Below are 72,089 nucleotides of genomic sequence, written 5' to 3' on the forward strand. Positions count from 1 at the left end.
CAGTGAGGTTAGGAACCTAGGGGGAGCCTAGGAGGTGCTTCGGTGGATATTGTGCTGCTGTTTAGCAGAAATTTGGTACATCATGGGAGTAGGTGACTTAGAGGATTCAGGGTGATTCCGAAGGAAAGTATGGATAGGTGTGGAAGGTAGTATTGGGCCCGTACTACTAAAAACACATGATCCATACTCGAATCGGGGAATGTCTTGGAGAATCTAAGAAGCCTGGGAAGGAGAATTCTTGGTTATGATTGGACCGTGGGGATAGCTGCTATGCAGAATGCGAATGAGCACGCAAGGGGAAGGACCAGGGTTTGGTCCCGACTCCGGTGGTGAGCCAATTAGCGGAAGGACTGCCAAGATTTTGAGTTCGCCTTGGATTCCTTGTATCAGGCGGCAAGGATTGATTGTGCGATCTATTGCGCTTTGGGATTTGAAACTATGTCTGTGAATAGTGTATAGCCGGTTTAGAGCAGAGGTTGCTCCAGCTTCTGTAGTTCAGCAGTTGGTGTTTGAGCTGGCGAGTGTGTCAAGGTGCGAGACCCTGAATGATATGGATCTCAGAGCCAAGGACGGAAGATTGATTAGAAGTACCTTAAGGAGAGAGGTTCAGGTCAGGTGAATTTATTGAAGGGTCTTGGGCGGAGACCCAAGAGTTTAGACCAGCCTTTGAGAGGCCAGCAGGATCAGATCTGGTGCAACACTTCCAGAAAATGCACGACGGAGTTTCGTTCCAAGTGTCACACCCCCGAACCAGACGGCGGAAACGTCCGGGGGCTTGCGCGTGACTTCATCTTGAAATATCATTACAATGAATATAAATGAAACATAACATCATCATCATTATGCATATCAAATACAACCAACATTGTTTACATCAAGTACAATATTACATGTTCAAAATATTTAATGTATGTTGATAACAAAATATAACAAATTCCATCATTTCCTGCTGACCTTTCTTCTTAACGATTCCCTGAGAATACAAGTTATTTTGAAAAACGTCAACATATATAATGTTGGTGAGTTCATAAGCATATTTGAATGAAAAGTTTCGAATTGTTTGTAAACACCAGAAAATCCGATATTTTCTGAAAATGGTTTGAACGTGATGTATCAAAATCAAGTATTAATGCATGTGTGTTTCCTGTATTTGAAATGTATAAAAATATAATCCAGATAAAACCCTGTATTTTTCTGTAGTACGTAAAAGATATTGTTTAACGGTTATTACCCCAGAAAATCCGATATTTTCTGTTTATAAAGTGTTGTGGTCTCAACCCCAAGACCGAATGTATGTTTTTGTGTCCACAAGATTTTATAGTTATTCTATAAAATTATGTTGGAGAGGGTTTCTAAGTGAGCCGTTTTAACCATACTTGATTTTTGACGAGTTCGCCTGTCGTGGCGTTCTTAGGCGCCGGTTTGATTGACGGTAAGGTTTGTCACCCTAGACTGGCCTAGTCTAGTTGTAGCGAACAGCTCAGGTGTGGCGAGTCACCCCGTATAGATCTATACACAAACTCTCGCTCTCCCTCCAGGAGACTCTGGTTATAACTACATGCTACGATCATACACTCTAAAGGTGTCAACCGACAAGTCTCACTAGATCATTTATTGTTCTCCACAAGTATTGAAATTCGCTATGTATAATGTTTTCGTAGATAAATAGTTAAGATTCGCAAAGCCCAGAAAACAGGTATGTGAATGTATTAGGCCCAATAAACATGTAAGGGAGCAGCTATGGCCCACTAAGCATGTGATGTATAGACTGGGCCCAATAAGCATGTTAATTGGTCACAAAGGCCCAATTTACATGTAATAGACATATTAGACCCAATAAACATGTAATTGGGCCACAAAGGCCCAAATAGACATGTAATGAACAGGTTAGGCCCAATATTAAGAAATTAACGTTTATGGTCCAAATATACATACGTGAATATTTTTGGCCCGTTTTATAGAACTTGACACTTTTGGCCCAAAATATATAAAATATTATTCTTTTGGCTCATTATTGTAAAGATTTACATTTTTAGCCCATTTTTAAATAAAATGACACTTTTCGACTCAGGCTTTATAAAAATGATGTTTTCGGCCCTTTAATTATGAGAATTTACATTTTTGGCCCATTTTTGATAAAAATGATAATTTCGGCCCAAATTTTATAAAAATAACATTTTTGGCCCAAATTCGAGGAAAGTGAAATTTTCAGCCCCTATATCCGTAAATTCACATTTTTGACTCAAATTTGTATAGAATGACATTTTAGTCCACAAAAACCAAAAGTTTTACACTTTAAGCCCAAGAAAACCGTAAGGCCCATTTTATGGCCCATTATGCGAAAAATTTCACTTTTAGCCCCTTGGAAACTATGAATGTTATAAAAACCCATTTTTAAATAAAAAGTGACTCTTTTAGTCCTTGTAAAACTTTAAATGCCAAGAAAGTCTCATCTTTTTGGTTATTTGTCAAAAATGGTCCTTTTTCAAGATTTTGTTTAGCTTCTTGTGAATCTTCACATGTTTAACACATTTATCCTTATAGTAAGTTGTATAAAGTGTTGTAGTTCCCAAATATTGTCTAGATCTATGAACTTCTTTACACAATCTCAACATACACTTAGAAAACACACATAAACATGCACAAATACATAGATCTAACACATAACAACTTGTATTCTCCCACAAAAACAAAGTAAAACCGAAATCAATGGGGTATGAACTCACCTTGAGGTTTGGATTCGGTTTTTGGTGATGATGTGAGAAGATTTTCGGTCCTAGCAACTCCTTGAGGATATTTTCGAACTTAAAGGGTTCTAGGGGGTTAGATCATGAAATAAACTATGTAAGAAAGAGTTCTTAGTTTTAAGATGGAAAGTAGATGTTTATGCATAATAACAATTTACCAAGAGGTTGAAAAACTTGATGAAGACTCTTGAAACACAACCCAAAATCTCGAAATTTTGAGGAGATGATGGGATTGCTTGAGAGAGTTTTTGGAGAGTTTGAATGTGAGAATGTGTGTGTGTGTGTGTGTGTTCTTTGGCCGAGAGTAGGGAAGAAAAAGAGGTAGTGTGAGTTGATGGTTGGTTAATACATAAGAGATTAAGGTGAAATGTGTTGATACATGAGATGTAATTAGATGCAAATCCTATGGGTAAAGATGAGGTATCACCCCTTAATCCTATGAAGTTTTCTCTCTTTTTTTTAAATGGGTCGAGAATGGGCTTAAAAGGATGGAGATGAATTTGGTGTTGTGCCCATTCTTGGCTTGTTCGAATTTGTGGAGCCCAATAACATAGTTTCGGCCCATTGGGCCCTTATGAGGGTTCACGTCCCAATATGGTGAAAGGAATGGGTTTATGGCCCATTAGGGCTAATTAAATCATTTATGTCCCATCATGGCCTATTGGAGGTAGAATGAATCATTCTAGGCCCAAATGGCCCAAAATCTTATAGTTTCATGAATTTGGTCCAATCAGATCCTAATTAGGGTTTCTAGGCCCAAGATAGTCAAGTTGAAGGTTTATTGGTCCATTAGGTCCAATAAGAGAATCCTAGTTCAAAATAAACTTGAACCGGAATTTCTAGGGTTTTCAACACATAATTGACTATAAGAGATGTATTGAGTGAGCATAGAGCATGATATTCACTTAGAGTAAAAGTCATTACACTAGATGAATGTTTACATGAGAATAGAATTTCCTAGCTAAAATGCTAGTTGTGACATCATCCCCCCATTAGAAGGAATTTCGTCCCGAAATTCTTTTGAAAGATGGACTTAAGAACGAGAGAATAGGTGAGGGTACTTCTGCTTCATCTGGTCTCCGTGTTCCCATGTGAATTCCGGTCCACGCTTAGCATTCCATCAAACCTTCACAGTCGGAATGCGGCTCTGCTTCGTACGCTTCACTTCCCTATCCAATATCTCGACTGGTTCTTCGACGAATAGGAGATTCTCGTTTATTTCGATCGCTTCCAAAGGAATGACAAGAGTTTCATCTGATAAGCACTTTTTCAAATTCGAGACGTGGAACACGGGGTGTACATTGTTGAGTTCCGAAGGTAGTTGCAGCTTATAGGCTACCGGACCAATTCGGGCGAGAATCTCGAACGGTCCGATGTATCGCAGGTTCAGTTTTCCCCGTTTCCCAAGGCGAATCATTCCTTTCTAGGGAGAGACTTTCAATAGTACTCGGTCTCCGACTTGGAATTCCAAAGGCTTTCGCCATTTGTCAGCATAGCTCTTCTGTCGATCTCGCGATGCTTGAAGTCGAGCTTTGATTTGGACTATCTTTTCGGTCGTTTCCCGAATAATCTCTGGCCCTGTGAGAGTGTTGTCTGGTGATTGTCCTTTTGCTAGTTGGATGTCACCCACCTCAGCCCAACATAGAGGCGATCTGCATTTACGACCATAAAGAGCCTCGAAAGGAGCAACCTTGATGCTCGTGTGATAACTGTTGTTGTATGAGAATTCGACCACGTGCAAGTGGGCATCCCATGACTTGCCGAAATCAATCACACATGCTCGCATCATGTCCTCAAGTGTTTGTATGGTTCGTTCACTTTGGCCATCGGTTTGAGGGTGATAAGCAGTACTCATGTCCAATTGTGTTCCCATTGCCTTCTGAAGAGACTGCCAAAACCTTGAGGTAAACCTACTATCTCGATCCGAGATAATAGACACCGGTACTCCATGAAGTCTTACGATCTCCTTGATGTAGATTCGCGTCAGCTTTTCCATCTTGTAGGATTCTTTTATTGGTAGGAAATGAGCGGATTTTGTTAACCTATCGACGATTACCCAGATAGCATCCAACCCGTCTGTTGTCTTTGGTAATTTGGTCACGAAGTCCATAGTAATCCTTTCCCATTTCCACTCGGGTATCGCTGGCTGTTGCAATAGTCTCGGGGGCTTTTGGTATCCCACTTTCACCTTGGCGCAAGTGAGACACTTGCCCACGTAAGTGGCTATCTCTAGCTTCATATTTGGCCACCAATAATGATGCCTTATGTCCAGGTACATCTTATCTGAACCCGGATGGATGGAATATCGCGTCTTGTGAGATTCGTTCATGATCATTCCTCTGAATCCCCCAAATTTAGGGACCCAGATTCTGTTCATGAAATAGTAAGCTCCGTCCTCCTTGCTTCGAAGTTCTTGTACATCCCACGCATCATTTCATTTGCGATGTTCTCCTGCTTCAATGCATCTGTTTGGGCTTCCTTGATTTGAGAGGTTAGGTGGGATTGAATTGTTATTGTTAAGGTTTTCACCCGGCGACCTGAGTATTCCTTTCTGCTCAGGGCGTCGGCTACCATGTTAGCTTTTCCCGGGTGGTACTTGATCTCGCACTCGTAATCATTTAGTAGCTCAACCCATCTTCGTTGCCTCATGTTTAACTCCTTCTGATTCAGAATGTGCTGGAGGCTTTTGTGGTCGGTGAAAATGGTGCACTTTGTACCATAGAGGTAGTGCCTCCAAATATTTAGGGCGAAGACCACCGCTCCCAGCTCGAGATCATGAGTGGTGTAATTTACTTCGTGTGTCTTTAGTTGCCTGGATGCATAGGCTATCACCCTTCCGCGATGCATGAGGACACAGCCTAACCCTTGGTTTGAAGCATCGCAGTAGACCACGAAATCTTCGGTTCCCTCTGGTAAGGATAGTACTGGTGCGCTACAAAGGGCTCGCTTTAGGGTTTGGAAGGCAGCTTCTTTCTTTTCCGTCCAGTTGAAAGACTCGCCCTTTTGTGTCAACGTGGTAAGGGGTTTGGCTATCTTAGAGAAATTCTGGATAAACCTCCGGTAGTAGCCTGCGAGACCCAAGAATTGACGGATTTCTGTTGAGGTTCTCGGGATAGCCTAGCCTTCAATGGCCTTTATCTTGGAAGGATCTATGTGAATCCCTTCCTTGCTGACTACATGACCCAAAAAGTTTACACTGCGGATCCAGAATTCGCATTTGGAAAGCTTCGCGTAAAGTCTTTCAGTTCTTAGGGTTTCCAAGATTTGACGGAGATGTTGACCATGCCCTTCTTCACTTCGAGAATAAATAAGAATATCGTCGATGAAGACAATCACGAATTTATCCAGGAATGGGCGGCAGACTCGATTCATGAGGTCCATAAATGCAGCGGGGGAATTTGTCAGACTGAAGGGCATCACGACAAATTCGTAATGACCGTATCATGTTCGAAAAGCAGTTTTGGGATATCCTCTTCCCGGAACTTGGAGTTGATGATAACCGGATCTCAGATCTATTTTTGAGAAATAACTAGCTCCTTGAAGCTGGTCAAATAGATCGTCGATTCGTGGAAGTGGGTACCGATTTTTGATGGTGAGCTTGTTAAATTCTCTATAATCGATGCACATCCTGAAGGATCTGTCCTTTTTCTTGACAAATAAGACCGGAGCTCCCCAGGGTGAGAAGCTTGGTCGGATGAATCCTTTGCTCAGCAGCTCGCTTAGTTGGCTGGATAACTCCTGCATTTCGGCGGGAGCTAACCTGTAGGGTGATTTGGCAATTGGTGTGGCTCTTGGTATTAGGTCGATGCGGAATTCGACCTGTCTTTCTGGGGGTATTCCCAGAAGATCTTCTGGAAATACATCCGTGAAGTCACATGCCACTGGAATGTCTTGAATATTTACTTCTTCTTTGGTCTTATCCACCACATGAGCGAGGAATGCGTAGTTCTTCTTGTGTAGACACTTTTGTGCCTTGATACACGAGATAAGGCGAAGGTTGGTGCCAGCTTTATCGCCATGGATTATTAGGGTTTCATGATTGGGGAGATGAAGGCGAACGGCCTTCTCGCAACACATAATATCAGCATGGTGGGGGCTTAACCAATCCATGCCGATTATCACATCAAAACTCCTAATATTTACTGGCATCAAGTCTATTTGAAAGGAGTGATTGTTTAGTGTTAATGTGCACCCTACATAGATATCTTTGGTTGTTTCAGTTTTCCCATTAGCCATTTCCACCGTGAAGGATTCGTTGAGCTTCTGGGGTTGTTGATTTAGTAAGTGTTTGAATTTATTACTAACGAAGCTTCGCTCCGCCCCACTATCAAATAAGATGCATGCGTACGAGTCGTTAAGTAGGAACGTACCAGTAACAACTGTTGGGTCCTGCACTGCTTCGCCCTGACCCATTGTCAACACTCTTCCTGCTGCTCCTGCCCCTTGATTGTTTGCTTTAGGGCAGTTGCGTCGGAAATGGCCGGTTTCTCCACACCCATAGCAGGTGTAACTGGCCCTAGCATTGATGTTGGTGTTGTTGTTGTTGTGATTGTTGTTGTTGTTGTTGTTGTTGTTGTTTGACTGTTGGTTTTGTTGCGGATATGTTCTGCAGTACCTTGCAGTGTGACCCTTTCGGTTTCAGCTTGTGCGGTGCATCTCTCTACATTCTCCCTGATGGTGAAAATTGCATTTGCTGCACTTTGGTAGGGTCCCCGAGTATTGCTTGGGATTATTTGGAGTGGATGAGGCTGGAGCATGTGGTGTGGTGGTAGCTTGAGTTGCAGCATGGACAATCACAGTTTGTTGTTTCTTTGATGATTCAGAATTTTGTTTACCCTTCCGTTTGTTGTTTTTCCCCTTCTTGTTCTCACCTTCTTTCTTACCTTCCGCTTCTCCCGTTTTGGCACCCTTTTTGTTGCCATGATCGTACAATTTCTTGGCCAGCCTCTTTGCACTATCATACGTCTCAGGGTTTGCTGCAATTACATTCCCTTGGATAGGTGCGGTCAACCCCCAAATAAACCTCTCAATCTTCATCCCTTCTGAGGTGATCATTCTGGGACACAAGAGAGACAACTCACTAAACCTGGATATGTATGCGTCGATATTGGAGTTTTGAACCGTGAGGTTCCACAGCTCTTGTTCCATCTTCTGAATTTCGCCTCTTGGACAGTATTCAGCCAACAACATTTCCTTAAGCTCTTCTCATGGCATCGTGTTTGCCACCGGGAGTGTCATGGCCTCTACGTGACTATTCCACCAGGAGAGAGCTTGATCAATGAATGTGCAGGACGCAAACTTGACCTTACACCCATCCAGACACCCGCAGATTTCAAAAACTGATTCCACCTTCTCAATCCATCACTTCAGGGCTATCACGCCTCCTGTTTCATTGAAGGTTCGATATTTGGCGTTCGTGAAGTCCTTGTAGGTGCAGGTTCGTGTGGTTCCGTGGTTTGTTCCTTGATTTGTGCTTCTGGTTCCCTGTCCGTTGCCTTCTCCGTTGTTTCCGTTGCGAATCTGCGGAAGTGCTGCAGTGACCGAAGCGGACACTGCTGCTTGGAATGCAACTGAGTTTATTTCAGGTGGGGTCGGTGTTGTGTTGTTTCCACGGTTGGGTCTTTGAGGCATCTTTCTGTCAAAGAACGGAAAGATGTTGAGTACATATCGTATTCCGAGGTTAGAATTCCACAGACTCGGCGAATCGAGTGTGCATCTAAGTGATTCCATGTATTAACATAAAACAAGGAAATAAAACACATAGCAGATAACAACATCACGATAAAACATAGAACATTTCCATTAATAATAATCATTTTTAATACATGAAAATTTGCCAAAAGGCATACAGTACATGGGGAAACATATAATCCGACAGCATCACGACCCTATGAGTAGTGTAATCACTTAAACATATGGTCGATAGTACATAGAGTAAAATATAAAAAAGAAGATCATAATGATAGTACATGAACAGGTGCTAGTCGCGACGGGGTGGATCTGGTGGTGCTGACGATGAGGTGGATGCACCCTGAAGTCTAGCCAGGTGGCGCTCGGCGTCCCGAAGCTGGGCTTCCAAAGCTGCCTGACGCATCTGGTAGTCCCTGACTACCTCGTGCGTCATCCTCTCCGTGCGCTCCATCGCGGCTCTCATGGCCACCATTTGGCCAGCGGTCGCCTGCGCCTGCTCGCCGATGTCTCGAGTCCTCCTCACTATCACCTGCAAGGCTCGATCGGCGGGTCCACCGTGACTCAGATCGTAGTAGTCGCCGTTCATACCAAATGAGGGCCGCACCCCTGCTGACGGCTCCATCTCCAGATGTCGTGTGCCCATGGGGGCGTAGGTCCATTGGGGCCCATCCGGTATGGGGGAAACCTGGCCATGTACGGAGGATTGATGACTTCGGACCCCGTGTCCGAGTCATCTGTGTCGCTGCCCTCTGCCTCCTCCTGGTCCGAGTCGGCTACCGGTTCTGTCGGTCCTTCCACGGGCTCCTCTTCCGGTTCTTCTTCGGGTTCTTCCTCGGGTTCTAACCATCCACCATTTCCCTGATTGGGGAAATAGGGATCTACAGGATGATGAAAGCCGACCATAGAGTCTGCATGAGGGGTGTAAGATGTTGTAAGAAAATGTATGCATATAGTATTTCCAAAATACTCCTATAGTATTTTAATTATTTGTGTTTGAATTCCTGAGAAGTTTTGGATACGAGGTAAGTTTCTAGGTCAATTTTCCGCCATGATTACCCCCAAACACATGTTGGTCATATTTTGAATAAATATAGTTGATCAGGCTATATTTACCCCCAATATGACTACATAACTGCCCGGGTTTAATCATAGTGTTCCATTTCCTCCAGAAACTTTTAATGTTATTGTTTTAATGTATGCACTTTATTCAGAGTGTTTTAGTCCCATTGTATTTATAGTTGCATATCAAGTATGATTAGATATGCCAGTTCACTATAAACAATGCTCTGATACCAATCTGTCACACCCCCGAACCAGATGGCGGAAACGTCTGGGGGCTTGCGCGTGACTTCATCTTGAAATATCATTACAATGAATATAAATGAAACATAACATCATCATCATCATGCATATCAAATACAACCAGCATTGTTGACATCAAGTACAATATTACATGTTCAAAATATTTAATGTATGTTGATAACAAAATATAACAAATTCCACCATTTCCTGCTGACCTTTCTTCTTAACGATTCTCTAAGAATACATGTTATTTTGAAAAACGTCAACATATATAATGTTGGTGAGTTCATAAGCATATTTGAATGAAAAGTTTCGAATTGTTTGTAAACACCAGAAAATCCGATATTTTCTGAAAATGGTTTGAACGTGATGTATCAAAATCAAGTATTAATGCATGTGTGTTTCCTGTATTTGAAATGTATAAAAATGTAATCCAGATAAAACCCTATATTTTTCTGTAGTACGTAAAAGATATTGTTTAACGGTTATTACCCCAGAAAATCCGATATTTTCTGTTTATAAAGTGTTGTGGTCTCAACCCCAAGACCGAATGTATGTTTTTGTGTCCACAAGATTTTATAGGTATTCTATAAAATTATGTTGGAGAGGGTTTCTAAGTGAGCCGTTTTAACCATACTTGATTTTTGACGAGTTCGCCTGTCGTGGCGTTCTTAGGCGCCGGTTTGATTGACGGTAAGGTTTGTCACCCTAGACTGGCCTAGTCTAACTGTAGCGAACAGCTCAGGTGTGAGGAGTCACCCCGTATAGATCTATACACAAACTCTCGCTCTCCCTCCAGGAGACTCTGGTTATAACTACATGCTACGATCATACACTCTAAAGGTGTCAACCGACAAGTCTCACTAGATCATTTATTGTTCTCCACAAGTATTGAAATTCACTATGTATAATGTTTTCGTATATAAATAATTAAGATTAGCAAAGCCGAGAAAACAGGTATGTGAATGTATAAGGCCCAATAAACATGTAAGGGAGCAGCTATGGCCCACTAAGCATGTGATGTATAGACTGGGCCCAATAAGCATGTTAATGGGTCACAAAGGCCCAATTTACATGTAATAGACATATTAGACCCAACAAACATGTAATTGGACCACAAAGGCTCAAATAGACATGTAATGAACAGATTAGGCCCACTATGAAGAAATTAACCTTTATGGTCCAAATATACATACGTGAATATTTTTGGCCCATTTTATAGAACTTGACACTTTTGGCCCAAAATATATAAAATATTATTATTTTGGCTCATTATTGTAAAGATTTACATTTTTAGCCCATTTTTAAATAAAATGACACTTTTCGACTCAGGTTTTATAAAAATGATGTTTTTGGCTCTTTTATTATGAGAATTTACATTTTCGGCCCATTTTTGATAAAAATGACAATTTCGGCCCAAATTTTATAAAAATAACATTTTTTGCCCAAATTCGAGGAAAGTGACATTTTCAGCCCCTATATCCGTAAATTCACATTTTTTACTCAAATTTGTATAGAATGACATTTTAGTCCACAAAAACCAAAAGTTTTACACTTTAAGCCCAAGAAAACCGTAAGGCCCATTTTATGGCCCATTATGCGAAAAATTTCACTTTTAGCCCCTTGGAAATTATGAATGTTATAAAAACCCATTTCTATGTAAAAAGTGACTCTTTTAGTCCCTGTAAAACCGTAAATGCCAAGAAAGTCTCATCTTTTTTGTTATTTGTCAAAAATGGTCCTTTTTCAAGATTTTGTTTAGCTTCTTGTGAATCTTCACATGTTTAACACATTTATCCTTATAGTAAGTTGTATAAAGTGTTGTAGTTCCCAAATATTGTCTAGATATATGAATTTCTTTACACAATCACAACATACACTTAGAAAACACACATAAACATGCACAAATACATAGATCTAACACATAGCAACTTGTATTCTCCCCCAAAAACAAAATAAAACCGAAATCAAGGGGGTATGAACTCACCTTGGGGTTTGGATTCGGTTTTTGGTGATGATGTGAGAAGATTTTCGGTCCTAGCAACTATTTGAGGATATTTTCGAACTTAAAGGGTTCTAGGGGGTTAGATCATGAAATAAACTATGTAAGAAAGAGTTCTTAGCTTTAAGATGGAAAGTAGATGTTTATGCATAATAACAATTTACCAAGAGGTTGAAAAACTTGATGAAGACTCTTGAAACACAACCCAAAATCTCAAAATTTTGAGGAGATGAGGGGATTGCTTGAGAGAGTTTTTGGAGAGTTTGAATGTGAGAATGTGTGTGTGTGTGTGTTCTTTGGCCGAGAGTAGGGAAGAAAAAGAGGGAGTGTGAGTTGATGGTTGGTTAATACATAGGAGATCAAGGTGAAATGTGTTGATACATGGGATGTAATTAGATGGAAATCCTATGGGTAAAGATGAGGTGTCACCCCTTAATCCCATGAAGTTTTCTCTCTTGTTTTTAAATGGGCCGAGAATGGGCTTAAAAGGATGGAGATGGATTTGGTATTGGGCCCATTCTTAGCTTGTTCGAATTTGTGGAGCCCAATAACATAGTTTCGGCCCATTGGGCCCTTATGAGGGTTCACGTCCCAATATGGTGAAAGGAATGGGTTTATGGCCCATTAGGGCTAATTAAATCATTTATGACCCATCATGGCCCATTGGAGGTAGAATGAATCATTCTAGGCCCAAATGGCCCAAAATCTTATAGTTTCATGAATTTGGTCCAATCAGATCCCAATTAGGGTTTCTAGGCCCAAGATAGTCAAGTTGAAGGTTTATTGGTCCATTAGGTCCAATAAGAGAATCCTAGTTCATAATAAACTTGAACCGGAATTTCTCGGATTTTCAACACATAATTAACTATAAGAGATGTATTGAGTGAGCATAGGGCATGATATTCACTTAGAGTACAAGTCATTACACTAGATGAATGTTTACATGAGAATATAATTTCCTAGCTAAAATGCTAGTTGTGACACCAAGGGTTTGGATTGTCATTGGAATCGGAATGAAGTGTTTCATCATGTTCTCAGGGTGGTCGGGGTGACCCAGGAGGAGGTGGTCAGGATCCCTCCAGATGTTTGTGGATATGCTATCTTCGGCCATTTCCGGTGGATATCGGGTATTTGTATCGCTTGGGAATTGTGATAAGTTGGATCTCGGGTCGGTTTTCTACCAGTGTATGGGTTAGCGAGGGTTGTCAGATGCCATTCAGCATGTCGAAGAATCTTTGCGAGATCTTCAGATGGATGTATCTTGCGGAGCGGATTCCGCGTGTACCGTGATTGCTCTGAGTCGTTATCGGGATCTGTTCAGTGATCTGAGTTGCTACGGGTGTAGCAGGTTTGGCTACGTCTTTAGGGATTGCCCATAGGGAGTAAGCTGTTATATTTTCGTTGTGTTCAGGTGGACGACAAGGAGGTCGACTGTCTGACGGTCAGGGAGGAGCAGTGAGTGCACCTGCACCAGTCATTTTCGGGGGTAGTCCAAGGGCTCGAACGAGGGAGTTATAACTAGTTTTCAGCAGCCTTAGTATTTATGTTTGGAAGAGCCATCAGGATTGCCAAGGGAAGAGAGAGTTGTCGTTGAGGTCTTGATTAGACTATACGTTCTTTGGACTCCGAGGTCTGAGTGTGATATCACTTTTTAAGCGTTTGAAGTCATTGATGTTGTTGGGATACAAGAAGTGTTAGCTGAATTTCAGGAAGTGTGCTGTTTGGACAGGGACATTTTTGGCGTGCTAGATTGGTAAGCACCGGCCGTCAGCAAGGTGAACATTGGAACATAATGAGGATTGGGAATCCTTCAATTTTCGGGTGCCGTAGCGTTCACAGATTCTTTCAGATGATACGGACTAGGGTAGGCTAGTTCCCAAGATTGTGGGGGAGCCACAGCTTAGTCAGCATCAGGACCAGGGGTGATTGACCGATCAGTTATCTGGGGGCGAGCCCGGATGGTTATGGGAATTCAGGATGGAACCGGTAGAGACTGCTGAGCCAAGGGTTGGATCTTGAGATACATGATCATGTGGATGAATAGTGCATGTCTAAGTAGGGTTGCGGCTGGGTAGCCTTGATTTCGGATCTCATAAGAACATGGTGGTTGGACCAATTACGAGACTGGTAGTCTCAGGGAATTGGCTAGGGTATTTATTAATCGGTCGAGTAAAGGATGACGGGAAGTCGTGGTGCATTATGCAAATGCCGATTCGAGGATCTCTGGATAGGAGCAGAGTAATAATTCAGATTTGGATAGGGACCCGAATCAGAATTCGTGCAGGATTTTGTTTCAGTGAGATGGTTGTGGAGCATCTATACGCTAAGGGCATTGAGGGCAGAATTTTAGGGTGATGAACGGGTTGGTTTGATGGTAGTTTAAGCCATTGTGATGTGTCTCTGGTGACTCTATCCGTAATGGAGCCACGACATGTCGGGATCAGGAAACGGTAGGTCGAAAGAGACCGGGTATGATGTAAGACTACAGTTATTCTGGTGGTATTCACCTTTTTGCATCAGATTCAGTGGCGACAGGTTGTCAGCCTATCACGATCGGATGGATCAAAAGGATTGAAGGAGATATGGTAGTTATGGTTAGACGAGGTATCCTTTGGAGGTCGCAGGGGACTGCCACGTGTGTTTTTGGCTCAGCAATCGGGTAGGTGTCCGGTGTTCCGAACAGTTGGCAGATAGATTGGGACCAGGGAGGTCCCCGGTTGTCCTTAAGGAAAGCAGCCATGTGGCAGCAAGGGGAGTAGGAACGAATTCAGTGATTTGGGGTCTGTGTGTGGAATTGCTGGTTATTCGGTAGTCGCAGTTGATCGGTGATTTTGTTCTTTAGGAAGCCTCAAGGTATTGCGAGTGGGAAGTATTCTATCTTGACTGGTTCTTGTGAAATCAGTTCGATGATGATTCGATGTGCGCAGTCTGTCAGGGAGACAGACCATCTCGAGACCTCAAATTTCAGATGGAACAGATGTGATCAGGTTGCAAGGAATTCGTTCATCTTCAGGTTCTAGAACCCTATGAGGATTGATTTTAGTTGCCTTGGGTAGGCTGCGGTATTCACAGGTTTGTGGCGGTATTGCTCAGGTTGTCTGGTATGTCGGGGATGGTGATGCATGATTTCGAGGACGAAATCTAATTTAAGTGGAGGAGAGTTGTAACGCTCTGTTCTGAATTGACTCCGTTTTGTTGGGATGAGATTGGGCATCGGGTCATGAGAAGCACTGAGGCAGTGCTCAAGACTACCGGGCTGATTCAGCAGGTACGCGACCGACTGCGAGTCGCGCAAAGCCGTCAGAAAATTTATGCTGACCGACGGCGATCAGACTTGGAGTTCCAGGTGGGGGACTTCGTGTTATTGAAAGTATCACCCTGGAAAGGGATCATCCGGTTTCGAAAGAGGGGCAAGCTAGGACCTCGGTATATTGGGTCGTTCAGGATTTCGGCTCGGGTGGGCAAGGTAGCCTATCACTTGGATTTGCCGGAAGAGCTTAACCAGATTCACAACACCTTCCACGTTTCTCAGCTTCAGAAATATATCGCTGACGAGGCCGCAATTGTCTCACTGGGTGATATACAGGTGTGCGAGAGCTTGAACTACATTGAGAAGCCCGTTGTCATTTTGGATAGGAAGACGAAGGTTCTTCGGAATAAGGAAGTAAGACTGGTGAAAGTGCAATGGCAGCATCAGAAGGGTTCCGAGTGGACTTAGGAACCGGAAGAGGAGATGCGAGAGCATTACCCCGATTTATTTGGGTCAGCAGACTTCGAGGAGGAAGTCTAGTTCAAGTGGGGGAGACTTGTAACACCTGGTTCGGGTATTGGTGGGAAGTTGCCAATTTGGGGAGGATTTATTCTTGGACTCGGCGAGTTGGGCGATCAACTCGTCGAGTAGGGTAGTGGCGTCTTGGACGCGGGTCGGAACTGACTCGGCGAGTCGGAAGGCCCGACTCGGCGAGTCAGAGCTGTTTTGAGAAAACCCTAGTTTCAGGGTTTGCCCCTATATAAACATTGTTATAAACCCTTGTAGCCTCCCTTAACACCATAGAAGAACGTTCACGGCCGCAAAACCTCTTGTGTGTGAAGGAAGAACAATTGGGAGCTTATCTTTGAGATTTTGGGGAGGATTCCAAGTTTGAAGAGGAAGTATCAAGGGGTAAGTATTAGATCAAGCATCTATTTCGTGTTGGGCATCTGTCTGAGATATTAATCTGCTACATTAAGCTTTGATTTCTTTTTGGAGGTTATGGCCAACCTTGAGGAGATGGAAGCAAACTTAGATCTGGACCTATCGCAAGGATATGATTCCAGATCTAGACCTCCTTAGGTCCCAAATATCATAAAGTTGCACCTTTTATTAAGCTTATTCCCTCTCCATGCATGAAAACCTTGTTTGAAGGTTAGTCTTGGTGTTATGGTCATGTGAGGCCTTGCATGCACGTAAAGTTTGCAACTTCACGTGTTATCTACACTAGTAGAGGATAGATCTGAAGTTTGGGACCTTGAGTCCCACTGGAAAAGGTCGTAAACATAATGGGCTAAAGGGACTCGGCGAGTCGTGCAAGAGACTCGGCGAGTCGAGAGGGTGTCCTCGTTCACGGCCAAGGGTTCACGACCAAGGGTTCACGGTCAAGGGTGTTCGGTTGGGAGTTTACGATCGTAAACATCAAGGAACTCGAAGAGTCTCTCGGATGACTCGACGAGTCGATGAGTTAAGCAGGGAACCCGATGAGTGGCTGATTGCACTCGACGAGGCAAAGTCAATATGAATTGTTGACCTTGACTACAGACCTAGACTCTGACCAGGTTTGGCTCAAAGGAGCCTTAGGGGCTGAGTTTAGATTATTTATTTATTGGTTATAGGCAGTTTGGGAGGAGCACTGTAGGACATACCTGAATTCAGTTGCCGGTTCAGCTTTGTGAGGTGAGTCTTCTCACCATACCAATGGGTCCAAGGCACCAAGGCCGACCCATTTTATGTTATGTGGTACATTAGCTGTAGTAGAGATATGTGGTATGATAGTTAGCTTTATGCTAAGTGGTATGCTAGTGATTATATGATATGTGGGATGCTAGTTGTCTTTGTGATACTTGCATGGAACTATGGTATAAGACCCTGGGGGAGCCCATGACATCCTTACAGGTTTACGTACGTGTTATGTGTAGATACTTCTGTGATACATGATATGCTATTTGATTATTCATGATATTGGCAGGGAAGACCCCGGGGGGAGCCCGTGGCATTGGATGTAAGACCATGTGGGGTAGCCCATGGCATTCCTAGGTAAAGACCATGTGGGGTAGCCCATGGCATTGGACGTAAGACCATGTGGGGGAGCCCATGGCATTCCTAGGTAAAGACCATGTGGGGTAGCCCATGACACTATGGTATAAGACCCTGGGGGGAGCCCACGACATCCTTACAGGTTTATGTATGCATGACTTATGTGGTATGTGTAGCTTTATAGCTAATATGATATGTGTTATGTGGATTGTGTGGGGTATGCTCTGGGAAACTCACTAAGCTTTGTGCATACAGGTTTGTTTATGGTTTCAGGTATCATCGTTCTGGAAAGGAAGGGCTCGGATTGATCGCAGTGCACACACCTATGATTTCCGCAATGAACGATTTTGGGATAAACTATGATAAATGTTTTACTTATGGATGACTTGAAATGTTTGAGATAAATGGTATCAATGTTTTAGCTATACTAAAAATGAAATTTTTACCCTTGATTTTTGGGTTGTTACAAATACCATATGCTTCAGGAGTTGGATCGATCATGTATGCTATGACATGTACTCGCCCTGATATAGCCTTTGCGTTGAGCATGGTTAGTAGATATCAAGGGAATCCTGGTAAAGCTCACTGGACTGCGGTAAAGAACTTTCTTAAGTACCTGCGGAGGACTAAGGACTGGATTCTTACCCTCGGTGGGAGTGATGACTTGAGAGTGACATGGTATAGTGATGCCAACTTTCAGACCGACAGAGATAATTTCCGTTCTCAGTCGGACTGGATATTTACCCTAAATGGAGGAGCAATAACTTGGAAAAGTTCCAAACGGGAGACTGTAGCTGATTCGACGTGCGAATCAGAGTATATAGCAGCAAGTGAAGCATTGAAGGAGGCGATATGGCTAAAGAACTTCATCGGAGACCTTGGAGTTGTATCACCTGTAAAGGAGCCTATGGAGATTTTCTGTGATAGCGAGAGTGCAGTCGCCTTATCCAAGGAACCAAGAGATCATAGTAGATCCAGACACATCAACAGAAAATATCACTTCATTAGACATCAAGTAGAAGAGGGACTCCTCGTGGTGAAGAGGGTATCGTCAGAAGAAAACCCAGCAGATCCCCTTACGAAGGGACTGAGCAGGGTTAAGCACTTGCAGCACGCTAGAAGTATCGGGCTGAAGGACGATATTAGTTTTAATGATTAGATAGACATTTAGAAACTTGTAATAGCTAAAATGTAATTGACAATTGATGATTGAATAAAAGGAGTTTTATTTATAAGTAAAGTTACTGTCTTGTGTCAATTATTTACTATTGTTTCATTTTGCATTGACTTCCAGAATAATGAGATTATTCAAACCATCCACAATCGATCATACTTTGGAAGTAGGTTATGAAAGTAGACTGTCATGAATGGGTTTTTTTAAGATTGTCTAAGGTGTTAGACATAGAAAAAGATTGCTACAAACATTCACGAGTGCTCTTGAAATAAGATTTGAGTATTGGATTAAACCCACACTTACATGAATCACTTCATGGAATTTATCACGGGTGATTGTGAGACGATAATATCGTATAGTCTTCAAACCAAGATATATGAGTTGGCTGTACATTGATAGTGCGAAAACGCATCAGTAACTCGATGTTATAAAACGTGTTGCTGTGTATGATACTACGAATAGTTTGTACAAGCATATAAGTTGAATTTTATATGTTCCTTTTATCCTAAGAGGATTAAAAGCGATATCTTGGGCCCCTCGATGATTTTGTTTTGACTTATGTGACGGGCCCGGTCATAACTCTATTGATGTGTTCAATTAAGTTGTATGTCAAACAAATCGGAAATCCGGAAACAAACTGTTGGACAATGAGTATGACTTTATTCCATGTCTTTGTCCACACGATATCTTGTAGAACAGAGGATCATATGATCCCTTATCTAATGGACGTGTCAGAGTTCGACATCGGCTTTTTGAGAGCTACGGTTGCAATTCGGATTTTAAGTTACATTGGCAGTTATAGTTATTAGACTTATCCAAGTGGCAGACTGTTGGGTTTGGTGTCTAAGCCCATAACTATAATTGGTATGTACTTGACCCGATAGTAGCATGGTCCATTTGGGTTGCATTCATCAAAGCAATTTGATGAGATGGATATTTGAGAAAGAGGTTATTTGTGATTTATTAATATATTATAAGTATACAATATTAATTGAGAAATCATATTATTTAATTAGTATTGATCAAGAATTATTTTGGAATTAATTTAGTGATCAAAAGAGACTAATTAAATTAACGGGGACTGATTATGTAAATCAATCATACATATGGATTGGGCTAATGATCCATGATTGATTTGTTGATGGGCTAAGCTTATGAGTTAATCCATGAAGTGGTAGTCCAAATCAACTGGATCATAAACCTAAGTGTTTGAATTAGGGTTACATGTGACTCTTAGAATTCTGCACTATAAATATGTGCCCTAGTGTCCAAAATCGGTGACCCCATGCATGAGAAGAAGGCATAACCGATTTTGAGTCTCCTTAACCTCTTCTATATTCATCTAATTGCCTTGGTGTTTTGTGAACCATTTGAGGCATCACACTTGAGGTGCTAAGCTTTCTTAACCCAAGTTCTACAAGCTACTACACAAGGTAATATTCTAACTAGTTTTTATGATTCAAATATCACCTTGCATGCTAGTTTAGGCTTCATGCTTTGGAAAATGTTTATTGCATGTATAATTAGAGAAAACTTAGATCCAAAGCATTAGGGTTGTATGTGCACCATAGGAATGTTAGAGTACATAATACCCATCATCTACTTCAACAGAATAGGGATGAACGTACTGTGACTATTGTGGAGCCCGAATTGAATGAAGAACTGTCAGAGGAGGGAAATTACAGCCGTACTGTGAGTCAAGTTGAACCCCGAGTGGTAAGGAGGAACGACCCGGACAAAGGGATTGACAGGGATGGGCGTATGTATAAGAACTTCTTGGGCGCCAAGCCACCAAGTCTTCCTGGAAGCCCAAAGCCAGTGGAAATTATGGACATGATCTCCGAGATGGAAATGGTATTTGAAAGCTGCAACTACAACAATAAACCGAAAACCGTCTTTGCAGTCAGACAACAGAAGACCGGGGTTTTAAGTTGGTGGAAGTTGTTGGTAGATACAATGCCACAAGGAGAAGCCTTGAGGATGTCTTGGGAAACATTCCTGGAGCAATTGAAAATGCGGTACTGCTCGGAGGTATATCTGATAGACCTAAACAACGAGTTTCATAACCTAAAGAAGGGGAAGGTGAGTATTGATGAGTACGCCACCATATTCACCGAGAAGATGAAGCTATTCCCCTACTTGGTGCCTACTGAACTCTCCAACATAGATAGGTTTGCTAATGGATTGCCAACGTACTTTGGTGCAACGGTAAAAATGACAACTACTTTGAAGACAACCGTTAGAGCAGCCAAGAATGTGGAGACCCAACTTGGGGAAAGGGTATGAAAAGAGTTGAGGTAGGGCAGAAGAGGAAGTTTGAGGGGTCTTCAAGATACGACAAGAAAAATAGGTTCCCGAAGTCTGACTCCAACAACAAGAGGTCTGGGGATAGTAATGAAGAAAAGTGATGTGACAAGTGCAGAAGGAAACAAATTGGGAAATGCTCTAAAGAGGTGACATGCTTCAAATGCGGGAAGATTGGTCACTATGCCAACAAATGCATGACCAAGAGAGTATTCCTCTTTAAGTGTGGTGAAGAAGGACTCTTCAAACAAGACTGCCCAAAGAGGGAAGGAGCTACAAATCCAAACGTGCCGCCAAAGCCACAAAAAAAGCTTAAAAAGAACTTATTAGAAAAAAATACCTTAATGTTTCGTGAATAACTTGTCACTTCACGATAATGGTACATGTATATTGTGAGCACTTTAAATGTACAATGTATTTTTTTTTTAATATCATATAAAGGGTAAAAATCAATAAATAGGTTAGAAGTTTACCAAAATATGACCTCCATTGATACATAAATAGGCCCGACCCTAAGAGGGTGCCGGGTGTGTGACCACACAGACCTCCGAAAAAAATAGAGTATGATTTTAAGTAAAAATTATATATTTGATTTTGTATATATAAAGAAATTTACGTAATAAGTTACATGAATGCTTTCTAGTTCAGATAACCAAGTGATCTGTTTTACATGTGTTCGACTCTATGCTACTCCAATTTTTGTGTTTTTTTTTCATTAATCAGTTTGTCCTATAGTTTCCTAATCAACCTCCCTTTATTTTCCTAAATTCATATCTTTAAATTAATTAATCAATTTCTCATTTTTTTTAAATCAATTTCCTTTTTTTTAATAATTCACTTCACCTGCTACAATCAATTAGAATCCATCAGCCCTTTAAAGAATTTATTCCATTAAGTAATTGCATTTTTGATATAATTAGATTAGTTTAAAAATTAAATAATATGGAGTCATTGTTACGGAAATATCAAGTATCATTTAAATGAAAAACAAAATAGCACTTTGATATAATTAATCTAACTAAAATAATAATACAGAAAACATTTTATATTTAACAAAAATTAATCTATTTAAATTTAAAATTTTAATAATTCAAAATACATTAAGTCTACAATCAACTGTATTAATGAACCGTTTTCGTTTTCGTTTTCATTTTCAATCTCTCTCTCTCTCTCAAACGGTTATTACAATATTTGGATTATGTATAAATTGATGTATGCACCGTGTTCTTATTGATAGATTCAAAGACATGGGTCGATCAAAATTTGAATGTTCTCATGAAACTCATCAACAACCATGTTATTCTCTTTAAGTATTCTAACTAATTATTGTGTGGATGTAAGAATTAATGTGAACCAATCATTTCAAAACCTAAATAAGGTAAATTTTTAATGTTATCTATTAATTAATTTTAGTAATTAAATAAATATTTAATTAATCCTAACCGACCATACAAAACACATATCTCGTTCTTCTTTCTGCGCCTCACACCTCACTGTCGTTCTCTCTCTCTTTTTCTCGTTCCAAAAGTTTCGATTTGCTTCAAATCAACGACACAACAAAAGTCGAGATTTGGTTTTTCTCTCTTTTTCTGTAAGAATATGTATTTGCATTTCAATGTTTGAATATATAAGGATTATGTTATATTTCAACTGAAGGTTCAAAAATGTTGTTTTTCTACAAAAAGTTACTTTAATCAAAATATGTACTCTATCAGAATATATTCTGACATTTTCATAGAATATCGTTCTAACATAATTGCATTCTAAAAGAATAAAATCGAGTAAATTAAAAGTTATGTTAGAATTAAAAATAAATTAATTAAAAAAAATCAGAATTCAAAATTAAAAGAATCAATATCCCTTAAAATCCGAAAATTCATTAATTAAACATGTGTCTCATAATTTAAAGATAGATAAATCATTACTTAAAATAACTAAAACAATTGGTCTACATTCATCCCTAAATCCACGCAATAATTAATTAGAATACAATAACCTAAATATATATATATATATATATATATATATATATATATATATATATATATATGTTTAAGTTATTGTATTCTAATTAATTATTGTGTAATATATATATATATATATATATATATATATATATATATATATATATATATATATATATATATATGGTGGTTTTTTTTTGTATGTGACCCTTAAAATCAACCGAATGACCCTGTATATGAATATTCTGATTTGCTTTCCCATAATCCCATATAGATCGATATTAGATTATAGGACAAGCTGTCCGTCTATAATATTTGGAGATGATTGAATAGTTAGATTATATATTTTAAAAAGAGTTTTAAAAAAATAAAATCTTCATTAATTATTCAAATAAACTTTTTACAAGATGATAGTACCACTATAAACTTTTTATACAAACGTATATGAAATTAAGATACAAACGAATATTTTCGTAAAATGATAAACAAATCTTTAATTTTGTCGGATTGATGCCAGCTAAAAATTAATGATGATTCAAAAAATAATGAATGTGTAAGCTAGCATTTAAAAAGGAAAAAAGAAAAAGAAATGAAGATTAGAAAGAAATGGATATTTAAGTAAAATTATCAATAGTAAAATGGTCTAATTTGCCAAATCCAGCCATCCAAGGGCTATCAGGGATAGTCTTTCATAGCCTAGGGGTAAATAGATATCATACTTAAAATTAAGGGATATTTCTGGAAATATCTTATTCGATTCCCAAATTCGTTCAAAGATCCTTCAATAATTTCCAATTTCCATATCACCAACCATCGTCTCAAGCCTTTCTACGCATCCTTGTGCTAAATTCCTGGTGTTCTTCGATTTCTCTTCATCATCCAGCAAGGTCTCGATTTTCCAACCAGGTACACCCTTATGTATCTCTTTGATTGCGTGTATGTATGTATACCTAAAAATCTACATTGTTTTTATTTATTTAAGAATCAAATTTTGTTCAAATATGGCGGATTGATTCTATTTTTCAGCTGTCTTTATTTGACCTTTCATTTCTTTACATATGTTAGATTTTTGTTTTCCAGGTTTATCTTGTGTGTGATCATGATTCATCTGTCATAAGAATCGGCGTGTTTATTCTGGAAATTGGAAATTTGTTATGCTTTCTTCTTTGCTTTTTTTCAATCGTAGGAGTTAGATTGTGTAAGTTGATAAAATCATAAAATTCTTATCTCGCCCAGGGTATTAAAAACAATTGTATACAGCTTTCTTCCTTAGGGTCGTGGGTATAAGAAACTAAGTTAAAGCAGTGTAATCTTCTCCTTTTGTTCATGCCAACTCATAATTGAATGTGCATTGATTGTTTTCAATTTGTTTTCTTATAAATTATGTTGTAGGATTTATTTTATTTGTTGTATCATTTAATTAGTAGCCTGTAAGCTACATGCTTTTGTTTCATTGTGATATAAGAGCTTTGGGTTTTATGGGAAATTTAGATACCTTGAATCTGTGATCAGTATTTTTAATTCTGATGTTTTACATCAAAAAGAATATGTATATGTTTATATTAGGGTTCATAAATTCATGCATTGATCTTTCATAGTTACATTAGTTTCTTTGATCATACAGAGTTATCTTTCCAGGCTATACAGTAATTTTCTGGACACCATTATGGATGAGACAAAAAATAGTGATGATTTTACCTTTTGGCAAGTAAGTTCTTTCCAATTCGTCTGAATTAGCTATGAGCTTCATATCAATCTTTTCTTGTGATATATTTAGAGGATCCATTAAGGGTTTGTTTTGTAAAATGGAATGGAATGAATGAGGTAATAGAATAAGCAATGCAATGGAATGAGCCATTACATTCCATGATCATGTTTGGTTGCCTTGTAGAAATGGAATGAATTTCTTATTCTATATGGAAATACAATTTATAATTTTCACTCGAGTCTATACATTATTTTAGTTATAATTAACAAAAATAATAACATCAGATTAAACCCCAAATAAGTTATAATAAAGATAATATTCTTTTGTTACTCAGGTTGTGTTTGGCGTGACACAGCTATCAGATAAGCTAGCTTATTTTTTGAGCTTTTTAAAATTGTCATGTTTTGGCAAACCAAAAAGTAGCTTATAAATTAGCTTTTTAAAAAGCTACTCAGACTAGCTTTTTAGGAGCTTTTTAAAAATTTTCCAAATATACCCCTTAGTTAATTATAAAAACACATTCTCTTAAATGCCCTTTTATGTAATTTTATATATTTCAGCTAGTTTTATCAAATATCATTTTTTATCAGCTAGCTTTTCAGCTATCAGCTAGCTTTTTATTTAACAACTAGCTTTTCAGCTATCAACTTACAACTAGTTTTTTAGCTAGTACGCCAAACATAGCCTTAGACTAGCTTTTCAGGAGCTTTTTTAAAGTTTCCCAAATATACCCCTTAATTAATTATAGAAAACATATTCTTTTAAATGCCTTTTTATGTCATTTTATATCTTTCAGCTAGTTTTACCAAACATTATTTTTTATCAGCTAGCTTTTCAGCTAGTATGCCAAACATAGCCTTAAAAACGATAAACAAATCAAAATTTAGTGTCACTTAGAGAATTACATAATCAAAATTGAGTTATATTGTAATTCTTTATTCCATTCCATGATGAAATGAAACAAAAACACCCTCAGACTAAGGAATGAAAATTAACAAAATGGAAAGAATCACATTCCTTCTAGTCCACTCCATTCCATCAGACAAAACAAAAACATGGTAATGGTATCAATTCCTATGGAATGAACAATTCCATTCCTGCCCTTGTTCCATCATACCAAACACTACCTAATTGTTTGTTTCTGATTACCATGTATATAGGTTGGTGATGAGAAGAAAAATGAACCAAAAGGTCTTCCAGATGTCAGCAGTATGAGTATAGAAGATAAAAACAAAAGTAGTGGAACTATTTGGGGTGATAATTCCAATAATAAAGCTGATGTGGCAAAACAGGAGAAAGTTGGATCCTTGACTTTTAAGGTTATTGATGCGTCTTCACAAAGAAAGTCAACGGAACCTTCCAAACAAGCAGCAGGGGTAGATGTGGAAAGTTCAAATAATGCATCACAAAAACCAAAAAGTGTTGGAAAGAAGCCAGTTTCAAGGGCAAAAGTTCCTTATCAAATTGGGTATAGTCATATGGATTGGCTCAAGGTTACTAGAACACATCCTGATTTAGCAGGTAATTCAATTCTTTGACTTTTAAAATCATCATGTTTGACTTTATAATGCAAACAAAAACATCATAAATAAAATATACCCTTTTTTAGTTTTTGCATTTACATTCCTGTAAATATAATATAACCTTTTTTTGGTTATGTAAGCTTCAATAACATAAATATTTCGAATTTTTTTCAAAACTTAAATGGAACTACTTTCTTATTTTCCAAAATATAACCATAAAGTAAGTTTTTCAATAGTCTTGTTTGACGTTTTAATGAGTTTTTATTATGTCTAGTTTTAATTGTTATAAATAAAAATCCAATGATTAATAGTAAATAATAAAGTAGAAATAAAATTATATACTGTATAACTGTAACTACATATCATATAAATAAATCATATGAAATCTCATTCCATTATATCCAACCAATGTTGTTTCTTATGCATAAATAAACAACTGAATGAAATTAAATTAATAAATAAAGACAATTTCATTTTTATAAAAATAAACTTTAATCAAGTTAAGATATACCACTGAATTTTTTTATTAGTTTAAAATATACTTTTTATGTTCACCAAATAGTCGATAAAATTGTTATTTTTCACTTTGAAAAATTGCTTACAAAAATAGAAAACTAAATACCACTCAATCTCGAAATCAACGTATTATAATTTTTTTTTTAAAATTAATTTTCAGATTTAAAATAATATATTTTTATTAAAGTTTGGACATATTATTAGTGCCAAATTCCATAAAAACTACTGTAGTTTGGATTTTTATTTCTGTTTAACCACCAGAAGAATATTTTCTGATTTAATCACTAAGATTTTGATTTTGTGTTTAAAAAAGGGAAATCTACAAAAAAGTCCCAATATTTTGGAAATTTTTTTAATGAAGTCCTAAAATTTATTTTTTGAATAGAAAAGTCTTGACTTTTTAACTTTTTGAATAGAAAAGCCCAAGAAACCGGTTAATTTATTCATTTTAACCCCTTTTGACCTGTTCAGCAGGTCATAGGACCAAAATCGTTAATTTTTCCAAAATAATGAGACTTTTCTACAGATTTCGTCAAAACTTATATATAATGTATAAATGTATTTTTTACGTATTTATATATATTTTTATGTACTTTTGTATTTTTTCAGTTTTAATATGTATATGTTTACGTATTTTTATGTATTTTAAATGTATAAACGTACTTTTTTACATATTTATATATATTTTTAAGTATTTTACACAGTTTTTTATGTGTATTTTTTTATGTATTAGGTATATATATATATATATATTTTTACGTATTTATGTCTTTTTGTGAGTTTTTATATGTATATGTTTACGTTGTTTATGTATTTTAAATTTATAAACGTACTTTTTAACGTATTTATATGCATTTTTAATTGTTTTATATATTTTCTATTTATTTTTATGTGTTATTTTTTTATGTATTATGTATTTATGTATTTTTTTAAAGTTTTTTATATAGATGTTTATGTATTTTAAATGTATAAACATATTTTTTACATATTTATATGTATTTGAAAGTATTTTATATATTTTTATATATTTTGATGTGTTTTTTATGTATTACGTATTTATATGTATTTTTTTAAAGCTTTTTATATAGATGTTTATGTATTTTAAAGGTATAATTGTATATTTTTTTACGTATTTATGTATTTTTTATTTTAAGTCGTGTTCACCATTTCATCTACTTTGTACAACTTTTTCGAGTATGTATAGATGGCTTTCCTACATGGCCACATATTTTAAGCTTTTCCGATTTGCTTATCTTGAAATTAAACATCGAATGGGAAAAACTTAAAATATACGGGTATGTAGTAAAACCATCTTGACATACTTGAAGAAGCTGTGCGAATTAGATGAAATGGTGAAGACGGCTTGAAATAAAAAACATATAAATACGATTAAACATTTAAAATACATAAACATCTATATAAAAAAACTAAAAAATATATAAATACGCAAAAATACATATAAATACATAATACATAAAAACCACATAAAATATGTAAAATACTTAAAAAAAATTACATATAAATACATAAAACAATACGTTTATACATTTAAAATACATAAATATACGTAAACATCTATACAAAAACTTAAAAAAAAAATACGTAAATACGTAATACATAGAAAACACATAAAAATTATGTAAAATACTTAAAAATATATATAAACATGTAAAAAATATGTTTATACATTTAAAATACATAAACATCTATATAAAAAACTTAAAAAATACATAAATATGAAAAAATACATGTAAATACTTAATACATAAAAAATAACACATAAAAATACATAAAAAGTTATGTAAAATGGTTAAGAATACATATAAATAAGTAAAAAAATATGTTTATACATTTAAAACACATAAATATATACATATAAAAACTTAAAAAATACACAAATATGTAAAAATAGATATAAATACGCAAAAAATATGTTTATACATTATATACAAATTTTGACGAAATCGGCAAAAATGTCCTATTATTTTCGAAAATTTTACAATTTGGTCCCATGACCTGCTGAACAGGTCAAAAAGGGCTAAAGTGAGTAAATTAGCCGGTTTCTTGGGTTTTTCTATTCAAAAAGTTAAAAAGTCAGGATTTTTTTGTTTAAAAAATAAAATTTAGGACTTTATTAAAAATTTTCCCAAAATATTAGGACTTTTCTAGAGATTTCCCTTAAAAAAATCACTGCATAAAACTTTTGAATTCTATAAAAACCACTATAGTTAAGAATTTTCCATTCCATTCCAATGTAGTAAACAAAAATGATTTTTTTTTTTTTTTTTCCATTTCAACTATTTTAATTTGCACATTATATGCAACTTTACACATCATGTCTTTGTAATAGAAAGAAATGAAAGTAAGATGTTGTATTAAACAAATCAATGAAAGTACATTGTTATTTCTTGCATTTACCCTTGTAATGTTTTCATTTAACTTGTCAAATGTACTGATTTATTTCTAAATTTTTTGAAATTTATGATTTTTAAGGATTGAAGGGGCAGTCAAACAAGAGAGTTATATCTTTAAGTGAAGTCAAACAACACCAATCAGAGGACTCCATGTGGACTGTTCTTAAAGGCCGTGTTTACAACATCACTCCATACATGAAATTTCATCCTGGAGGTACAAATTTTTTTTTTAATGCAAAATTATCAATTTTCATCAAGTAATTTTTATTTTTTTTAATCTCATTAAGTGGTGTTCGGATAAAGTAGTGTATGGATAAATGATGTTTAAAAAATATTTAAGAAATAACAGTGTACTTGGGGAAATGGTTTGAATGAGGGCAACCTTGTAAAAAGTTATGTAATGATGTTTTAACCGGTTAAACAGGTTACAAGTAAAATGTTGCATATTTTGTCATAAAAAACCACTTTTGTTTCGAAAAATTATGGTTATAAGTTGGAAGGTAAAATGTTGCATATGGTCATAAAACAATTTTTTTTTTTTTTCTAATTTGTTTCATGTTTATAAATTGGAAGATAAAATGTTGCATAATATGTCATAAAACTACTTTTTTTGTTAAAAAATTATGTTTATAAATTGGAAGGTAAAATGTTGCATATTGTCATAAAATTACTTTTTAAAAAAAAAAAAAATTTGTTTCAGGTTTATAAATTGGAAGATAAAATGTTGCATAATATGTCATAAAACTACTTATTTTTTCAAAAAAATTTATGTTTATAAATTGGAAGGTAAAATGTTGCATATTTTGTCATAAAACAACTTTTAAAAAAAACAATTATGTTTATAAACTGGAAATAGATGAATCTCTTACTATTTTTTTTTGCAGGTGTTGATATGTTGATGAAGGCGGTTGGAAAAGATTGTACAGCTTTATTTAGTATCCTTTTATTATTTTTCAGACCATCAAACATATTTTATTATGTTAAAATAATATTTTGACATGACACAACAAGTTTTACTGTGTGTTTGACTGACATAGGACCGGAACCTGAGAACTAAACTCATGTGAAACAATAATGATAGTTTTTGTTGAAAGGGACTTGCTCTCGATTTTCTTGTTTGTAAAAAAGACGTAAATGCCCTTCTTCTCCTTAATGCGTTTATTCAGATAAATACCATGCTTGGGTGAATGCGGAGTTTATGTTGGAGAAATGTCTTGTTGGTATTTTGGAAGAAAGCAGGCAATGATTTAATATTATAATTGTATGATGACTGAAAGAAGTGAAATTTTTATAGAAGGAACACAAAAACATTGTAATATTTGACATGTGAAAGAACAATAATATTTGAGTTAAAAGCTGTAGCGAAATTGGATGTAAATTTATGATCACCATATCATATGCTACTACATATATTATTCTTCCAAATTTGGTGCTATAAAACAAACTGCATGCATATAATATTTTTTTCGACACCTCTTTAGTTTTGAAAAGATTTTAAAATTTCAAATCATTTCAGATTAAGTTTTGAAAAAGCTCTTTAAACTAAAACTTTTTTTTTTCAAAAATAAATTAAGTTATAGCAAGCAAAACATATTTCTTGAGCCACTAAGGAATAATTTGCAAAAATAAGTTAAATAACCGCCCATTAATAAGTTAAAGGAATGCCTTAGACTGCTATGGGTTACACTCATACCCACGTTATTGCTGCCACATCATCATCTTCTCTCCATAGCATCTCCATAAGGGATGGTGTTATTTTTTGAAATGGCTTTGAGGAAGAAGAAAAGTAGAAAAAAATAGTAAGAAAGAAAGCAGAACAGACATTGAGGAATGTTACCTTGGCAAGGGGAAGCAACGGGAAACCAAGGGGGGGGGGGGGGGTGTTGGTGGCGTTATACCAGCGTTGTGGTGCTCCCACCTCAGCAAAATGGTTTCGGCCGTTGCTCACACCGATCGCTCTCAAAAAATGGTTGTGAGTTTTTCCTCGAACACGTGTATCATTTCTCGTTGGAGAGAGAGAGAGAGAGAGAGAGAGAGAGAGAGAGAGAGAGAGAGAGAGAGAGAGAGAGAGAGAGAGAGAGAGAGAGAGAGAGAGAGAGAGAGAGTGAGTGGGCCAAGCTTATTTATTTGGGCAAAAGACAAAGCCCAACGAACTGAGAGCCACTTGTGTCAAGGGATGTCTAGGCTGGGAGTGATTAACTTGGGCCTTTGGTTGAATTGGTCCATCTTTGTTGCCAGATTTCCATCTCAAACCAAATTACAATTGATACAACCAAAAATATAAAATACAATCTCTAACTTAATCACAACACTTTTTTTATAATCATTAATGCAAAAACATACATTTCTAACGACAAAAAACAAGAAAAACAACCAAAAACACATTCAACAACATCCAATCTAATTTTCAAACAGAGCAACATATAATTTAGAAATGACTTCAGTGGAAACATTGATTAAAACCATTTTGTTAATTCTTTCTAAAATTAAAAACATTAAAATCATCAAAATGTTGCAAGACAAACCCGAACCATTAATTGTTTTTTATTCCTTAGAAAACGAAGAACACATTCACGAACAATAAAAAAAAAAACAAAAACAATAATGCGATCTAATGTTCTAAAAGTGGTAATCTCTTAAGCTGAAATGGTTATAAATGGTGATGGTGGCTCTAGTGAACTTCATGTTGGGGAGTAATATAAGTAGGTGATGGCGGAGAACCGGATTTCTTGTGGATCATGTAAGTTCACTTTCTGAACTGATATTTCCACCATATGTCTGGGTTACAGGAAATCTAGTCCAAGATAGTCCAAAAGGACTTGTGTATCTAGTCACAGAAACACAAGCCAAATCGCCAAAGAATTCTAAGTTCGTTCAAAAGAAAGAAGAGTTAAGCGGGTTCTCTACGGCTCAGAGAAGGAGTCGTATATATACCTGACAATGACAGATTAGGGTTGTTATCTTTTAAATTAGTTAGGAGAATCTCGAAACTAATGACATAATCAATCGTTTCCAAAACTAACAAGATTTGTCAATCTTACCGCCAGGGGCCTCCATGGACCCCGCTAGGGGCGCTACCCTCATGTTAAAGTTATTAAATAATCTATTTTATAAGTAGTGTTGGTGATGGTAAAAGGAAACAGACTATGGTAAAAGGAAACAGACTATTTTATAAGTAGTGTTGGTCATGTTAAAGTTATTAAATAATCTATTTTATAAGTACTGAGATGATGGTGATGGTAAAAGGAAACAGACTATGGATGAATGGGTAGTGTTTAGGAATAACCCTCATGTTAAAGTTATTAAATAATCTATTTTATAAGTAAATAGGCCCAAAAAAATAGCGGTAATATAGTTTTTTTATATGTGATAAAGACCAAATCCATAAAATAAAAAATAAAAAATAGAATGCCACATAGGCTCTACAAATCACAAAGGTGACCTTTAAAACTCATCATATCATTTTAGTTCTACTAATTACAAATATAACATGTAAAAATAAAAAATAAAAAAAAAAAGAAAAAAATTCACATGACACCTAGATTTTCGCAGGTGCTTACTTACGAAAATTAATAAGAAAACCATTCTTTTCATTGGTGTTGACCAGTGAATATCTAAAAAAAGAAAAAATTCACGGAAACCATATTTCTCATAAATATATCTTCTGAAAATCAATAATTTTCATAGGTAACAATTGTTTTTTTTTTTTAGTTTACATAAGTTCAAGCCTGCAAATCATACTTAAAGCTATAATTGCAAATCATAAATGATGGTGAGGATCGACATATTGACTTACCAGAAAATTTAAAATAGATTCAAACAAAAACATATATGTCAAAAAAAAGTTCAAAAGAAAAAACAGGTTGTGTATGTTATGGTGCATCTCTTTCCAGCAAGTAAATCTAAAACATCACAATCAATTTTGACAAATGTTGCTGTCAATACAAAATAAATGGTTTTGTGAAATTAAAATGGTATGGAATTAATTCCCTTCTTTCTTTGAAGGAAAGTATTTTCCTCCATTTGATGGAATGTTTGCTCATTTAGGAATCCTTTTCCTTTCCTTAATGTTGAACCAAACGCCGGATTCCAAAGGAATTGGATTCCTTTTCTCTCAAATTCCATTCAATTCGGACAACCAAACACACTCTTAATGCCTAAGGAAAGAAAAGGACTTATTATTATTATTATTATTATTATAACTTCTCTACCATTTACTATTATATCGTTTAAGTCCTCCAACCCAACATTCTGTCTCGAACTCTCGATCTCTCTCACGTCTCCCTTCCTTCTTCGTTGACTCTCCGTTTACCGGCCGACTTCTCGCCGTTCGCTCTGTAGTTTTCTGTCGTTATCCTTCTGTGTCGCGTCGTCGTTCTTCATCCGCTATTCTCGCCGTTTCAGGTCTTGTTGTTGCTCTGTAGACAGGTAACTATGAAGGCAGATTTTTACCATTTAGTTTACACAATTTTATCTCATTAATCAAATTATAATAATCAGTTTCTTCAGGTGATTACCGATTCGATAATCTAAATTACTTTTTTTTTTTTTTTTTCAATTAGGGTTGTACAGATCCAACATGTACTTCTTTAATTCCTCTAATTTTCCAATTCAAAAACACGATTTTTTACATTTGAATCCTTTTGAACCTGAACGATAATGCTTAATTTTCTGGTGATGTATATGTTTCCCTTCTTTCAAAAAAAAAAAAAAAAATCTCGGTTTTTGTGAAGTACTTTCGGGTGTTAGATTCCTTGAATCGAAATTAGGATTTTGCTAGTTCAGAGATCCTATATCATCATCATCAATCAAGTAATGCTCTGCTTTTTCACAGATAAGCTGAATTAGGTTTTCTTTGAGCTGCAATTTGATAAGGGATTTCTTTGTAGATATCACAACGACACATTGGTCAACAAAGTTTATGTCACTCATCACTAAACTCACCTTTTTCACATAATCAAACCTTCATTGGCATGCGATTACTTTTAGCCACTTTCTCATTTGTCTGTTTGGGTTCATTTATTTGACAATCGTTCTGCATGGATGTGTTAATTACACGTAGGATTTGGTTAACTTCAAGTCCTGTTCTAGGGGTAGAAAAACAGGTTAACGAATCTAATTAACTGAGTATTCAATTCAATTTATAATTAATTCACATCTAAATGTTATGGTGATTTTATATCAATACTTAATTCTGAAGCAGATTAAATTCACATGCTAACATTCGGAGGTGCATATGTATTGTTATTTAAACACTTCATTTTTTTTTTTAATTTTGTAGAATATAACTATTGATTTTCTTTAGGCACAAGTGAGGAAAACGTTGGATTCAAAGTGGGAGAAACAAGAATCAATCCATAACTCATAATGGTTGAGCTCCATGAAATTTCTGACGAAGCTTCATCCTCTTCAACAACTCATTGTCGTGGATATGACGTATTTTTAAGTTTTAGAGGTGTTGACACTCGTCATAGTTTCACTAATCACCTTTATAATGCCCTCATGCATGCCAATATCACTACCTTCATGGATGATGAAGAGATCGAAACAGGGGAAGATCTGAAACCAGAATTGGAGAGTGCTATTAAAGCATCTAGAGCTTCTGTTATCGTGTTGTCTACAAATTATGCTACTTCAACATGGTGTCTTGATGAATTGGTGTTGATCCTTGAGCAACGTAAGGCATCCAGACATGTTGTTTTCCCCATCTTTTATCATGTTGAGCCCACACATGTTAGGAAGCAACAAAGTAGCTTTGGAGGTGCAATGGCTAAGCATAGACAGAAGATGGAAGCAGAGACAAACTCAAGTAAAAGATGTCAATGGGCTCAAAAGATAGAGTGTTGGAATAAAGCGCTTACAGAAGTTGCTGATTTGAAAGGGATGGATGCAAATGGCAGGTAACAACTTTCTTACTCGTATTTCCATATTTCTTTAATATTGCTTCATCAACGCATGAGAAGTCAAATAGTCAATATCATCTTCTCTGTATGGCGTATGCATTTCAATATGTTTCTCTATAATCATAAAATAGGCATATTTATGATGCATTTAAATTTGGATACAGATATGTTTAAGTTGAATATAATTTTTGTAATTATGTGATCTCATAATATAATTCGTATAGATAGGTTAAACTATCCTGCTAGTTTTGATTGGTTATAATCCGCTACTAAGTTTTATATCATTCTACCTTCAAATCACATCATCTTTTATTATGATATTTTAATTCTCACATGTAAGTAGTAAAGGTTAACTTGAAACTATTCACTAATATTTTGTTCAGGCTCATGAAAAACCACGTCTATATTTAAGTTTGATGGTTTTGTAGAAACACAATGAAATGAAATCCTGTATTACATGAGGCTCTGATCTTATTATAGATAATAATTATGACCTTGCACATTAGATGATTGTATGGTTAAAAGTGAAAATACAATAATGTTTATGATGTGAAAAACATAACTAAATAATAGGCTTATATGCCATAATTTTGTTTGGATTTTTGGAAAAATTAAATCTCCAATATGTCGTGTTATTTTTTTTAGATTGTGTTTTGTGGTTCTTATAAAATCAAATTGCAGGCTAGAGGTGGAGCTTATTGATGGAATAGTTAAGGACATCTTTCGTAGATTACATACATCCTCAAGGTTTCCACTGCCACAGCTTATTGGGGTGGAAAATTCTATTAAATTCGTCAGTTCATGGTTGAAAGATACATCCTCACATAAGACAGATATACTCACTATTTTGGGTGTGGGTGGGATCGGGAAGACGTCTTTAGCCAAATATGTCTATACGTTACATTCTCATGAATTTGACACAAGCAGCTTCATTGAAGATATCAACAGGAGATGCGATGAAAAATCTAATGGGATGCTTGATGTACAAAAGAAACTCTATGAGGATATTTCAAAACCAAGTTCAGTTCAAGTTCATGATGTTTCCACATACACTTCAATGATAGAGAATGCAGTAGCCCGTGAAAAGGTGTTTCTTGTTCTTGATGACATTGGTAGTCTCGACCAATTAGATGCATTACTTGGAAGGAAAGGTTTTCATCCAGGAAGCAAAATCATAATAACTACAAAGGACACGTGGTTGACAGAGAGCTGTGAACTGTTCAAATTGAAGGGTAAATCACTCACGCATGAAAAGCACTTTCTTAAAGGCTTATTTGAGATCGAATCACAAAAACTTTTCTGTTTTCATGCATTCATGTGCAATGATCCTAAGGCAGGTTATGAAGAGGTGTCAGAAAAGCTAGTGAAGTATTGTGAAGGACATCCAATGGCTCTTAAAGTTTTGGGTAGGAATCTACACAATCGAGATGTAACGTATTGGGATGGGTACATAGACAGACTAAAGAAAGAAAATAATTCCCCTATAAATAATGTCTTGAGAATGAGCTTTGATTCTTTGCCATCTGAAAATGATAAGGAGCTGTTTAAGCATATTGCTTGTATTTTTGTTGGAATGGATATAGATGTTGCTACAACAATATTAGAAGCATGTGATATAGAAACAAGAACTGGAATTACGAATCTCATCGACAGATGCTTTCTTAGTATAGGATGGTATAACAAATTGATAATGCATCAATTGGTTCAAGAGATGGGAAGATTTGTGGTACGTGAAGAATCATTTCACAAGCCATGGGAACGAAGTCGATTATGGGGTCATGAGTCATTTAGAGTGTTGAAACAGAAAAAGGTAAGAGGCTTTGTATACTTGTTTAAAGCATTTTGTATTTCTATATGCCTGTTTATACATTTTAATGTATTTTTGCATGCTTTTCTTCTCAGGGTACGGAAAATGTTTTAGGCCTCACCCTTGACATGAAGATAATTAACAAAGAGAAGTTACATGGATCACTTGAGTTGAAAACAGACGCATTGAGTAAGATGGATAATCTAATGCTGCTACAACTCAATTATGTGCAGATCAATGGCTCTTACGAGAACTTTCCGGAAGAATTAAGATGGTTGTGTATGCATGGGTTTCCTTTGAAGTCTATACCTTCAGACTTACCGATGGAGAATTTGGTTGCTCTTGACTTGTCATATAGCAACATTGAATCATTTTCCATTTGTTATAATAATCCGCAACGATGTGAAAGCAGGCAAATGGTAACTTATCTATATTTATCCTTCTTCCAGTTCAAGCTGATAGAGTCACTGGTATTTTAACTTGTCTCCTTTTCAGCAGTTGATGGGATCTTATTCAAAAGGCAAAAGCTTGCTTGGATCATTGAAAATTCTTAATTTAAGTTTTTGCGAACAACTTGGTAGCCTTGGTGGGTTTGACCACTTCCCTAAACTTGAGATGTTGATACTTAAAGGTTGCATTGGTTTGCTTGAGGTTTGTGAATCGATAGAGCAATGTGTAAAACTTGTTCTTGTTGATTTGAGCTACTGCAGCAAGCTTCAAAAACTTCGGCGAATCATAGGCAAGTTAAAGAAAGTTGAAACACTATTGCTAAACGGTTGTTATCTCGGTGAATCTCCAATCAAGATTAGGGATATGGATTCAACGGAAATGGTCAAGGGTAATAACATCTCCATAAACACAATAACCTCTTTGTCTGTCGTTCCAGAGGCTGTACCAATTTCTTCAAAGTTCTTTGGGATTTCGTTACCGAGATCTTTAGTAACCTTGTCACTTGTGAATAATAATTTGTCCATCGAATCCTTTCCCGTTGACTTCAGTTGCCTAACCATGTTAAAGTATTTATGTTTAGATGAAAATCCTATCGTTTCCATTCCCACTTGTGTGAGAAGCCTTCATAGGCTTGAGACACTTAGTATGATAAATTGTAATATGCTAATGACAGACGAGCCTGCTCCACATACACTCACATATTTGAACCTGTATTCTGATAAGCCTTTGCTACAAAAAGTTGTGTTTGATCCACAAATGTTCCCACGCAAGTTGCTTATAAATTGGACTACATTAGCACCTTCGTCGTTTGAATTTGAAGGCTTGGTCAAAATCCAACCAATGGTAGGTGTTGAGGAAAAGGTATTACGCAGTTTGGGATGGAGTAAGATAGACTTTCTTAAGGAAAAGCTCATGGGAACTACATTATATGCTAGAGAAAGAAAGGAATCTGAAATCCAGGTTTGCTCTGGTTAACTATATGTCTTTATGTATATGTAATTAATGTGGTGATTAATGAAGGTGGTTGTATTTGGCAGATGTATTATGAATTTGGAATATTCAGCACAATTTGTGGTGGTGAAGAGATGCCGAATTGGATTACGGATAGAAGCAAGGGGCCATCAATATCATTTACCATCCCATCATCTCCTAACAAGCTTAGAGGATTGAATTTCTGTTGTGTAGTTGCATCTCCATTTTTGAATGAGAGACAACAACGTGACTCTGAATATCTGCTTGATTTGCAAATTTTCCTTTGTTTGCCAGTGATCATAGTTAGAAATATAACAAAGAACCTTATCTGGATATACGACCACTACCTTCCAAATCTCTATCCTAGTAGAAGTTATTTGACGTACTTAAGTCATTGGATGTTTGGGATGAATGAGATGGAATGTGGTGACCAAGTTACTATTACCTTGAGGACGTTTCCATATTATTATATTGATTATTTAGGTATAAAGGAGTGTGGGGTGAGTTTTGTGTATGATGATGGAGAAGAAGAAGAAGAAGATGTGTTGGGTTATTACAAGTCATGGAATCACATCATTGGTGGAGATCTCACTAGTTTTCAGTCAACAACCGGAGAATACATCCTAAGCAAAAGGCGAATTCTGCTGTTTCCCCTTGATATTGATCAACTAGGTTATGGTCAACTGTGTGGAGAAAGCGCCCGCTTTAAAGGTAGATGTCATTCTTATGCGTAACTTTTATCTAAAGCTGCATGATAATAACTAAATGATAGTGTTTTTAATGAAAAACAATTCATGTTTTGATTTTATGCAATCATTGTCAAATCTTTAATCTATTTCTTTTCATTAGAGAAATTGAAGTTTAGAGCTTTATCTCAAAGGAAGTCCGGCAATACTGGAGGTAGGCACCCAAGCTACTTTTTTTATAACACAAAAACCCTTTTTTCATAACACAAAAACCCTTTTTTCATCACATAAGCTTTTTTCTAATATGTTTTTCTACATAAATAAATATCTTTCCAGGTGGCACTCAAGGCTAAGCTTTGTCACTCAACAAACTTAAACTTGTGACTTTTGCTCCTCTCCACAGGTCTGCAATTCTTATAATCGGTCCATGAAATTTTCATCCTCACTTTCAAGAAATTGTTTATGAAAATAGAAAACTAAATTAAAAAAGTAAATACCAAATCGATGTATAATATTTCTTTTACTTGTTTTCAGAATTAAAAAAGAATATTATAATTAAAATTTTGATATTTTATTAAGGTCAAATTCCATAAAACTACTGTAGTTTGGATTTTTATGTCTGTTAAACCAGCAGAAGAATATTTTTCTGATTTAATCACTAAAACTTTGATTTTGTGTTCATAAAACCCACTTCATAAAACTTTGAATTTTATAAAAACCGCAGTTAAGAGTATTTTTCTGTGATGTAACCATTAAATTTAAATTAAAATTAAACAACTTTACCCAGAAAAATAATCTTCCTATGGTGCTTTGCAATTCATTACCAAGAAACCCTTACAGTGTTTTTTATAGAAAAAAAAAACTCTCAGTGGTAAAATTGAATCAGAAAAAAAATGGGTGGTTAAACCATAAAGACCAAACTATCGTGGTTTTTATGGAATTTTGCCTTTTATTAATAATTTTGATGTTAACGAAGATTGTATAAGTAAAGTGTAAATTTATTGTATCATTCCATTCCATCATGGAATTGGAAAAAGAAACAACCCTCCCCAATAGAATGAAGATCAATATATGCCAATGAATCACCTTAGGAATGTTCCATTCCATTCCAATGTACTAAGCAAAAATGATTTTTTTTTGTTTTACCATTTCAACTATTTTAATTCCATTCCAATGCACATTATAGTCAACTTTACACATTATGTCTCTGTATTAGAAAGAAATGAAAGTAAGATGTTATATTAAACAAATTAGTGAAAGTACATTGTTATTTCTTGCATTTACCCTTGTAATTTTTTCATCAACTTTTTAAATGTATATTGATTTATTTCTGAATTTGTTGGAATTTATGGTTTTTTTTTTTCAGGATTTAAGGGGCAGTTAAAAAAGTGACTTATATCTTAAAGTGAAGTCAAATAACACCAAACAGAGGACTCCATGTGGACTGTTCTATGTTTGGTGTTATTTATTTTTTATTTTTTTTTCAGATAAATCCCTCGAGGATGAAATTTCAAATACCCTTCTCCTGTTTATTCATATAAATCCTATGCTTGGGTGAATGTAGAGTTCATGTTAGGGAAGTGTCTTCTTGGTATTTTTGAAGAAAGCCGACAATGATTTATTTTTATAATTTTATGAGGATTGAAACAAGTGATTTTTTTTTTATAAAAAGAACACGAAAAACATTGTAATATTTGACATGTGAAGAAGTAGAACAATAATGCTGTAATGATTTAAATGTATCGAGTTAATAGGATTTTGCTACATATATTATTCTCCTTAATAGGATTTAAATTCAAAACACGATCAAAATTTATAATTATGCATATGCTAATAAAATATATGACAAACAATTCCCAACAATCAATATGTTTTATAATTCTGTCCATATGTGTCACATGTACATTAAGGACGTTTTTTCACAACATCGATCATAGTGAATAAGCATAAATTATTCAAATTAACACCATGTGTCTTTATTTAATAATCTAACACTTACAGTTTGAAACTTGTACTTTATTCTTTACAAGGTGTATAATAACAACCAAACTTCAATGTCAACTTCAATGTGAGGGCCGGGCCCGTTGATTTTAAGGTCCTGTACAAAAAATAAAAATGGACCCCTTAATACAATTTTTAAATATACAAGCAAAATAAATTTAAGATGATGGATTGTGGTTACAAAAAACTTAAATTAAATAAATAATTAAAAAGAAACATGAAATTTTATAAAAGTTCAAGAGCTAATTATGTAACTTCTAGAAACTGTTAAACTGATTTGTTTAAAAAAACAGAAAACTTAAATTAAATAAATTAATTAAAAAGAGATATGAAATTTTATAAAAGTTCAGGGGCTAATTAGGTAACCTCTAGAAACTGTCAAACTCATTTGTTTAATAAATTGAATTATAAAAAGTAAAGATGATGTCAAAGGTATTCGAACTTACGTTAAGGCTAAAGAAAAAGGCGCACTTAAGCTAGCTGTGCTAACAAATTTACGCATAGTTATTTGAATTACATAGTATATAATTATTTATTGACTATATAATTTGATTAAAACTCAGCCCTATTTTTTTGGAGGCCCTATGCCGTCGCACCTTTCCCCTTAAGCCGGGCCTGCTTAATGGAGAAGAATTCATCATTGCGCAACAGCTTCAAAAGAATATAGAATTGTTTTAGCTAAAATCCTTTTCGCTTGGTTTGTGCATGAAACAAGTGTATACAAAACAATAAAGAATAAATATATACAATCAATATGTAAATGACTCAAGTTAGTTTTCACAATTGCAAACTCATCTCGAATGAATCATATTTCGTGATCATTATTACCATATTCCAAGTTATATGCAAGCTTAGTGAGTTAGTGTGATTCTTATAGTATGTTGCACTAAGACTTAAGCGTAACATAATGATTGAGTTTAGATCATGAATCATCGTACATTTATGTGTCGTATATGATCTACCATAATAAAAGAAAATAATATTGCCACATGTCATCACCTTATTCATTATGCCACATGATATTTTTTCTATTTTTCCAATTACCTTTAATTCCACTTGGTGAATTCTAATTTTTTTGCTTTTAAATTAAATCTGTAATAAAAATACAATATATGAATTTCGCTGAATTTAAAGAAAGTGAATACCTCCTTAAAAGCTCACGTAATTTTTGCAAGGAAGGTATTAAATTCAAATAAACCTTCTTAATTATCATGAACAAAATTCTATCAATCCCTTTAAAAATAACGTTAATTTGGAGAAACTTTTCAAACATTGCTTCACTCACGTAATTTTTGCAAGGAATGTATCAAACTTTGACATCCTTTCCAAAAATCATTTTTATAAATTACTTTTTATGTATAACGCAATTCTATTCATCTGTTATCACTGTCTCTTGAAATATTGAGTTTACAGCATCGTGTTCCAAAGTTTTGCATCATCACAGTGGAAAATATTCTTTTCAATCACAGAGTTCAATCCTTTCGGTAAGTTTATAAAAAAACTACTTTTAAATTGTTTGTTTATCTTTTGTTTCTTCTTGTGTTTTTTTAATGTGTGTGTTGTTTTTTTAACATCAGTTTCTGCTTCTCAATGTGTATGCGTGTGTGTGCCTTAACTGTTTATGTTCCTGTGTGTCCGTGTTTAACTGTTTATGTTCCTAAATCAATGCAAGATAAAACGTATGATTGTGACTTTTGACTTTTCATTCCATGTATCAAAATGTGGTAGATAGTTTGTAACTCTCTATGTATAAGTTCTGGAGCAACATTGAAACTGTAAATTAGTAAGATGAACATGGATTTTTCATGTAGACTTTTGTTAAACAGGAGAGTTAGAATGAACTAAATTGTCTTTTTAAGCCCCTGTTTTCCATCCTAAGTCTTTGCTTTCAACCTTGGGATTCAAACTTGAAACCATTTACAGCAATATAATTAAAAAAAATTAATTGTTATTCATGTTTTTGTTCAACTGTGCTGTTTTATGTGTTTTCCTACTTATTTGAAAGTTGTTATATTTGTTTGGTGTGATGGAATGGAAACAGGAAAAGGAATGGAATAGTCTATTATCACTGTTATTGTCGTTGTTTTTTTTTTTTTGTTTTAATGTAGATTAATTAAAGTGAAAAATACAAATACTTTTTTATGTCCCCAACTATTTATGATTTCTGTATGACCAAGGGGCAAAAACGTCATTTTTACGGTTTTCTTGGTTGTTTACACATTTGGTACATATTAACCTAAATGTGAATTTGCATAGATTCAATCTACTTCCAATTCAAAAAAAAAAAAACATATAAATATTCTTCATAACTCCAGTGGTTTCATTAGGCATAACAGTTAGGAAAGTGAATGTCTCCTTAAAATCATGATAACTTCAGTGCTGTTATATGTGTTTTCCTATTTATTTAAAAGTGGTTATATTTTTTTGGTGTGATGGAATGGAAACAGGAAAAAGAATGGAATGGTCTATTATCACTATTATTGTGCATTTTTTTTGTTTTAATGTTGATTGATTAAAGTGAAAAATACTAATACTTTTTTCTGTCCCCTAACTATTTATGATTTTTGTACGAGCAAGGGGCAAAAACGTCATTTTTACAAATCTGTTGGCTATTTAACACATTTGGTCCATATTGACCTAAATGTCTATTTGCATACGTTCAACTTACTATTTGTTACTATATATGGTACACATAAAATAATATGTATTCATTGTTTTATTATTTTTTATTTTTTATATATTTACTTTATAAATTTAATACTAATTGTCATACTTTTAATGTTAGTAAATGCACAATATTCTATCTTGTCCGGTGACATGAGAGCTACGAATTCATCTTCAGTCACCCGAGCTTCTTCCAACAATTTATCATGCAAAAAAACTAAATAAAAAAAGAAAGATTCCAAATATAGATCAGATACCCATTTTGGACCTAACATCAGATGAAGATTACGTGATCAACAAATCCGTCAACAGTTAATATCAGGTATTGCAAAAGGAAAATATTAATTTTTATTTATAATCCCCTTTTATATTTAAATTATTACTCATTGCAACATTAAATTATTTCAAAGTTTTACAAATGTTTTTATTAAACAGATTACTTGGACCATGGTGACCAGACTTTTGTGTGTACGATGTGTCATGCACAATTATGGACATATGAAGCTCTTAAAGGCAATACTTCCGGAAAGAAAACTTCTTATTCCATGTGTTGTGGTAACTGAAAAGTCGAGCTTCCTGAATTAAAACAAGCTCCAATAAATTATGAAAATCTCTTTCGTAATGTTGATCCAAAATGAAAAATTTTCATGAAGAATATTTTTCGATTCAATTCGATGTTTTCCTTTACTTCAATGGGTGGAAAAGTTGATTTTTCCATTAATAGAGGCAATGCTTCATATGTTTTCAGACTTAGCGGTCAAAATTACCATTGTATGGGAAGTCTTTCTACCTATAGATGGATCCAAACCAAAGTTTTCGCAACTATATATATATATATATATATATATGATACTGAAAATGAAATAACAAATAGACAACACGCTTTCAGGTATAACTTTATTAATTTTTTTTATAAAACATTACTTATATAAGTTTGATATAATTATTTACTTGCTAAATTTTACATATAATCGTTGTTGTTAACATTACACAGAACGAAGGGTGCACATCAACTTCTCATTCTCTTAATATTGAAATCATTCTTCCAGAGACTGTTTTGATGAAAATCCTCATATAGATCTAAAGTTACGTCTTACAAGAAGAAGGCAACAAGATGGAAGGACATATAACTTACCTACTGCTTCTGAGGTTGTTGCTTTAATTGTTGGTGACATTGGTGATGCAATTGATAATAGAGATATCATCGTAACAACTAAATTAGGAAGTCTACAACGTATAAACGAATTACATCTGGCTTACCTTGGTCTTCAGTACCCACTACTCTTTCCATATGGAGATGATGGATATAGAGTTGACATACCTCACAGAGATGTTGATCATTCAACTAATACCAAGCGTCGTTTCTGTACAATGAGAGAATTCTTTGCTTATTCAAGACAGAGTTAATGTTTTTTCATTAATTCTTAATTCAAGAAGGCTTTTTCAACAATTTCTGGTTGATGCTTATACGATGATTAAAACTGAGAGACTATATTACATACGCAATCAGCAAAAAGTTCTTAGATGTGAATCTTATGAAACTTTAAAAAGAGTACAAAGTCATGGTAATACTGATATTTCTAACGTTGGAAAACGTGTTATCTTTCCTTCTTCTTTTACGGGTGGTGCACGCTACATGATGCAAAACTATTTAGATGCCTTGTCGCTTTGTAAGTGGTTTGGATACCCAGATTTTTTCATAACCGTAACATGCAATCGAAAGTGGCCTGAAATTGAAAGGTTTCTTGCTGACACCACACTTAATCCCGAAGATAGGCCCGATATCCTGTCTAGATTATTCAAAATTAAGTTGGATTCTTAGATTAAAGACTTAAAGAAGAGGTCCAACTAGCAGGTACCATATATTACGATAATAGTGTTATTAAAATGTTTTTTTTTATGTTTTTTTATTATCTTATAATATTATATTTATTTAAATCTACAGTTGTTTATACGGTGGAGTTTCAAAAGCGCGGTCAGCCTCACGCACATATATGTTTATTCATGCACTCTGATTACAAACTCCCTACTGTTTGAACATATTGATCGAGTTATTTCGGCTGAAATTCCAAACAAAGACGATGATCCAGAATTGTACTCACTTGCCAGTGAGTTTATGATGCATGGTCCATGTGGTTCTGATAATCCTAAATGCCCATGCATGAGTGAAAACTAGTGTTCAAACAAAGACGATGATCCCAAAGCCATTCTTGGAGAATACTTCCGTTGATTCAAATGGTTATCCAATATATAGGAGACGTAATGATGGATCTTTTATAGAAAAGTCGGGTGTTAAGTTAGACAACAGAAGTGTTGTTCCATATCACAAAACCCTTTTGAAACGATATCAGGCTCACATTAATGTAGAGTGGTGCAATCAAGCGGCTTCCATCAAATATTTGTTTAAATATGTTAACAAGGGTCCTGATCGGGCTACTGTTGAAGTTGCACAAAACAATGGAGGTGATAATGATGATGCTCCAGTTGATGAAATAAAGAACTACTATGATTGTAGGTATTTGTCTGCATGTGAAGCTTCGTGGCGTATGTATGTATTTGATGTTCATTACATATATCCTTCAGTTGTAAGGCTTCTGTTCCATCTTCCTGGAAAACAAAATGTTGTATACGGAGCAGATGATGATATTGAAGATGTCCTCAACAAACAATCTGTTTCTTCTTCGATGTTCTTATCTTGGATGAGTTGTAATGAACATAATAAGGATGCACAAAAACTTTCTTATGTTGAGTTTCCTACAAAATTTGTATGGAAACAAGAAGATCGTTGTTGGGAGCCAAGAAAAAAGGGTTTTCTATTGGGAGGATTCACACAGTTTCACCTAATCTCGGTGAAGCATATTTTTTGAGAATTCTTTTAAATAAAGTCAAAGGTATGAAATCATTTGCAGATATTCATACGGTTAATGGAAACGAATGTCCTACTTTTAGAGATGCATGTTATGTTCTTGGACTTTTAGAAGATGATAGAGAATATATTGATGCCATCGAGGAAGCAAGTCATTCAGGATCTTGTTATTATTTACGGTTTCTATTTGCAACTATGCTAAAGTCTAATAGTTTGTCTAAACCGTGTTATGTTTGGGAAAATACTTGGCAATACTTATCCGATGGAATTCTCTACAATCAACGAATAAGATTAAAGTCTCCAGGTATTATTATTTTTGTCATTCCTTACATTATATACATTACTTATATATTTTTTAAATGCTAAATATATTATTATTTGAAATTTTGATGTTTCTTATAAATATTTAAAAGTTTTTTTATACACATTATTTTTATTACGTGATAATTGCCTGTATTTATCCTTTAATAATTAACTCTGCAATTGTATATGTTTATCCCTTAATGACGATCAGCTTAAAAACTTGACGCTATATGAGATTGAAAAAATTCTACTCCAAAACAGTTCAAGCCTTAAAGATTTTGTTGGGATGCCTTACCCTGATCATGATTCGGTATCTTCTTCAAACAACCGTTTGATTACTGAGGAGTTAGATTTTGATATTAACAGTCTACAACAAGAATCTCATCAACTACTTGATTCATTAACAATTGAACAACGATCAATTTTTGATGAAATCATGACAGCTGTTAAACAGAAAAAAGGAGGTGTGCTTTTTTGTTTATGGCTATGGAGGTACCGGTAAAACTTTTCTTTGGAAGACTTTATCTGCATCTATAAGATCTAAAGGTGATATCGTTTTAAATGTTGCTTCAAGTGGTATTGCTTCATTGTTACTAACCGGAGGTAGAACAGCACACTCACGCTTTATAATTCCTCTAAATCTTACTGAGGATTCCTTTTGTTCTTTTGCACCGGATAGTGATGTAGCCGAATTGTTAAAAAAACATCATTGATTATGGGACGAGGAACCTATGATTCATAAGCATGCATTTGAATCCTTGGATCGTTCTTTGAAAGATATATTGAGTTGTGATTTTCGTGGAAACTCAAAATTGCCATTTGGAGGAAAATCAATTGTCTTTGGAGGCGATTTTAGACAAATTCTACCAGTTGTTCCTACTGGAAGCAGGCAAGACATTGTGAATGCTTCTTTAAGTTCCTCTTATATTTGGTCAAGTTGCAAAGTCAACATTAACAAAAAAACATGAGGTTAAGTGTTCTCACATATGATATTCAAGAAACGACGACTTTTGCAAAATGGATTTTGGATATTAGAGAAGGAAAAGTTGGTGGTTTGAATGATGGCGAGGCAATTATTGATATTTTCACTGATCTTCTCATTGTTGATTCAGTTGATCCTATTGGTTCATTAATTGGATTTGTCTATCCTTCTATTGTTGAAAATGCCAAGATTCTGATTTATTTTCAAGAAAGAGCAATCATTGCCCGAAGAATGAAGTCGTTCAAGAGAGTAACGAGCGTTTTTTAAAATTATTTCCAGGAGATCCACGGGAGTATTTAAGTTCAGATACTCTTTCTCATGTTGATTTTGTTCATGATGAAGTTGATGAAACTTTATACTCTCCTGATGTTCTAAATGGTCTTAGACCTTCAGGTATGCCAATTCATAAGTTGGTTTTAAAAGTCGGTGTTCCGGTTATGTTACTAAGGAATATTGATCAGAAATGCGGATTGTGCAATGGCACGAGGTTATGGGTTATTGCATTGGGTAAACGTGTTATAGAAGCTGAAATAATATCTGGAAGTAATATCGGAAACCGTACGTTTATTCCAAGAATGTCTTTGACGCCTTCAGATAAAAGGATTCCTTTCATATTTCAAAGACGACAATTTCCACTGGTTGTATGTTTTGCAATGACAATAAATAAAAGTTAAGGGCAATCACTATCGAGGGTGGGGTTGTTTTTGAGACAACCAGTATTCATTCATGGACAATTGTATATTGCATTCTCGAGAGTTAAAAGTAAAGCTGGATTAAAGATATTAATTTTAGATAAAGATGGTAAACTTACCAACACGACATCTAATGTTGTATAAGGAAGTCTTTAGAAATTTGTAATTCATCAAAATAAGTGTCAATATTTTAATAGTTGTTTTTATTATTATACATTAACTTACTTACTTATTCATCATTTTGTTTTTTTATATGTAGCAAGTTGTAATTAATTCATGTTTAATGTTTACATCATTATTGTCGTCATCATTTTACAAATATGTACCATTTTATTGGGGTAGATATATTGAAACTCGTGTAATACACGGGTCTCACACCCATGACACCAATATTCTAAAAGATCCCTTGTAGGGTATGTTTAGAAATAGTTTATTTTATTTTATTTTATTTTATTTTTATTTTTATTATTTTTTATTTTTAATCTATCAACTTTAAAAATAAAATTAGACAAAACTGCAAAAATGTCCCTATGGTATGCATTTTTTTGGGGTTTTAGTCCAAACCATGACTTTTTTGGCTTCTCCTTTTGGACTAGTTTGTATGTGAAAATGGTCCCTCCGAAAATTAAAATCACTAAATTTCCCTTTTATATATTTTTTTATGTTTTTTTCTATTTAATTTAATCTTTTATTAATAATAAAATGGAGCCCACACCCCATTCTCTCTCTCTCTCTCTCTCTCTCTCTCTCTCTCTCTCTCTCTCATCTCCTCCCCCTACCAGTTCGCTCTTGTTTACATCCCTTAACTACAAAGACCATCTATGGTTTTCCTTCATAGTTAAGAGGAAGCCGACACCATTACAGTCCGAGACACAACCACTGGCGGCTCCCTCCTCCTTCCACATAGCCATTACCACCATCGTATTTTTTCCACACAAGAGTCATCAAAACCTTTTCTTCTTTCCGTGCAGCCATTATCACCTCCTACCACCATGTCGGCCACCATAGAAAGATTTCACACCATCGTCGCCACTATCGACAGTGGTGTTGGTGGCAGATAAGGGTTGTTTTCAAGGTCCGATTCAAAGGTTTCATGGGTTTTCAATGTTTGATTTCAAGGTTTTCATGTCTGATTTTGAGGAAGAAGACGGTGCGTAGTGTCACACCCCAAAACCGGAACGGCGGAAACGTTCTGGGGTGGAGGACGACATGTCAAGTATCACAACATATGCAGTATAGTAATCAAATTACAACAATCATTGCATTAATAGTAATAATTTTACATAGGTTACATTTAGCATCAACATCAAAAGTAAATACAGAGAATAACATAATTGCAGCTCGGTACAAGGCTGTCTTCACAAAAGCTCCCGGAGTGTACCTGTCTACTGACGACCTGAGAATACAAGTTATTTTGAAAGCGAGTATCAGCATTTTTAATGCTGGTGAGTTCATAAGTATTTAATGGCATTGATATAAATACATGTTTTTCTTCAAAATAATCTAATAAAAGATGGTGGTTTAGAATTTACAGAGTATTAGAATTCCTTCCAGAAAATCCTATATTTTCTAATAAAAGTAGTCTTCTACCAAGACCCGATTGTTTTATGTTTAAACGAATGGGTTTCTCTACTAAAAGCAGTCTTCTACCAAGACCTGACTGTTTTATTGTTTAAGGAGTATTTTCCCCAAAAGCAACTATCACTATCAAAATATAGTTTATACTTTAATAAATATGTGAGAAGGTCACAAGTAAAAGTAATAGGGAAAATAATACTTTTCTTCAGCAATGACGTTGTTGTTTATAAAGAAATAAAATACAGACTCCGGGTAGTATTTAATGAGCAATACACCTCGGGGAGTTTAAAGTAATTGAAATACAGACTCCAGGCGGTACTAAGTGAACAATACGCCTCGGGGAGTCTAAAATAAATGAAATATAGACTCCAGGCGGTATTAAGTGAACAATACGCCTCGAAGAGTCTAAAATAATTGAAATACAGACTCCAGGCGGTACTAAGTGAACAATACGCCTCGGGGAGTCTAAAATAAATGAAATACCGACTCTAGGCGGTATTAAGTGAACAATACGCCTCGAAGAGTCTAAAATAAATGAAATACAGACTCCAGGCAGTATTAAGTGAACAATACGCCTCGAAGAGTCTAAAATAAATGAAATACAGACTCCAGGCGGTATTAAGTGAACAATACGCCTCGAAGAGTCTAAAGTAACCTTTAATCCTAAGTTAAAAATGTGGCCTAGTATATAACTAGGAAAGTACATTATGAATGGTTTTATATGTTGAAAATACCATGATAATACCTACCTTAAAGCCATGAATTATAAGGTAAATGTAAAGATACTAGTAACCATACTGATTGACGGATGTAAACATGACGACCTGATGGCGTCGGAATGAATGTGACATTTGTCACCCCTTGGCTTGGTCGGTCGGGACTGTAGCTAGCAGTCAGGATGTGGGATGGTCTGTCCCGTATAGATCTATACACACAATGCCCGCTCTCCCTCCAGGAGACTCTGGTTACCACTCGACAACGGTGAAATCCACGTCATGAGGATGTATCTCATGTTTTGATTTCTATATACCTTTCTTTTTACTAAAAGTACAAGTGTTTAAATATAGATATAACTAAGTTCTCCTTCATGAAAGTTATGGTTGGTTTCTAAACTATACCTATTATAGTTTACTTGAGAGGTTATCTAGATGCCTTTGCTACCCAAAGGTGTTGAACTGGGATAAGAATTTTAATATCTAACCAGATATACATAATATATAACTAGGACTTCAACGACACTCGGACAAATAGCCGGATGCTCTAAGTCCACAACCAAACAAGGAACAGGAAATAAAGCGGGCTATTAGTTCTAAGTCCTTCAAGCCCTACTTATATAACTATATCTATATAGACATAAATCTACCAAGGAAATAAGTTTAAAAGACTTTGATAAAAGCTTAATAATTCAAAAAGGGATTTTTGTACTTTAAAAGAGATTTGAAAACAAGATTTGGAAACAAGATTTGAAAACAAGATTTGAAAACCTTTAGCTGGATAAAAACAGTTTGACATGCAAAAATCTATTTGCTAGACAGTTATTAATCACATGTGATTGATATAATAACTTATCAGTTCAACTTGTATTCCCCCCATAAAAGCATTTAAAATCATTTAAAAGGTTAATTAAGGGGTATGAACTCACCTGTGATGGGTGATTCGGATGAACGGATGGTATAGGATGCTATGTGTCAAGTGAAGACTTGAACACACACTTGGATCCTATTGAACATGCAATGATACATTTATGTATCTAATTAGTCCTCTAATAACTAATTAAGTAAGTTAAGACACCCTAATACATGAAAACACTTTGCTACAAGTGCTAAGAGTACTAAGGGTTGCATATAAAGAGAGTATAGCCTCACATTGGAGTTTACTCCCCATATGGTAACACCATATGGGTTTACGGTTCTGGGACCATTTCCCCCATGATTTTACGGCCGTAAACTCATGGCAATGGTGTCATTGGGTGTTTTAAGGTCTTATACCACTCAAGGAAGTAAGCTAGACTTGAATCAAAGGCTTAGGAAGTGGCTAGGGCTCGAAATGGTTCACCAATGGAGTTTAAGGTCCTTGGACCACTCTTGGGAGTTTACGGTCGTAAACACATGTGTTTACGGTCGTAAACCCATGAGTTTACGGCCGTAAACTCATGTTTACCCAACCATTTCGTGATTTGGTGTTTCTAGCTTATGCATGCAAGGTTCCAGTCCTTTATACAAGCCATGGAAGGTGTTAGGGGCACTTAAACACCATTTGAAGGTGTTTACGGTTCTAGGAGATCTCCCTAAACCGTAAACACATATGTTCTTGGGGATTTTGATGTTCTTCAAGGGTTTAACATGTATTCTAAGCAAGCAACTAGTTAGGAGGAGTGTACTTACTTATAGGAAGCCCGAATGAGTGTTTAAGGGCCAAGAACACTAGTGTGTGTTCTTGGTGTTCTTGGTGTTTTGAAGAACACTTGAAGATCTAAGAAAAGAGGAGATTTCCATGGATGAAATCGAGTATAAACACTAGATAAAGTGTTATATGAACGAATCTAGGAAGAAAACACTTACATTTTTGGCGGATTTGAAGAAATGAGATATGATACTTGAGAGAAAACTTGGGCGTTCTTGGACTAGGAAGTGAAAAATGAGCCAAAAATGACTAAATATCATATTTATACTCTTTAGAGTTTACGACCGTAAACTCCATCTTTGGGGCCGTAAACTCCAAACTCTTGGAGTTTTGAGACTTACGTGATGCACGACAACCTCTAAAGTATACTTCCTTTTATTTGTTCGCTTGACGAATATAAAATAAAAACACCCAAACGGACTGAAAATCGGCCAAAAACGTACTGAGATGAATTTGACCATTATTTGATGTACTTGACTGTGGAGTTTATACAAATGAAAATTTCAGGTTGTCACACGTAGTTGTTGGAGCTTCATGTTTTTTTTTCTACACCAAGAAGTCCAATTTCAGATGCTGATAACAAGCTGCCATTCATCATCTCCCCCATCTCACGCACACAGTAAAAATACGATCGGTTCTACAAGGTTTTGTTGGACAAAAAAATCGATATCTATAGGGTTTTGTTTGGGCTGACAAATCGATTTCTACAGGATTTTGTTAGGCCTAGAAGTCGATTTCTTTCTTTTGATAAGGAAGTCGATTTGCAGGTGTATGTGCAAATGTGTGATTGTTCATCATTTGATGTTGAATCTGAATTGTGATTGCTAGAGTTTTCGACGACTCATTGTTAGACAATAAGTTGTCTTCTTTGGTGGCAGTGGAAGGACACTGGTGAAGGGAATAAATTTGGAAAGCTCAACCATTGCAGATGAAGGGGAAGAAAAGAATAATTTGAGTGGAAGTTTGGCATTCCTTTAATGCTAAAATTAGGGGGGAGAGAGAGAGAGTGAGAGAGAGAGGTATGTGGGCTCCTATTTTTATTTTATATATATAAATACTTATAGGAAAGAAATGGAAGATAAATATAATAAGGGAAATTTAGTCTTTTCAGTTTACCAAAGGACCAAAATCACAAGCAAACTACCTCAAAAGGACCACCAATCCAAAAAAGTCGTGGTTTGGACTAAAACCCCAAAAAGTGCATACCATAGGGACCATTTTTGCAAATTTGTCTTAAAATTATCTTATTTGACAAACGGAAAATCGAAATTTCTCAAATTTTTTTGACTAAAACATGTTTATAAAATAAAAGAGTAATACACTACAAGAATAATCACCATTAGTGGCGACAACTCCCTTTAGCGGCGACATAAGACTTTCATGTTATACGTCGCCGCTAATGGCGATAAACCTCGATCCCTGTCAAACACCAGTAATAAACCCAATCGTTGATTTTTTCCTAATCCAACAGCTCACAACAGACGTCGCACATAGCAATAGCAGTGACGCCTTTTGTGGCGACGAATGACGCCGCTGATACTCGAAATAAGACCACGATAAATTCCCTCTAAAACTCGTCACTGCTAATTCGCTTTTGTCGCCGCTGATACATATTTGTCACCGCCAAAGGCTTGACGGGATATACACAACATGCAACTGATTTCCTTTCCTCTTTTGCCTTCGCTTTTCTATGACGATTCCACCGGCGAATACCAACACAGTCCGTTAATTTCATCGGCTCTTACTCCAATTCCGTCAATTCCATCGACAATTCATATCACTGGCGACGAGGAATCGTAATACCGACAACGAGGAAGTAGAACCAGTGACCACATGTGGGTTTTCGCGTCCTTTTGCATCGATTTCATTTTCATTTTCTTCTCCCACTGACTTAAGAGTCGTATTGTTGCAACCATTGTAGATTATTGCAACCTCTAGCGGGTTTTTCTTGTTTTCTGCCGAATTGTTTGGCTGGAAAGAACCTGTTGGCCAGAAAGCTGCCGGAATACCGCCACCACCACCCTTCTCCGCTGGATTACACAACCAGGTTCCTTTATAACATATGTATTTATGTATTTGTATTATGTGTATGTATATATGTATTTTTATGTGTTTTTGTAAGTATGTATAATGTATGCATATGTGTAATGTATGTATATATACATGTATTTATGGTGAAAACATAAAAATTATGTATGTTTATATATATATGTATTTGTTTGCAAATATGTGTATTTGTATTTTTATGTATAAGTGTATATGTTTATATATGTATATTTGTTTTCCATTTGTGATCGTAATGTATGTATAAGTGTATTTTAATATGTTGATTTTTATATATAGATGTGTATTATGTATAAGTGTATATGTTTATATATGTATAAGTTTATGTATATGTATATGAAAAGAAAACAAAGTAGGATGCTATAATGGAATGTGTATTATTTTTGTATAGGTGTAATTGTATGTATAGAAATTATGTATGTAGTTTGTGTATTTGTATGCAATTTGGATGCTATAATGATATAGATGAAAAAAAATGAAAAAAATAAAGTAGGATGCTATATGGAAAGAATTATTTTTTTATATGTGTATTTGTATGTATAGAAAATTATAAATATAGTTTGTGTATTTGTATGTAATTTGGAAACTATAATGTTATAGATGAAAAAAATGAAAACAAAATAAAGTAGGATGCTATAATGGAAAGTATTATTTTTGTATATGTATTTGTATGCAATTTGGAAACTACAATGCTATAATGAAAAAAATGAAAAAAAAAACAAAAAAAAGTAGGATGCTATAATAGAAATGTATTATTTTTGTATATGCAATATGTGTAACTTTTATTCATATTGTAATTTTGCAGGCTAACTATTATTCATATTGTGTTTCTATATTGTACATCTTGTAATTTTGCAGGCTATATATGAGGTTTAGTTGGACAATTCTCTTCTACATGATGGCAGATGTTATGGGCCTAGGACGTGGAGGTGATGGAGCCGGGGATCCACCACCTCCAGTTGAGTTTGGTTGTGGACAACACGAACATGATGGTAAGTCTTATTATGATATATTTATTAGCTACTTTTATTCATTTATTAAAAGCTATCGTGACTAATATTTTTAATTATATTTTTCAGCTGAGCTTCCTAAAAAAAAGAGGTCTATCAAAAAACATCCAACTATCAAAGCTAATACGTGCAAAAAAGGGAAAGCTCGTGGATTTGAATTTTGACAAGGAGCTCACATATTCTGTAACATCCATAAAAATCATGCCAAATTTAAACTTTTTAAAACATTTTTAAAACCAAGATTATTATAAAACATGTTTCCAAAATAGTATAATGTCAGAGTATCCTAGAATCAAATCATAAAAACATGAAATATGAGGAGCTGTACGATCACGCCTTCGCCTTCCCGCGATCATCAGAAGTACCTGAAACAATAATCGATAAATGTAAGCTCGAAGGCTTAGTAAGTTACCCCCAAAATACCAATGTCATACAAATATAACCATATCATATAAACATATAAGCAAACAGCATGCATAATGAGGCATCAGTCTGACTGGACCGACTCCCTATCCTCAATCTATCTGGACCGCTCTCCGAGCCCTCGGCACGTCTGGACCACCCTCCTCGGGGCCTTCAGCCTATCCGGACCGCTCATTGGGCCTTCGGCCTGACTAGATTTGCCCGGCCCGGGCGTGCAGTCTACCCGGTCTGCCCAGCGTGTCTTGGCCTACTACACACAGCAGGACCTGCCTCAACCCTTTCTCCAATCCAACAAACATGTGCACATACAAATAAACAAGTAAACATGCAGATCTAACAGATCACTAATCATGGCAACCATCCTATAACCAAGATACCGATCTAACCGATCACTAACATAACAACCATCCTATAACCAGGATACTGATCTAACCTATCTCTAACATAGCAACCATCCTATAACCAGGATACTGATCTAACCGATCTCTAACATAGCAACCATCCTATAACCAGGATACTGATCTACCCGATCTCTAACATAGCAACCATCCTATAACCAGGATATATATATATATATATATATATATATATATATATATATATATATATATCATAAAGCATAACGTGTAATAAATCCGGATACAAATCCGAAAAGGGCCGTCATTGGTGCCTTAGACCCTGTTGATATAGTGAGGAGAACTCACATCGCAAGTGTCGTACTGAAGTGATAAGCTCAAACTCTCGAATCACCATCACGGACTCCACCACCTATATTTACCGTAAAACCATTCCATAAATTTCCAATTTACCAAAACACCCCCAAAAGTCAACTAGTCCATCCTTGGTCAAAGTCAAAGTCAACGTTCAAGGTCAACAATCCATGTTGACCCAACTCGTCGAGTGCATCTAGCAACTCGTCGAGTTCCTTAAGAGTTCAGAAGGTCATAAAACCCTCACTGACTCGCCGAGTTTCCGACCAAATCGTTGAGTCTATGCGTGTCCAGAAGTCGGGGAAAACCCTAACTGACTCGTCGAGTCCTCTGCTGACTTGCCGAGTCCATGCAGAAACCAAACAACGGAAAAAGCCCTTCCTAACTCGTCGAGTTCCTTATCCAACTCGTCGAGTTCATGCGGTCCATCCCATGTCCAAGTGATTCTAAGCAATTCCAACACTCCAATCAATAGATCTAACCTCCTAGGGCACTAAAGGCTGAAACTTTATGATCTTAGAGACCAAGATAAACCTAGATCTGAAGTTGCAACTTCAGATCACACCCAATACTCGAAATAACATATCAATATTGCTAAAATGGCCCTAGTCTCACAAATGAATAGATCTAGATAGAAAAAGGTCAAGGTAACAACTTGTTACCTCAAAAACGATGCTAAGATGAAGTAGGACTCGGATCTACAGCCTTCCTCTTGTTCCAAGCTTGAGTACTTCAAGATCTTCCTTCCACAATCCACCTCAAGGCTTAATATCACACAAAAAGATATCGTCGATGAATACGATTACAAACTTGTCTAGGTAGGGTCGACACACTCTATTCATTAGGTCCATGAATACCGCATGTGCGTTTGTTAAACCGAAGGACATCACCACAAACTCGTAGTGCCCATAGCGAGTTCTGAATGCAGTTTTGGGAATATCTTCTTCTTGAACTCGTAGCTGATGGTAACCTGACCTTAGGTCGATCTTTGAGAAGAAATTTGCTCCTTGGAGTTGGTCGAAAAGGTCGTCGATTCGGGGTAGAGGATATCGGTTCTTGATGGTGAGTTTGTTTAGTTCCCGATAGTCGATGCACATGCGAAAGGATCCGTCCTTCTTCTTTACAAAAAGGACTGGTGCTCCCCAAGGTGAGAAGCTTGGTCTGATGAACCCTTTGCTTAAAAGCTCGTTCAACTGACTGGACAACTCTTGCATTTCTGTTGGTGCGAGGCGGTATGGAGCTCTGGCTACGGGGGTAGCTCCGGGTATTAAGTCAATTCTGAAATCGACTTGTCGTGCGAGTGGTACACCAGGAAGATCTTCTGGGAACACATCCGGGAAGTTACACACTTCGGGGATGTCTTTGATGTCTTTCACGTCTTGTTTCTTGTCTACTACGTGGGCCAAGAAGGCGTGGTACTCCTTCCGGAGATACTTTTGGGCTTTGATGCATGAGATGATTTGTAAATTCGCACTAGGTTTGTCACCATAGATGAGAAGGGTTTCGTCATTTGGTAGATTGAGGCGAACGGCCCTTTCGTAACATAGAATGTCGGCACGGTGAGAAACTAACCAATCCATCCCGATGATTACGTCGAAGCTTTTTATGGTGACCGACATCAGGTCAATTTTAAATGTATGGTTGTCTAGAGTGAGAGTACACTCTGAGTATATATCGCTAGTGCGTTCTACTTTCCCATTTGCCATTTCTACTACATAAGTATGCTTTAGTGATTGGGGATTTTGTTCAAGTAATTGTTTATATTGGTGGCTCACGAAACTCCTCTCCGCTCCACTATCGAATAGTACGCATGCATAAGAGTTATTGAGGAGAAACGTACCGGTAACCACCGCGGGATCCTCAACTGCTTCCCCATGTCCTATTGCCAGGATTCTTCCTACTCCACCAGCATTAGGGGCTTGTGCTTTGGGGCAGTTTCTTTTGAAGTGACCTGTGTCTCCACAGTTGTAGCAGGTTCGGGTTGCCCCCGTACTGGCGACTTGGTTGATTGGTCGAGCCGGCGCTTTACAGAAACGAGCAGTGTGCCCCTTCCTGTCGCAGTTGTTACAGTGCATCTCCCTACAAGCACCATTGTGGTGAAAGTTGCACTTGTTGCACTTGGGTAGGGTTCCAACATATGGCTTCGGTGGTGCTGGAGTGGTAGCAGTAGTGGCAGCATAGACAACAACAGTTTGTTGCTTCTTAGCGGGGTCTTGTGCTGGTTGGCTCTTCTTTTGGTTCCAGAACTTCCTTTTGTTGTTTCCCCCTTTTGATTGATCAGTGGTGGTGGTTGTAGTATTATGACCGGCTCGGTGGTCAACAAGTTGTTGTGCCAGCTCTCTGGCACTGTCAAAAGTAGTTGGCCTTGAAGCCAGGACACTACTTTGCACTTGGGGAGACAGTCCCCAAAGGTATCGCTCCACCTTTTTCTCCCCCGGAGTAACCATTGTTGGGCAGAGGAGAGCCAATTCATTGAATCGGGTGGTGTAGGTTTCAAGGTCGGAGCTTGTCATCCTGAGGTTCCAAAGTTCTTGTTCCAGCTTTTGAATCTCACCTCTCGGGCAGTACTCCTTCATCATCAACGTTTTTAGTTCTGCCCAGGTTATGGAGCTAGCCACTTCGAGAGTAAGTGAATTAATCCGGCAGTTCCACCAAGTAAGGGCTCGGCCGGTGAAAGTGAAGGCTGCGAACTTAACTTTGCTCACTTCGGGGCAAGAGCACACCTGAAAGACTACTTCGGTCTTTTCAAACCATTGCATTAAAGTGATGACTCCCCCGCTCCCATTGAAGTTGTCGGGTTTGCCATTGGTGAAGTCTTTGTAGGTGCACTCTCTTGTGCGCACCCATCTGTCACCCTGGTTAGAGGGTGTAACACCTGGTCCAGATCCACCATTTCCATTAGAGACAATTTGGGACACAGCTGCCGCTACTGCTGCTGCTATTGCAGCTTGGAGTATTGCTGGATCAAATTGTGGAAATGGTGGCAGAGGTGTTGGTGATGGTGGTGGAGGTGTCGGTGATGGTGATGGTGGTGGAGGTGTCGGTGATGGTGATGGTGGTGGAGGTGTTGGTAGTGGTGGTGGAAGTGTCGGTGATGGTGGTGGAGGTGTTGGTAGTGGTGGTGGAAGTGTCGGTGATGGTGGTGGAGGTGTTAGTAGTGGTGGTGGAGGTGTTAGTAGTGGTGGTGGAGGTGGTGCTGCACTGCTAGATGGTCTAGTCTCCTTCCTTGGCGGCATGGTTCTGTCATAAGTTGTAAACCAATGTACTTTTAGTACAAGTATATTTATAGGAAGAGAAATCTTTTATACATAAAGTATATTATTACGTTGTTTTCCGATATGTTTACGATACATACGATTTTATACTTTTAATTGACCCAATACATTGGGCTATGAGGTAAAATGAAAGTCTAAAATATTTTATTTGAGTTTCCTTGTTTCCAAGTATATGACCATTTGTAAGAGTTTCCCATATGCTAATTTAGTCGGGATATAATTAATATATTTATTATAGTAACACAAAATACTCCTATAGTATTTGTAAATATTTAGTTTTGAGTTCTTAAAGTATCCTTTGTAGTATGATATTAGGTTGTTAGATTTGTTGCCCATCCTGACCATCCCCCGGTATATGCAAGTCAATTCTCGGACTGATATAGTTGATCAGGCTATATCCTTCCCAGAATTAATCCACATATACTAAGGCATACTCAAAATGTTCAACTCTTCTTCTTTTGCTTTATGTTTTCTCTAGTCATGATATCATGCGAGCATGTAATGTATGTATGTATACTTTAATCAAGAAAATCATTTATTTTCTAAAAGTATATTTATTTGAAAAATGCACAATTCAGAGACTATTAGTCCCAATTGTGTTTATAGTTTGTATATCTTATGTGGTTTGATATACTTAATTCACTATAAACTGTGCTCTGATACCAATCTGTCACACCCCCAAACCAAGGATGGCGGAAACGTCCAGGGGTGGAGGACTTCATGTATAGTATCATAACAACAATTGTAATAGTAATTGAAGCAAACACAACCAACATATATATAATTGAAAAAGTTACATCATTGTATGAATTACATGTTTACGAATCAATTACAATATGTTGACAAAATATGAAATATTAGACGCCTTAGCGCCCCATCCTCAAAAGCACTTGGTTACCTGTTTAATGATTTCCTGAGAATACAAGTTGTTTGAAAAAGTGTCAACACAAAGGTTGGTGAGTTCATAAGCTTTTGTTTGGTATTATTAAAAGCCTTTCGTTTGTAAAAGTAGTATTTGTGTTAGAAAATCCAATATTTTCCTTAAAATGTATATGTAGTCTTAAATTCAAAGACCGGAATGTATAAGTAACTTTTCTTACTTATAATAAATAATGTAAGTTTAAATCGACATAAACTCGTTAAATTTTAATGAAGTTCCCGTAAATTCCAATGTTTATTAATACTTTGTGTGAGTTTATTATAACCATGCTATGACCAAGGTTGCCTAAAACGACGTTCTTCGGGCGTCGGAAATGTTATGACATTTGTCACCCCAGACCTATCAGTCTAACTGTTGCATGCAGTTTAGGTGTGGGTTTGTCAAACCCAATATAGATCTATACACAACTATCACGCTCTCCCTCAAGGAGACTCTGGTTACAATACAGGACTTAATGGTAATTTGAAGTAAATGTCTCACAAAGTCATTAACGGAATTACGTATTATGAAAACTTGGTACCGTATGGCCGTACCTTGCTTAATGAAAATATCCTTTGTATAAATGTACCCTTTTTAAATGTATGTGTTATGTAATGTATCATAAACTATACCTATTATAGTTTATCAACCAAGGGTAGTACGTAGTAATGTATGCAAACTATATTCAAAATAGTTTATTAAATGTTTGAATGTATCGGTTGTACTTTGATTATAATCACTTGTTATTATTTATATTTTATATGTCCAAATCCATTTGTAAACTGATGTGTGTCTAAATATTAAGATAAAATGTCATATATTGCAATAACATATAATCACATAAAGATATACACCTTGCTCAACATGTTACAAGGTGAAATGAAATTGACAGCAACTTTTCGTTGAATACAGTTTCTGTTACCATTCTTAGAAAATTTATAGAAAAATCATCAAAGCTCTAAATCCAAATCCGCAAATTCTGAGAGTTTGAAATATGAGTCTAGTTTGTTCGTAAATTTTATCATGATTTTTAGTGATCTCTAACAGAGGTGAAAATGTTCATAATCACAGACTGGTCCGGGTTTGCCTCTGAAATGACAGGCAGTTTTGTAAAAATCACCATAAATTGTAGAAAAATCATATGGAGATGTGCAAGTAGCCATTATAAAGCTAAGAGTTTGAACTACTTGCACCTGGAACAGTTTTGAAAACTAAAATATTTAAGTTGACCAAAACAGTCCGTGATCGAAGTTCATCTTTTCTGATGTAATCTGATAGAAAAAGTTTAATTGTGTTCTTGATGATTTTACTTGTATTCCCCCCTTAAAACTTAAGAAAAACATGTAAATGTAGGGGTATGAACTCACCTTATGTGGTTTCAGTAGATGAAAGTGAGAGAGAGGAAGTATTCAACCCAAGAACACTAAGAAGATGTCTTGATGATTCGAGAATCTAACACCGAATAAGATGGAATTTGTGTAAGATATCATTGATTTGAGTATAATGGAGTGTAATAATTATATGAATGATGAAGATACTTACTAATTGAAGAAAGAAATCCCTGGAGAAAGCCTTGAAGTTGAGAGAAAAGATGAGAGAATTTTGGAGAGTGTTCTTTGGTTGTTAAGTGTAGAATGAAAGGACTTTATGGAGAATGAGGAGAGAGGATCAATCCTCCAGCTCTTAGAACGTGGGAAGAGCTGGAGCTTGGGTGTAAAGGTCCACTAAGGTGACAAGGAGTAGTGGGAAAGAGTGGCTGATCATGGAGTGAGGTGGTGGTGGTTTGCTTTTGCCATAAATTAAGGAAAAGCAAATATTCCCTCAATAATTAGTTCCACCACTAATTCTTTTAATATATTTTTATAAAAACCCTGGGGATTTATATATTTTGGGGCCTTAGTTTATAAAATAAAGTTTTGGGTGAAAATCCCACGTTAAAATAATGAAAAACGGAGTTAAAACGAAATCGTAGTCGAAAAACCGGTAAAAATAGGCTGTCTGCGAGACCTCTCGCATGGAGGCCGGATTCGGACCCTCGCATGCGAGGCTGCTGTCTGATGGCTTCGGATTCGGTCTCCTGAGAGGCTTCAGCTTCGGTCCTGATGAGAGGCTTCGGATCCGAGGCCTCGGATGAGAGGCTTCGGTCCTGAAGCTTCAGTTCCAGGTCCTTAAGGCTATTTTACCCATTTTTACCCCGTTTCAAGCGATTTTTGACCCGGTTAAGGGTCGATATAACCCAAATGATTACAAAAAGTTAAAGTAACTTTTGAGAGAGATTTGGGAGAGATTTGGGAGAGATTTCAAATAGAAAGAGATAGAGTGAAAACGATTTAGAGAGGTTTCGTTTGTGATTAATTTGAGTGTCCGGCTTCACAACGCAAGGTTCGTAAACCCCGTTAAACCGTGTTTTAGTGTCGTACACAATCCCGATGATTGTGCAATAGTGTTTTATCGCTTTGGTTCGTTGTTTAGCACTGTTAAGGCTAAGGAAAATCAAACACATGAACTTTCCAAATGATGATTTCTCATTAAAATAGCGAATTGTATAGTGATTACATAACGTAAACCCTAACATACAAGGGTTATTGGAGTTGACCGGTTTGACTTGTTGACTTTGTTTGACTTTGACTTGACCGAAATTTGACGGTTGTCACACCATCCCCCCGTTAGAAGGAATTTCGTCCCGAAATTTTCATTTTGACTGGGATTTCAAGAGTTTGGGAAGAGATGTGGATACTTTTGTTTCATCTGATCCTCGCGTTCCCAGGTGAATTCGGGTCCTCGTTTAGCGTTCCAACGGACCTTCACGATGGGAATACGACTTTGTTTCGTTCGTTTGATTTCCCGATCCATGATTTCGACTGGTTCCTCCACGAAGTGGAGATTTTCGTTAACTTCGATTTCGTCGAGTGGTATTACGAGTGTCTCATCAGACAAACACTTCTTTAGGTTCGACACGTGAAATGTGGGATGTACTTTGTCGAGTTCCTGAGGTAATCGAAGTTTGTATGCTACTGGCCCAATCCTAGCAAGGATTTCGAATGACCCGATGTACCTTGGATTTAGTTTCCCGCGTTTGCCGAATCGTATCATTCCTTTCCAAGGGGAAACTTTTAGTAGTACACGATCACCCACCTGGAATTCCAAGGGTTTGCGTCGTTTGTCTGCGTAACTCTTTTGCCGATCGCGAGACGCTTTCAGTCTTTCTCGAATTTGAACGATCTTTTCTGTGGTTTCCCTTATGATTTCAGGGCCAGTGAGGGTGCTATTAGAGACTTGCCCTCTAGCTAGCTGTGTATCCCCCACCTCAGCCCAACACAGGGGTGATCTGCATTTGCGACCGTAAAGAGCTTCGAATGGAGCGACTTTGATGCTAGTATGATAGCTGTTATTGTAGGAGAATTCGATAAGCGGTAGATGGGTATCCCATGCTTTACCGAAGTCTATCACACAAGCTCTTAACATGTCTTCCAACGTTTGAATGGTTCGTTCGCTCTGTCTGTCGGTTTGTGGGTGGTAGGCCGTACTCATGTCAAGCCTAGTTCCCAATGATTTTTGTAGAGACTGCCAAAACCGTGAGGTAAATCTACTATCTCTATCGGAGATAATGGATATCGGCACACCATGGAGTCGTACAATCTCTCTGATGTACGTTCTAGTCAGCTTCTCCATCTTGTCGGTTTCTTTTATCGGTAGGAAGTGTGCTGATTTGGTCAATCTGTCTACGATTACCCATATGGTGTCAAGCCCGCCCGATGTCTTAGGCAGCTTGGTTATGAAGTCCATGGTTATTCGTTCCCACTTCCACTCAGGTATATCCGGCTGTTGTAATAGCCCGGATGGTTTCTGGTATTCGATTTTGACCTTGGCGCAAGTCAGGCACTTGCTCATATAGGTAGCAATCTCAGCTTTCATGTTCGGCCACCAGTATAATTTCTTGAGGTCCAGATACATCTTATCCGACCCGAGATGGATGGAGTATCGAGTCTTGTGTGCTTCATTCATGACGACGTCTCGGAGTCCACCGAACTTCGGTGTCCAAATCCGGTTCATGATATAACGTGTTCCATCATCCTTGACTTCTAAGTTTTTATCCATTCCCCTTAATGTCTCTCTTGCCACCTTTTCTGGTTTCAAAGCTTCCAGTTGAGCTTCCTTGATTTGTATGGTCAGGTGGGAATGGATTGTCATTGTTAAGGATTTTACTCGGCGGCCCGAGTACTCCTTTCTGCTTAGAGCATCGGCCACTACATTGGCCTTGCCCGGATGATAACGAATTTCGCACTCGTAGTCATTCAGCAACACTACCCATCTCCTCTGTCGCATGTTGAGCTCTTTCTGATTGAGGATATGCTGAAGACTTTTGTGATCAGTGAAGATAGTGCATTTCGTGCCGTAGAGGTAGTGTCTCCAGATCTTCAAAGCGAATACTACTGCTCCTAATTCCAGGTCGTACGTAGTATAATTAACCTCGTGCATCTTAAGCTGTCTTGATGCATACACGATAACCTTCCCTCTCTGCATGAGCACACATCCGAGGCCTTGATTTGAAGCATCACAGTACACTACGAAGTCCTCGGTTCCCTCTGGGAGAGACAAGATCGGTGCGCTGCATAGGGCTTGTTTTAACGTTTGGAAAGCAGTTTCTTGTTTATTTTCCCACTTGAATATCACACCTTTCTGCGTCAAGGTGGTGAGTGGTTTCGCAATCTTGGAGAAGTTTTGTATAAATCTTCGGTAGTAGCCAGCAAGCCCAAGGAATTGTCGAATTTCGGTTGGCGTCTTGGGTGCTGACCAATTCTCGATTGCCTTGATCTTGGAGGGATCCACATGTATGCCTTTCTCACTTACCACATGGCCAAGGAAATCCACTTCTCTAATCCAGAATTCACACTTAGAGAACTTGGCATAAAGCTTCTCCGCTCTTAGTGTCTCTAGCACTTGGCGTAGATGTAGGCGATGCTCTTCTTCGCTTCGCGAGTAGATCAAGATATCGTCGATGAATACGATTACAAACTTGTCTAGGTAGGGTCGACACACTCTATTCATTAGGTCCATGAATACCGTAGGTGCGTTTGTTAAACCGAAGGACATCACCACAAACTCGTAGTGCCCATAGCGAGTTCTGAATGCAGTTTTGGGAATATCTTCTTCTTGAACTCGTAGCTGATGGTAACCTGACCTTAGGTCGATCTTTGAGAAGAAATTTGCTCCTTGGAGTTGGTCGAAAAGGTCGTCGATTCGGGGTAGAGGATATCGGTTCTTGATGGTGAGTTTGTTTAGTTCCCGATAGTCGATGCACATGCGAAAGGATCCGTCCTTCTTCTTTACAAAAAGGACTGGTGCTCCCCAAGGTGAGAAACTTGGTCTGATGAACCCTTTGCTTAAAAGCTCGTTCAACTGACTGGACAACTCTTGCATTTCTGTTGGTGCGAGGCGGTATGGAGCTCTGGCTACGGGGGTAGCTCCGGGTATTAAGTCAATTCTGAAATCGACTTGTCGTGCGAGTGGTACACCCAGAAGATCTTCTGGGAACACATCCGGGAAGTTACACACTTCGGGGATGTCTTTGATGTCTTTCACGTCTTGTTTCTTGTCTACTACGTGGGCCAAGAAGGCGTGGTACTCCTTCCGGAGATACTTTTGGGCTTTGATGCATGAGATGATTTGTAAATTCGTACTAGGTTTGTCACCATAGATGAGAAGGGTTTCGTCATTTGGTAGATTGAGGCGAACGGCCCTTTCGTAACATAGAATGTCGGCACGGTGAGGAACTAACCAATCCATCCCGATGATTACGTCGAAGCTTTTTATGGTGACCGGCATCAGGTCAATTTTAAATGTATGGTTGTCTAGAGTGAGAGTACACTCTGAGTATATATCGCTAGTGCGTTCTACTTTCCCATTTGCCATTTCTACTACATAAGTATCCTTTAGTGATTGGGGATTTTGTTCAAGTAATTGTTTATATTGGTGGCTCACGAAACTCCTCTCCGCTCCACTATCGAATAGTACGCATGCATAAGAGTTATTGAGGAGAAACGTACCGGTAACCACCGTGGGATCCTCAACTGCTTCCCCATGTCCTATTGACAGGATTCTTCCTACTCCACCAGCATTAGGGGCTTGTGCTTTGGGGCAGTTTCTTTTGAAGTGACCTGCGTCTCCACAGTTGTAGCAGGTTCGGGTTGCCCCCGTACTGGCGACTTGGTTGATTGGTCGAGCCGGCGCTTTACAGAAACGAGCAGTGTGCCCCTTCCTGTCGCAGTTGTTACAGTGCATCTCCCTACAAGCACCATTGTGGTGAAAGTTGCACTTGTTGCACTTGGGTAGGGTTCCAACATATGGCTTCGGTGGTGCTGGAGTGGTAGCAGTAGTGGCAGCATAGACAGCAACAGTTTGTTGCTTCTTAGCGGGGTCTTGTGCTGGTTGGCTCTTCTTTTGGTTCCAGAACTTCCTTTTGTTGTTTCCCCCTTTTGATTGATCAGTGGTGATGGTTGTAGTATTATGACCGGCTCGGTGGTCAACAAGTTGTTGTGCCAGCTCTCTGGCACTGTCAAAAGTAGTTGGCCTTGAAGCCAGGACACTACTTTGCACTTGGGGAGACAGTCCCCAAAGGTATCGCTCCACCTTTTTCTCCCCCGGAGTAACCATTGTTGGGCAGAGGAGAGCCAATTCATTGAATCGGGTGGTGTAGGTTTCAAGGTCGGAGCCCGTCATCCTGAGGTTCCAAAGTTCTTGTTCCAGCTTTTGAATCTCACCTCTCGGGCAGTACTCCTTCATCATCAACGTTTTTTGTTCTGCCCAGGTTATGGAGCTAGCCACTTCGAGAGTAAGTGAATTAATCCGGCAGTTCCACCAAGTAAGGGCCCGGCCGGTGAAAGTGAAGGCTGCGAACTTAACTTTGCTCGCTTCGGGGCAAGAGCACACCTGAAAGACTACTTCGGTCTTTTCAAACCATTGCATTAAAGTGATGACTCCCCCGCTCCCATTGAAGTTGTCGGGTTTGCCATTGGTGAAGTCTTTGTAGGTGCACTCTCTTGTGCGCACCCATCTGTCACCCTGGTTAGAGGGTGTAACACCTGGTCCAGATCCACCATTTCCATTAGAGACAATTTGGGACACAGCTGCCGCTACTGCTGCTGCTATTGCAGCTTGGAGTATTGCTGGATCAAATTGTGGAAATGGTGGCAGAGGTGTTGGTGATGGTGGTGGAGGTGTCGGTGATGGTGATGGTGGTGGAGGTGTTGGTAGTGGTGGTGGAAGTGTCGGTGATGGTGGTGGAGGTGTTGGTAGTGGTGGTGGAAGTGTCGGTGATGGTGGTGGAGGTGTTAGTAGTGGTGGTGGAGGTGTTAGTAGTGGTGGTGGAGGTGGTGCTGCACTGCTAGATGGTCTAGTCTCCTTCCTTGGCGGCATGGTTCTGTCATAAGTTGTAAACCAATGTACTTTTAGTACAAGTATATTTATAGGAAGAGAAATCTTTTATACATAAAGTATATTATTACGTTGTTTTCCGATATGTTTACGATACATACGATTTTATACTTTTAATTGACCCAATACATTGGGCTATGAGGTAAAATGAAAGTCTAAAATATTTTATTTGAGTTTCCTTGTTTCCAAGTATATGACCATTTGTAAGAGTTTCCCATATGCTAATTTAGTCGGGATATAATTAATATATTTATTATAGTAACACAAAATACTCCTATAGTATTTGTAAATATTTAGTTTTGAGTTCTTAAAGTATCCTTTGTAGTATGATATTAGGTTGTTAGATTTGTTGCCCATCCTGACCATCCCCCGGTATATGCAAGTCAATTCTCGGACTGATATAGTTGATCAGGCTATATCCTTCCCAGAATTAATCCACATATACTAAGGCATACTCAAAATGTTCAACTCTTCTTCTTTTGCTTTATGTTTTCTCTAGTCATGATATCATGCGAGCATGTAATGTATGTATGTATACTTTAATCAAGAAAATCATTTATTTTCTAAAAGTATATTTATTTGAAAAATGCACAATTCAGAGACTATTAGTCCCAATTGTGTTTATAGTTTGTATATCTTATGTGGTTTGATATACTTAATTCACTATAAACTGTGCTCTGATACCAATCTGTCACACCCCCAAACCAAGGATGGCGGAAACGTCCAGGGGTGGAGGACTTCATGTATAGTATCATAACAACAATTGTAATAGTAATTGAAGCAAACACAACCAACATATATATAATTGAAAAAGTTACATCATTGTATGAATTACATGTTTACGAATCAATTACAATATGTTGACAAAATATGAAATATTAGACGCCTTAGCGCCCCATCCTCAAAAGCACTTGGTTACCTGTTTAATGATTTCCTGAGAATACAAGTTGTTTGAAAAAGTGTCAACACAAAGGTTGGTGATTTCATAAGCTTTTGTTTGGTATTATTAAAAGCCTTTCGTTTGTAAAAGTAGTATTTGTGTTAGAAAATCCAATATTTTCCTTAAAATGTATATGTAGTCTTAAATTCAAAGACCGGAATGTATAAGTAACTTTTCTTACTTATAATAAATAATGTAAGTTTAAATCGACATAAACTCGTTAAATTTTAATGAAGTTCCCGTAAATTCCAATGTTTATTAATACTTTGTGTGAGTTTATTATAACCATGCTATGACCAAGGTTGCCTAAAACGACGTTCTTCGGGCGTCGGAAATGTTATGACATTTGTCACCCCAGACCTATCAGTCTAACTGTTGCATGCAGTTTAGGTGTGGGTTTGTCAAACCCAATATAGATCTATACACAACTATCACGCTCTCCCTCAAGGAGACTCTGGTTACAATACAGGACTTAATGGTAATTTGAAGTAAATGTCTCACAAAGTCATTAACGGAATTACGTATTATGAAAACTTGGTACCGTATGGCCGTACCTTGCTTAATGAAAATATCCTTTGTATAAATGTACCCTTTTTAAATGTATGTGTTATGTAATGTATCATAAACTATACCTATTATAGTTTATCAACCAAGGGTAGTACGTAGTAATGTATGCAAACTATATTCAAAATAGTTTATTAAATGTTTGAATGTATCGGTTGTACTTTGATTATAATCACTTGTTATTATTTATATTTTATATGTCCAAATCCATTTGTAAACTGATGTGTGTCTAAATATTAAGATAAAATGTCATATATTGCAATAACATATAATCACATAAAGATATACACCTTGCTCAACATGTTACAAGGTGAAATGAAATTGACAGCAACTTTTCGTTGAATACAGTTTCTGTTACTGTTCTTAGAAAATTTATAGAAAAATCATCAAAGCTCTAAATCCAAATCCGCAAATTCTGAGAGTTTGAAATATGAGTCTAGTTTGTTCTTAAATTTTATCATGATTTTTAGTGATCTCTAACAGAGGTGAAAATGTTCATAATCACAGACTGGTCCGGGTTTGCCTCTGAAATGACAGGCAGTTTTGTAAAAATCACCATAAATTGTAGAAAAATCATATGGAGATGTGCAAGTAGCCATTATAAAGCTAAGAGTTTGAACTACTTGCACCTGGAACAGTTTTGAAAACTAAAATATTTAAGTTGACCAAAACAGTCCGTGATCGAAGTTCATCTTTTCTGATGTAATCTGATAGAAAAAGTTTAATTGTGTTCTTGATGATTTTACTTGTATTCCCCCCTTAAAACTTAAGAAAAACATGTAAATGTAGGGGTATGAACTCACCTTATGTGGTTTCAGTAGATGAAAGTGAGAGAGAGGAAGTATTCAACCCAAGAACACTAAGAAGATGTCTTGATGATTCGAGAATCTAACACCGAATAAGATGGAATTTGTGTAAGATATCATTGATTTGAGTATAATGGAGTGTAATAATTATATGAATGATGAAGATACTTACTAATTGAAGAAAGAAATCCCTGGAGAAAGCCTTGAAGTTGAGAGAAAAGATGAGAGAATTTTGGAGAGTGTTCTTTGGTTGTTAAGTGTAGAATGAAAGGACTTTATGGAGAATGAGGAGAGAGGATCAATCCTCCAGCTCTTAGAACGTGGGAAGAGCTGGAGCTTGGGTGTAAAGGTCCACTAAGGTGACAATGAGTAGTGGGAAAGAGTGGCTGATCATGGAGTGAGGTGGTGGTGGTTTGCTTTTGCCATAAATTAAGGAAAAACAAATATTCCCTCAATAATTAGTTCCACCACTAATTCTTTTAATATATTTTTATAAAAACCCTGGGGATTTATATATTTTGGGGCCTTAGTTTATAAAATAAAGTTTTGGGTGAAAATCCCACGTTAAAATAATGAAAAACGGAGTTAAAACGAAATCGTAGTCGAAAAACCGGTAAAAATAGGCTGTCTGCGAGACCTCTCGCATGGAGGCCGGATTTGGACCCTCGCATGCGAGGCTGCTGTCTGATGGCTTCAGATTCGGTCTCCTGAGAGGCTTCAGCTTCGGTCCTGATGAGAGGCTTCGGATCCGAGGCCTCGGATGAGAGGCTTCGGTCCTGAAGCTTCAGTTCCAGGTCCTTAAGGCTATTTTACCCGTTTTTACCCCGTTTCAAGCGATTTTTGACCCGGTTAAGGGTCGATATGACCCAAATGATTACAAAAAGTTAAAGTAACTTTTGAGAGAGATTTGGGAGAGATTTCAAATAGAAAGAGATAAAGTGAAAACGATTTAGAGAGGTTTCGTTTGTGATTAATTTGAGTGTCCGGCTTCACAACGCAAGGTTCGTAAACCCCGTTAAACCGTGTTTTAGTGTCGTACACAATCCCGATGATTGTGCAATAGTGTTTTATCGCTTTGGTTCGTTGTTTAGCACTGTTAAGGCTAAGGAAAATCAAACACATGAACTTTCCAAATGATGATTTCTCATTAAAATAGCGAATTGTATAGTGATTACATAACGTAAACCCTAACATACAAGGGTTATTGGAGTTGACCGGTTTGACTTGTTGACTTTGTTTGACTTTGACTTGACCGAAATTTGACGATTGTCACATACAGTTTAGCGAAGCAAAAGATGAGGATACTTTAGTTCCATTCGATCCTCTCGCTCCCAAGTCAATTCAGGGCTTCGCTTGGCGTTCCAGCGAACCTTCACTACCGGGATGCGGCTTTGCTTGGGTCGCTTGACCTCTCGGTCTATGACCTCTATAGGTTCCTACACGAAGTTGGGGCTCTCATTGATTTCGATCTTGACGAGTGGGATTTCGAAAGTCACGTCGGACAAGCACTTTTCAAGTTGAGACAGGGATGGATCCGGATGGAAATTATGGAATCCCTAAAGTAGTTGAGGCCTGACGGATGCTGGACCTATTCTTATCATGAATCTCTGATGGTCCTAAGTTTTTGGAAAGATAGAACGCTTCAGTATCTAAGGCATAATGTACTTCCATGGTTAGATCATCACTTGGCGTGATCGCCATTCTGAAGTTCCGAAAGTTCTCTCCTACTGGGGGTGTAGTCCCCGGGTTGGTTCTTGGAAGGCTCAGGTCGTCTTCGGATTCGTATTTCCTACTGATTGGCTTTCGGAGGTTTTCTGGATCATTGGAGGTATTGGCTATATACTGGCATCTATTGGTTACGTGGCATCTATTGATTATGTGGCATCTATTGATTACGTGACATTTATCTCGACCTAGTGCAAAATGGAACTGCACTTCTGACTCTCGAGGTGTTCCTAATAGAAACTCTCAAAGTCCGCGAGATAGAGGGTTTTACCAGGCG

The 72,089-nt window shown here is 36.7% G+C and overlaps 3 protein-coding genes across 7 annotated transcripts; all 3 read left to right on the forward strand.

The window, feature by feature from the left end:
- The first annotated feature begins 23,254 nt into the window (after positions 1–23,254).
- RLF (reduced lateral root formation) lies at positions 23,255–30,002 on the forward strand. Of its 2 annotated transcripts, none has more exons than XM_079083504.1 (6): positions 23,255–23,380; positions 24,099–24,182; positions 25,343–25,703; positions 28,715–28,849; positions 29,520–29,570; positions 29,802–30,002. In XM_079083504.1, the coding sequence occupies exons 2-6, from the start codon at positions 24,141–24,143 to the stop codon at positions 29,879–29,881; spliced, it is 669 nt and encodes a 222-aa protein (XP_078939630.1). In that variant the 5' UTR covers positions 23,255–23,380; positions 24,099–24,140; the 3' UTR covers positions 29,882–30,002. The 2 variants fall into 2 exon arrangements, with proteins under 2 accessions (XP_078939630.1, XP_078939636.1); XM_079083510.1 differs by having other exon boundaries at positions 23,262–23,380; positions 24,113–24,182.
- A 2,862-nt stretch (positions 30,003–32,864) lies between these two features.
- LOC145164851 (disease resistance protein RUN1-like) lies at positions 32,865–40,219 on the forward strand. Of its 4 annotated transcripts, none has more exons than XR_013739878.1 (9): positions 32,865–33,063; positions 33,941–34,535; positions 35,220–36,348; positions 36,441–36,764; positions 36,841–37,755; positions 37,833–38,478; positions 38,617–38,667; positions 38,790–38,856; positions 39,820–40,219. XR_013739878.1 is itself a non-coding variant. In XM_079083526.1 (9 exons), the coding sequence occupies exons 2-9, from the start codon at positions 34,003–34,005 to the stop codon at positions 38,804–38,806; spliced, it is 3,510 nt and encodes a 1,169-aa protein (XP_078939652.1). In that variant the 5' UTR covers positions 32,865–33,063; positions 33,941–34,002; the 3' UTR covers positions 38,807–39,753. The 4 variants fall into 4 exon arrangements, 3 of the variants coding, with proteins under 3 accessions (XP_078939652.1, XP_078939642.1, XP_078939648.1); XM_079083526.1 differs by lacking the exon at positions 39,820–40,219 and having other exon boundaries at positions 35,220–35,770; positions 35,876–36,348; positions 38,790–39,753; XM_079083516.1 differs by lacking the exon at positions 39,820–40,219 and having other exon boundaries at positions 38,790–39,752.
- Positions 40,220–45,664: 5,445 nt separating this feature from the next.
- LOC145127449 (uncharacterized) lies at positions 45,665–47,000 on the forward strand. Its single transcript, XM_079062647.1, has 4 exons — positions 45,665–45,926; positions 46,028–46,131; positions 46,499–46,751; positions 46,834–47,000. Exons 1-4 carry the CDS (start codon positions 45,665–45,667, stop codon positions 46,998–47,000), a joined length of 786 nt encoding a protein of 261 aa, XP_078918773.1.
- Positions 47,001–72,089: the final 25,089 nt, after the last annotated feature.

This window comes from Lactuca virosa, chromosome 1 (genome assembly GCF_052849685.1).
Source record: "Lactuca virosa cultivar CGN04683 chromosome 1, Lactuca_virosa_CGN04683_v6, whole genome shotgun sequence".
NCBI lineage: Eukaryota > Viridiplantae > Streptophyta > Magnoliopsida > Asterales > Asteraceae > Lactuca > Lactuca virosa.

Bases quoted from the DNA above. Each gene is read 5' to 3' on its own strand.
- RLF (XM_079083504.1), top strand. From the start codon at position 24,141: ATGGATGAGACAAAAAATAGTGATGATTTTACCTTTTGGCAA. The intron at 28,850-29,519 runs GTACAAATTTTT...TTTTTTTTGCAG, and splicing joins CATGAAATTTCATCCTGGAG to GTGTTGATATGTTGATGAAG. The intron at 29,571-29,801 runs GTATCCTTTTAT...GCGTTTATTCAG, and splicing joins AGATTGTACAGCTTTATTTA to ATAAATACCATGCTTGGGTG.
- LOC145164851 (XM_079083516.1), top strand. From the start codon at position 34,003: ATGGTTGAGCTCCATGAAATTTCTGACGAAGCTTCATCCTCTTCAACA. The intron at 34,536-35,219 runs GTAACAACTTTC...ATCAAATTGCAG, and splicing joins GGGATGGATGCAAATGGCAG to GCTAGAGGTGGAGCTTATTG. The intron at 36,765-36,840 runs GTAACTTATCTA...TCTCCTTTTCAG, and splicing joins GATGTGAAAGCAGGCAAATG to CAGTTGATGGGATCTTATTC.
- LOC145127449 (XM_079062647.1), top strand. From the start codon at position 45,665: ATGTATGTATTTGATGTTCATTACATATATCCTTCAGTTGTAAGGCTT. The intron at 46,132-46,498 runs GCAAGTCATTCA...AATGACGATCAG, and splicing joins ATATTGATGCCATCGAGGAA to CTTAAAAACTTGACGCTATA. The intron at 46,752-46,833 runs GTGTGCTTTTTT...TAAGATCTAAAG, and splicing joins TGTTAAACAGAAAAAAGGAG to GTGATATCGTTTTAAATGTT.